General features: G+C 37.2%; 1 protein-coding gene and 1 pseudogene across 1 annotated transcript; both read left to right on the top strand.

Moving 5' to 3' along the window:
• Positions 1-22,684: 22,684 nt before the first annotated feature.
• LOC140227870 (uncharacterized) lies at positions 22,685-47,531 on the top strand. The gene is made up of 5 exons (XM_072308257.1): positions 22,685-22,895; positions 25,716-25,846; positions 28,454-28,606; positions 43,852-44,077; positions 47,026-47,531. The coding sequence occupies exons 1-5, from the start codon at positions 22,685-22,687 to the stop codon at positions 47,529-47,531; spliced, it is 1,227 nt and encodes a 408-aa protein (XP_072164358.1).
• A 13,055-nt stretch (positions 47,532-60,586) lies between these two features.
• LOC140227244 (uncharacterized) lies at positions 60,587-65,465 on the top strand (annotated as a pseudogene).
• Positions 65,466-72,089: the final 6,624 nt, after the last annotated feature.

Genomic DNA, 72,089 nt, shown 5'->3' with positions numbered 1-72,089 from the left:
AAACTCAAATTCAAACTCAAACTAACTTGAAAAAGTGAGATATACCCTTTCATTCATTAAATTTCTGGGGAGGGGGGGGGGGGGGGGGGGAGATCAGGTCAAACTCTACCCAAGGGTTCGCAAAGCCAGACTCTGCGAGTTCTTTTTACTGAAAAAAAAAAAATCACCTATTTTCTGTACACACTTCGATTTTTTTTTAGTCCCTTTACTCCCTTCTATTCCCTTCAAATTCCCTTCAAATTCCATTAAAAAAGCTTTCATCTTACAACTAGAATGCAGTTTGTAGAGAAATCCGTACTCAATATCTGCAGCTGACAGTTATTTTGCCACTTTGCAGTTCTGACTTTTTTTCTCAATTTCTTTCTTCATTTATTTGGTTCCTTTGATACGATTTTGTGATGGGTCACGGATATTCCATTACACACGTATTTACAGGTGTGAGCCCTATAGCTTTTTGAGTTCGTAAACCGTAGAGGGCGACAAATTAACGCAGGATCGATAGTCGAGGACCACTCTCCATTCATTTTTCTTTTGCACAAGATTTCAATATTTCAAGTTTTCCCCTTGATTCACGTATATAAACTCGGTTTAACTTCAAAATATGCCCTTGCAAAATATATTCTTTCGTGCCTTATTTCGATTTCGGAGGAGTTTCGCTCATTGTCGAGAAAAGTAGAAAAATATGACATTTTTTGGAGGGAGTCTAAACAAATCAAGGAGCTCATCATCATCAATGGAATCAAATTCTAGGTTGGGTCTATAAGCCATGATGAAAAGCAGAAACTGTGTGACGGCATATCAACTGGTGAGGTTGCAAAAGAAAGACACATTTTGGCATAAGTGAAGCACAAACAATTCCGAATTCGTAGGGAGTACAGCGAGTATGCAAACACAAATAAACAAAGAATTCTGACCACATAAACAAAGAAATTAGAAAACATAAACAAACTTGAGTAAGTGTAAGAAAAAAAACACATTAGTTTGCAGCACAAAGCATATAATATGTTCTTGTTGTTTTTCTACATGGCATATTGGTTATTCTCTTCACAAAATATTGATGTAATCAAAGTGTCGATGGCAATTGTTAAAGGCAAACAGATATTGCAGAATTTTTATTTTTTTTTTTAATCAAAAGTCAAGATACAACGTATACTTGAAAACGAGCTAAAGCTTATCATGCCAAGTGGATGAGTGATAAACAAGTCAAAGCTTTCACGCAATAAATCCTTTTTTTAAAGAAAAAATATGCAAAGAAAATGTATATTACTAGTGTTGAACAAAAAAAAAAAAGAAATCGCACATTTTTCAACTCATTATCAGAGTATAACAATTTACACATACCACACAGCACTGCCATTTCCAATAATAATTCAACGGTTAATCTATTACGATAATTTAAAAAAAAAAACCTTGAATTGCATATGAATGATAATCAATATATGATATATGTATATAATATGTACATATATATGTATACATATGTATATATATATATATATATATATGGTTATATATATAAATATATAAATATATATATATATATATATATATATATATATATATATAACATGCAATACCCTTAGAGTACATCGTTAACCGACGATATCTTACACCTGTTGTGGAGTCAATCACCTCACAAATGATTGTGCTTAATACGGCCACCGCGCACAGAGTACAGTCTGAAAAGGTAAGTGTGCCAGCACGGACGGACAGCAGCACAGGTAAGTAGTGAGGAAATTAAAGGTTTCTTTCATAATCCGTAAATACCTTTCATATGTGTTACTTTTATAATAACTGTTATCCTACGCATCACCTTATCATAACCCATCAATTATAACGAAAAATGATTTGCACTCTATATATAGATTTATTAATACTCAAACCTATCATATCAGGTGGATGACATCAAAGGCACGGTGACATCAAAGGCAAACCGACGAAATGTATTTACAAGCAGCAAATATAATCAATTATACAAACGAAAATTTCTCAGGTGCAAATAAAAACCAAGCCGGTGGATCTATAGCATCATGGATCCTACTTGGGACTGCATGTTCCAAATAGATGGGAGCCCAGATTCTTGGAAGGCAGTAGGTGTTCTTGAAGTAACTGTAGAGTATGGTAGGCTGTTCCACAGTTGTGCTGTTCTTGAGAAAAAAATAGTATTTGTGACCCGCTACAACAAATAGGTCCTAAAGTCGCGCACGGTCGAAGCCGTGAAAATCGAGTTTGAAGTCAGAGCATTAAAATTGGTCAAAACTTACGATTTTCTGATTTTGATATAATATTGGAGTCTAACATGCCTTCTATAATCTGTCGAAATTTCGAAGCAAAATGATCAAAGGAAAGACCAAAAAATAACGTTTTTCTGAGCCATGTTTTTTGGCGTTTCAACGAAGCAGAAACTGGTTCGAAAATTTGGATTTAGCGCCACAGATAGGTTCCGCCCCTAACAACGACCAGAGTGATCTCATTGGTCAGTTTGCTGCTTGCTGCTAACCGAAGCGTGAAGCTCGCACACTGCCTAGTTGACTGGTGTGTGCGGGCGGGCTGCGCTATGCTCAGTCGCTTTTCACATACTGGTCACTGATTGGTTGGTGAGGAGACCGCCGACCGCTGATGTGCTTGAATGAACTCTTCGGGGGTTGCTAGGTCTTACCTTCCATTGTCCAGAGGTGAAAACTGACTTGCGTGTCCCTTGATCGCGATTGCGTCGAAAGGAAGACTTTTAGGGCGCTTTTCTAGAAACAGTGATTTTTCAGACGTCTCGACATGCTCTCTTTTAAAAATCGATATCTCCGCAGCCCATTATTTTTTTATAAAATGTGTTATATATCAATTTAAAGCAGAAAGATTAGGGGATTATATCATGCAATTTTCAAATAATCGACCTCCCCCGACTTTAGGATCATTTGTGACCCGCTACAACAAAATGATCCTAAAGTCGGGCGGAGTTGATTATTTGAAAATTGCATGACAAAATTCCTTAATCTTTCTGCTTTATATTGATATATAACACATCTTATAAAAATAATCGGCTGCGGAGATATCGATGTTTCAAAGACAGCATGTCGAGACGTCTTGGAAATCACTGTTTCGAGAAAAGCCCCCTAAAAGTTTTCCTTGCGACGCAATCGCGATCAAGGGACACGCAAGTCAGTTTTCACCTACGGACAATAGAAGGTAAGCCCTAGCAACCCTCGAAATGCTCATTCAAGCACAGCGTCGGCGGTCTCCTCACTAACCAATAAGTGACCAGGATGCCAGGAGAAGCGGCTGGGCATAGCGCACCCCGCCCGCATGCACCAGTCGACTGGGCAGACTCTTCACGCTTCGGTTAGCGGCAAGCAGCAAACTGACCAATGAGATCACTCTGGTCGTTGTTAGGGGCGGAGCCTATCTGTGGCGCTCAATCCAAATTTTCGAACCAGTTTCTGCTTCGTTGAAACGCAAAAAAACATGGCCCAGAAAAACGCTATTTTATGGTCTTTCCTTTCATCATTTTGCTTCAAAATTTTGACAGATGATAGAAGACATGTCAGACTCCAATAATATGTCAAAATCAGAAAATCGTAAGTTTTGACCAATTATGATGCTCTGACTTCAAACTCGATTTTCACGGCTTCGACCGTGCGCGACTTTAGGACTCTTTTGTTGCATCGGGTCATATTTTGTTGTAGCGGGTCACATTTGTATGGAACAATTGTGGCTTCCGGACTGTGTATTTTAGGATATGGTCATTTCTGTCAATGTAGGTTGCTAAGGCTATGATGGCTGGGAAGGAGATGTTCACCAGGTTGTGTTGTATTTTATAAAATATTGTTGCTTGTGTATCAAGAAGACGGCGGGTGTGTATTAAACAGGTCCCTTCCCAGTCCAACCTTGATAGTAGTGGTGTGACAGGAGATCAGCATCTTTAGTTTTGGTAAACAAAGTTGGCAGCAGTTCGTTGTACCTTTTCCAATCGATTGATAGAAATAACTTCATAAGGATTCCAGGCCTCTACTCTATACTCAAGTTGTGGGCGGACAAGTGAATTGTAGGCTTGGGCTTTCACTTCTTTGCAACATGGAGACAGAGTCCTCCGCAACAAATCTAGTGTTTGGTTGGCTTTAACAAGCACAGACTGGCAGTGGGCATTCCAACGGATGTCTTGTGTAACTGTGACTCAAAGGTTGTTTTTTTTTTGTTTTGTTTTTTTTTTACTGATCTACTCGTGGGATGTTTGTGTCCAGTAGAGGGTTCCTTAGCATGCTGGGCTTGTGCTTTCCTGTAATAGTCATAACTGTGCATCTTTGGATTTTGAAATCCATCAGCCATTTCTTCGACCAATCTGACAGCTTGTGCAGGTCTTGTTGGATGATGTTGCTCACGTCACTTTTAATAGGACCAGATTTGTGTATTGGAGTCACCAGCGCTTGCTTCTGTATACTGTTTCGGGAATACTCCCTCGTTGTAACTCTGTATTTTTAGACGTCAGGGTGGACAGTGAGAGCAGCAGCTCATCGAGATGAAATTTCCTGTTATCAGACAACTTGCAATTCAGGCAAACTTGCAGCAATCAGGAATGACTTCGCATTCAAAAACTGGAGGTCACACCACAGAAGCTCACAGTTTGAATGGAACTCTGTTCAGTGGGTCAAAATTAGGAGAGTCTTTCACTGCAAAAAATACACCCCATCATTCTGGTGTCTATCAGTTCTGAAGACAGAGTAGTTGCTTGGAAATACACCGTACGTGGGAATACTACCATCAACTTTGGATTCGCAGCCAATTATGACATCTGATTTGTGGTACTAAACAGAAGCATGAAAGGCAGATTGTTTGGCAATGTTATTCAAACCATTGCAGTTTATGACTATCAGTTTGAGATTTTTACTACGGTTTCTTACAAGCTTACCCAAAACGTGGACCTGGATCATGTGGTGTTGTAGAAGTAGATGTGCGAGGAACAACTGGGATGTCGACACTGTACTGTTGTTATAACTCAGCTCTAGATCCAGATCCAGCGATGAGAATCTATTCTGTTGTTAGAAGCTTATATTGCCGAGTAGGCTGCTAGGGGAGATGTTTAACTAACCACATTTACAGCATACTCATGGAAAAATCTTGCATCTATTAGCTAGGGTCTCATAGGATCGTTGACTAATGCCGGTACATTTTATATGACACCAGGTGCCCGTTACATACAAGTTACTAATATGGTAACTTTGCCATCCTATTGGTAACTTCCATGGAATTCTTGATTTTGATTGGCTGTTGAGTATTGCTGCCATGGTAGTTACCATTGGATGGCAATGTTACCACAAAAGTTACTTTTATGCCACAATCCCCAGAAGTCACATGCATCACACAGCATGGCAGGATCAGATTAGTGTACTTCCACTCCACATATACCACAGGGATACTCAGCTGAGGCAAAACCTGGCCTAGGATTCGATTCAACTTGACCACTAAGGAGAATGAGTATAAAGGCCAAGTGACTGGGTGTGCTTGACTGGAAACTGATTACCGATGATGCGCGTTTTTCATTCTGGCTGGACAGGAAGAACGTCATGCTGCAGCTTCTCATGTTTGCATCTTTAGTATGTTCAAATGACTGGATACCTTAGTGGCTTTCTGTTGGTGTAGATCTACTACCGTTTCGGCTTACATTAGGACTATGACCGAAAGAATAGCCAGGAACATTGATCGCCAGCGGATGGGACTTGGCATTTAGCCGTGACATGGCTGTCATTTTCTATGTGGCACGGAGAAAAGAAATGGAATCCAAAAACGAACTCGAGCAAGAACTTTCAGTTGCTACTATTATTATATATCCATGAATCACTGGAGACAAAAACAGGGCCTACTCACTACGTTTTCACGAGGCATAGAGATGATGAAGGATGTTCCAGGTTGATTACCGCATCGCAGGCAGGCTCTCTTGCCACGAGGTACAGGAATACTAGTTTGGCGACGGAAGAAGGGTGAATTGAGCCAAACCTGTAGTCCCGCCTGGTGCCTGCTGCTTAATATGTTGGGTATGAAGGATGGTGTAATTTTGAGACGGAAATCGGCATGATGAAATACTCAAAAAAAAAATATTACAGTGATGGTGAGCAAAAAAAAAAAAAAAAAAAAGACTGATTCTAAATCGACAAAAAGAGAGCTAAAAAGAACACGTCCGTCGGTCAACCATGGCGTCATCTCTCCCTGACGTCACCCCTCTACCAACTGACTGTTGAACTTTGCAAAGCCGGGATTTCCTTATTCTTTGCCCGATTTGGCCCAAACTGGCAGTGATTAATTCGAACATAAGCATATGAATAAGAATGACTTCGTATGAAGGTATTGGTTCCTTTAAAAGAACAGGCATCCAGTCCTGTGAATCCTGTAGTCTTGTGTATGTTACGTCATAGCACCAGGGGCATGGGTTTCCTGCCCACCTATATTGTTTTGTTCCACCTAAACAGTTATCGATGATGATTGTACGTAGTTTAATATAATTGTGCAACATCAATGTCAAATTGAAACATTCGTGTCACACATTTGCAGAAGAGAGCTTTTCTATCACTGTCTATAGACACTAACAGAAGACATTTGCAGGGGATGTAGGATATCATGTTTAGTCAAATCAGTACAACGGGAGGGTACAGAGAGAGACATAGAGAGAGAGGGAGAGAGACAGAGAGGAGCATTTATTATGATACCATTAACAAGTCGAAGATTGCATTCTTGTCCATGGTAGTTCAAAGCAAACACGATTCGTTTTCTTTTTGTGCGTGCGTGTGTGTGTGTTTGTGTGCGTGTGTGTGTGTGATATGAATGATTGTCTTATGGGGCAACGAAGCCTTAGTTTGTGACATTGGCAAAACTTCTACAAAAATGATTTCGAAATGTAGGCAAGGTATCATTGCATTGCTGCTCGTTGCTCACTGAGTGTGAAGTGTAGGCATATTAATGTTTGTACTTTTGTGTGCGTGTGTTTGTGTGTGTTTGTTTGTCTGTGCTGGTAAAAATCAAATGATGGAATACAATTATACTGATGATTAAATATATTTTATACTTAGCGAGATCAGAGGGGGAGGAACAAAAAGTTTAATGGTGTTATGAAGTATTTGAGGATGTGTAAAAAAAGAGAAATAAGCGATTAAGAGGAACAGTTGAACTGCATTTGTAAAAGTGGGAATATATGATGCATGCCGAGGATGAGATGTGATTTTCTTTTTCTGTCTTGATTTTAATCTGCGAGTTATTGTCACATCGTTGTCGTTTTTTCTTCTTTATTGCTTCTACCACTTCCACATCACTTCCACATTATGATTAGAATGTATTTTGTTGTATGAGAAAAAATGGCAATATTCACGTCAGCAAAAGAGTGTGAACAAAACCTGAAACCTGAGGGCTGAAGGCATAGGGGAGGGTGGGGGGGGGGTGCATATTGGCGTGTGTGTGTGTGTGGTGTGTGCGTGTACATGTACGTGTGTGTTCTCTCAAATGGCCTCGATTTCTTTTTTCTTTTGAGAAACTATGGAAAATGCCCAATTGTTTTGAGCAAACTATCATGTCCCCGTTTTGGGGGCATTTCGCGAGAATGTATGTGTGTGAAAACAAACCCAGATTTTGTTGTTTTTATCATAAAAAAAAAGAATCACAATGTAAGTTTGACATTATTTTGCACGATGTTTGTGTATACTGCATTTGTCTTTGTACGGTGTAAGATTGATAATATTTTGTGTATTTTGTGTAAAATGCGGTTTGCCATTGTATAATGTTTTGTTTCTGTTTCTGTAAACATGGATTTTGTGATATGAAATTGAACGAAATTCGAATAAAGAATTAAAAAAATTGATAACGTATGTATTTTAGGGAGTGTAAAGAAGAAGAAAATAAAATAGCGGTTGAAAGAGGAACATTTGGAATGTATAGTTTCAAAACAGGTACATGGATGTGATACCAGTCGATTATGGAATTTTAAGATGAAGAAGTTTAGATGTATACATTTGAGAGTTAATTATTTCTTTTTTCCCCATCACTTCCATATCACTGCCAAAAATATTGTATAAGAACAGAAAAATTGCAAATAAACGTAGGTCAGTTTGTTCAAATGTGAAAAGAAACCGAAACATGAGAGCTTAAAGCGGGCAGGGTTGGGTGTATGTGTGTATGTGTGTGTGTGTGTGTGTGTGTGTGTGTGTGTGTATGTGTAGGTGTGTGTGCGTTCGTGCGTCCATGTGTGAGTGTTAAAATCGGATTTAATTTTGAATGAATGAAACATGCATTAATAATAATAATACATACAATTTCTATAGCGCCGTTCTCCACTTTGATTAAATGCTCAAGGCGCTTTACAATAGGTACATCAAAGCAAACAGATTGAAAATACAAGTACATCACAGTAATAGAAGAAGATGAAGAAGCAGAAAAAAAAAAAGACATGAAAGTCTGTCTTCAAAAGACACTGGTCTTCAAAATGCACTGCTAAACAGATAGGATTTTAAATTACTCCTGAAAGATGTTATAGAGCTTGAGTCTTTCAGCTCACGAGGAAGTGAATTCCACAGTGTTGGTCCAGCGTGAGCGAAAGCACGTTCCCCCAAGATTTCCTAGAAAACGGAATATGTAAGAGACCTGAAGTTGAGGATCGAAGAGTTCGTGAAGGTTGGTATTGACGAAACAAACAAACATTGTAATCAGGAGCTGTTCCCTCAATAACATGATAAACCAAAAGGAGTATCTTAAACCGAATACGCTCCTGTACAGGCAACCAATGAAGACTCTTCAGGATAGGTGTGATATGACTGCGTTTACTTGACAAAGAAACAATACGTGCAGCGGCATTTTGTAGCTTTTGTAATTGGGCAATTTGCGAGTTTGGTAGATTGAAAAACAAACCAATACCAAAATCAAGGCGTGAAGAAATAAGTGCATGAACAAGTTTTTCCGTGGCAGAGCGAGTCAAATACTTGCGAATAAAACCAATATTGCGCAATTGATAACGGACTGATTTAGAAATGTTGGTGATTTGATCGGACATAGCCATGTGAGAGTCAAACATAACACCCAGATTGCGACATGACTTTGACAGAGGAATATCATTACCTACAATCGAAATACAATTAATATCCAACTTATTCAAGTGAGATTAAAGGGCTTTTTACACTTGTGTTTCTTAACCCCGGACTTTCTCTGACCCAGGACTATCGTTAGTCCCGTACCAATTTTTTCAGCTTTTTACACTCGCCAATTAGTCCCGTACTATCTCTTGTCCGGGGCTAAGGAGAAAACTGACCTTTTTACACTCGTCTTTCTTAGCCCCGGACTTTCCAAACCACATGAATATTCATAATTACGCTGTGTACTGTACACGTACACGCACGCACCGGCAGCACTTGATTACCTCGTTTCTGATTGGTCAGTGAGGGTCGCACTTCGTCTCCGTCGCTTAGCCCAGGATTATTTTTTCGTTCTGTTTACACTCACTTGCTTGGCACCGCAATTGCGGTGCTAGCACCGCAATTGCGGTGCTAACCCCTGCTATTTTGCAGGGCCAGATAGTACCGTACTATCGGTGGGGCTAGCCCACTTTGGCAAAAACGAGTGTAAACAGAAAGTGGGCTAAGGATAGTCCCGTACTATCGGTGGGGCTAAGGCCCCCCCTTAGCCCCACCGATAGTCCGGGGCTAAGCAAAAATTTACAAGTGTAAAAAGCCCTTTAGAACCAAAAAGGATAAATTCACACTTGCTGTGGTTTAGAAACAATGAGTTAGACCTCATCCAAGCATCAATATCAATGATGCAATTTTCTAGACAGCGCAGTGCATGAGATGCTTGGATTTGATGTGGTGGAAAAGATACAAAAACTTGTATGTCGTCTGCATATAGATGTTACCGAACAGAATGCCTTTGAAATATTTTCCGCAGACCGATCAAATAGATAGAAAAAAGGGTGGGCCCGCCAACAGAGCCTTGAGGTACACCACAGCCTAATGGCTTTGAAGACGATGTGACACCATTCAAAAGAACAGACTGTGAATGGTGTGATAGGTATGATTTAAACCATTCGAGAGCTTGTCCCTGGATACCCAAACTTCTAGGTGTATTGACAAGAATTCTGTGATCTACAGTGTCGAAGGCCGAAGACAGATCCAACAAAACCATTGCTGTGACGGATCCGGAATCCATTTCCCTTAAAATATAACTAGAAACATTTATCAAAAGGGTCTCCACACTATGGTGAGGGCGATAAGCCGACTGTAAAGGATCGAATAGACCATGTTCCAGCATATAGTCTGAGAGTCTAGAAAACACAACTCTCTCTAAAATCTTGAACAAAAATGAAAGATTGCATACAGGACGATAACTTGTCAATGATTCCTTATCCAATGAAGGTTTTTTTCAGCAAAGGACGGATCAAACCTTTCTTTAAAGATAAGGGTACGGTAGCTTGCTCGATACTGAGGTTAACAATTTGAGAAATAATCGGGGCAAACGTGGGTGCGCAGTCCTTTAAGAGAATGGTTGGAACCGGATCCAATGGACAGGATTTAGGAGGCAATTTACGAAGAAGGAGAAGTATTTCATCAGTAGTTGTATATTGGAAGGTTTCCAGTGTGGAAGAGGTAACAGGTTCAGATTCAGATAATTCAACATTACAATTAAAATTATCTCGGATTTTTTCAACTTTCGAATGAAAAAACTGACTAAAAGTTTCAACCATGGCACAGCCATCGACATGTTTAGGCAATGGAGATGACTGTTTGCGGTTCAAAAGTCGATTGGCGACGTTGAAAAGCTTCTTATGATCATCTCCGCAGTTTTCGATGAGTTTGGTGTGATAGATGCGTTTGGCTCTGGACACAAGGTAGTTTACTCGGTCTCTCTGATCACAGAACAACTTTCTGTCTGTCTGCAGCTTTCCATTGATGCGCCATCTCCTCTCATGAGGTAAGATTTAACATACCTTAGTATAATGTTTTTCGTCTGTCTATAAAGTTTTGTCTTTGTCAACGTACTTTCTGTGGCACTGGAAAAATTCGAATGAAGAGTCATTAAAAAAATGTTTGGTATATCATACGGTACACCTATTTACCATAATGTGCTGAAATATACCATAAAGATTAAAACTGGAGAAGCAAAAAATGGCCAAGAAAGATGGCAGCTGCTTGTATGTTTCTCTGTTGGGAGGGTGTTTTCGGAGTACCCATATATATATAAGATATGAATTATTAATAATAATTATAATGATGATAATAATAATAATGATAATAATAATAATAATAATAATGATAATAATAATAATAACAATAATAGTTATATAGGCCTACAGTATTATCTGCATTCTCTGTTATCCGGATGTCGAGTGGATGACACTCTTTTGTTGTTTTCATGTAGGCACCTATTTTTTAGTGCCAAATCTCACTCGAAACAAATAAAAATTCACCCATTATCGTGCGAAAACATGACGGGACATATTCGCAATCATCACAGCGGAATGTAGACAATATCAATGACTGGTGCCGTGTTTGTCACTGGCACTGGGTGCACATACCCGGCAGTGGTTACAGCACATCGCAGCAGCAGTATTCGACGAGTGGCAAGATCGATCTGATTGTTTGTCAATATTCATCAAACCAACAATACATGAAGGAATATTTCACTTATATTTCACTTATATTTTGATTTATTTCTGTTTCAATTTGTGAAGTTAACATGAGAATGCCATACAGATAATCATGATAGTAAATTGGTAATGACATGTGTATACCCCCCAGCATGATACACTAGAAAGTGCTGCATTTGAGTATATCGCTCTTTAATCGAGCCAAATCGATTATCCGGAGGCGTGAGTCTCGAAGTGGCCAGATAATCTAGGCCGTACTGTATAACGCATTTATATGCAACGCAACTGCAGTGACGTCATAAATCGTGTTTGAGATTAAAGTTGGATTTGTTATAAGACTGTCAAAACCTTATACTGTACCTAGAAAAGTGCAGTTTTGAATCGCATCTTGACATACTACAGTGCGTTTCAAAACCATGTTTTTATGCAGAAAATTTTGCTTTCAAAGCATACCTAGACTTGCAGGTTTGATGACCTATACAGTGCCAGTCAACGTCATCATTACAATCCGTTAAACGCACCCAAACCGCATAGGGTCTTCTGAAAGAAGTGCATTTCAGTTTGGACTTTGGCCGCTGAAGAAAGTAGCAGCCTTTTCTGAAACGCAAAAATTGTAATGTCGTGCCGTGTGCTTCACCCTAAATCATTACTATGTGTTGTCGAACATGCGCATACGAACAGACGCCACATTATATATGCTTCAGTGAACTTGAATAATATTCGCTTTTGAACAGGGTATGATTTTTATGCTTCACATTCTGCGACATAGGGTATATAAGCGAACAGCTTAACGTCGCGGATAAGAGCGTCACAGTTTCCTCACACTTGCTATTTTCAGGAAGGAATTGCGCTTGTCTCGAAGGGTCCATTGCATGGAAAGTGCTCTAAAATTGCTACCTTTTTGAGGAATGTGATTACTGTATTCCTATCACAAGTTTGTCGGACATTTCTGGTAAAACATTTCTGCACTTTTAAATAATTTGTCTCCGTCTTATGATGGATAACATGTCCGTCCTCGGTCTCTTGATAACATTTATTGCTTCCGTGTTCTGTGATCCCACTGCAGAAGGTAAGTGTAACTATTTTCAATAGCATGATTTTATATAAGTTAGCACTATCAGGTCTCAACCGAGTGATATCACTGAAATTTGTTAATAAATACGCAGTGCTGCATAGAAATGATGTGTATCATAATTCAATCATCATCTTTTTGCTTTATCCAGTGCCGGTTAGCTCATTCCGGTTACAGTGTCATATTTTCGCTCAGTTTGTTTCAGATGCATTTACCTTGTATCTATAAAACAACTGACCCTTTCCCCATTGATTCGATGTAATATCGTCGACTTCTTATTCCAAGTTAGATTTGGGTGTTTTTGTAATTGGTGTTATTTGAATATCACTGAATCAGAAGAGCATTCAACGGTAAACTAAAAAAGATACTTTTTCAAATGATTCATCGACTTGATGGTTTTTATGAACGTCAGACCAGTCAATGAAAATTAGTTCCCTTGGAAAATCATTTTCCAAGGGAATAAAAATATCCGCAATCAGATTTTAGATTTTCGAGTGGAGTAAGATTTCGTTAACTTTTTGGAACAGCATGGAGAGATAAGAAAAAGAAAAAAACAACAAACAAAATTACCCTTCAGATCAGACGCAGCTGTGTAATATGCGATTGCTGCACGTGCTACGGAAGAATATATCCATGGTCTACTTGTGCAGCGAATCCAAAGTCTTATTAAACATCTAAGTGAATCATAAAAATGAAGAGTTTGTTCGCAAAAACCGCTAAGTCCATATTTGCCAAAATGAAATGGAGATATTTGCGATCAAATAAACTTCAAAAATGTACCTTTATATGTAGCGACCAATATATCATTTAAAAGGTATTATTTTGTACTTTATGACAGAGACCATACTTCAAAATCTTCAAAAATGGACTTATCGGTTTTTGCAAACAAACTCTTAAAATGTTTTTATTACGAGGTACGGGTATTCAACTTCTTTAAAGAGATGTAGACTCGCTTTAATATCAAGAAATGTACTCAAAACCTACTTAACAGAGTATACATGTACCATAGTTTTGCTTATTCTGTTCACTTATTCAGAGAAAGCGTTAAAGATGTGAAGCTATATTGCATATAAATCGTATTGAATATAAATTCTAGTCATAGAATTAACTGATCCAAATCTAAGGTACTGAAGCTATAAAAATTGTAGAACATCCCGATGAGGTGCCTTGCTGCCCATGTTTGCATGGAGAAAACGATCATGACTTGAGCTTTTTCAAATTCCGAATCATTATGACCTTAGGAGGCTGGATGCATGCATTAGGGGAGGGGTTGCTTTGTATAGTCACTATGAAGTGAAACATAAACGCTAATCTTAACAATGTTGTTTGTAGAAATTGAAAACGGAAATAGGAATAATACAAACTTTGTTTTTTTATTATTTTGGTTGTAGAATTACAAAACAAAAAATGCACACACACAAAAAAGAACCCGTCTATTTGATGGCAGATATATTATGGATTTGATGCACTCTTTATACCCAAAATGATTATCATAGCAGTAATCATAAAGATGAAAATAGTCGCAAGAATTCATTCAATATAATAGTTTTCATACGATTTTCGCCCTCGTATGGGCAAACCTGCACTGGAAAAAAAAAACAACAACAACTCACATACACACACACACACACAAAATCAACCCCCCCCCCCCAAAAAAAAAAAAAACACGGACAGACAATTCTTTGTCTTTGTTATTGATTTGTTTGTTGTACCGAATATTTTCTTGTGATATAAAAGGTCACTTAGCAAGTATTTGTCGTTTCTTCCCAATCTAAGATCAGTTGAAAAAAAAAAAACTATTAAGTTAGGAAGTTCATTTTGGTAAAGAAGAATATATGGAAAGTACAATGGTATAAGATGCACATTATAGGAAATGAAACGGTACATCAACAAGTTAAATGTCATTTTTGCAACCTTTTTGATTGCGTTTTATGTATGATTATGAAAGAATAAAAAAAGAAATCACCTAGCATTCTGAACGCAAGGAATGCTCGGAATAGGCCTTAAGAGTATATAATACGCCAATCAAGTAATGATAAAGATAATAATGTGACAAATTTTAAACATAATCAGCCCAACAAAGTATTGTAATGCTGAAAAATTAAAATGGCAAAAGATACTTACCTGAAATTTATCCGGAAATTAATCATAAATGTTAATTGCAATGGTCATTCCAAAAGGTGCTAAATCCACTTTTGATGACAAGGTGAAAACTTGATTTCTTATATCACGTGTTTCTAAAGTGTTTCCTTGCTATGATTTTATGTCTCATATTAAAACGCTATTAGAGATAAGGAAAATGTGCTCAGGAAAAACCTCCGTTTCTTTTACACTGATTGTAGGAGCATTCATACTCTCTATCATTTTTTTTTATTTAGTACCTTTTGGAACAAACGTGTTAGCACAATCATGACTGCGCAAGACGTGAATGTTGTCTTAGTGACTATAATTATGTTGTACCGGGTGTTACAAAAAATCCCACTTTTGATCTTTGATATTTTCAAAACTACATATCAGATAACACTGGCATTGATATGAGCAATAGCTTAATAGTGTACAATTTGGTTCATATTCATGAAAATAATTCAAAATTATTTTTTTAGGTTAGGTTTCAGATTTAGCTCTTTTTTCAACCCTCTGTACAAAACTTTATCTTTGCACAGGGGTGAATTGGTACGGATGTGTGTTGCTAACGCCCAGACAATGGTCCTTGGTGGTGGCCAGTGTTTGAATGCTTTATCATTCATGAGGAATTCCACTATCACAGCAGGTAGTCTTTAATCATCCTGAAATGCAGTGTATCGAAGTCCATTTTAAAAAATGTGCATGCATTTCACCCTTTACCATGAATTTAGACTAGCAGTGCTCAGGACAATCCATCATAAATTGTAAAGCATCCATGTGTCTTGGAGCAAGAGACCAGGGCCCTGTTTCATGAAGAATTACAATTGATTTTAAAGTTGGTATGATGAAGTCGATGGCAGCCTGTGTGGTAAGAAAATTTAAAATCGATATAATTATTCTTATAAAACCAGGCCCGGAAGCCTAGTCAACAGAGCAACAATGTCTATTGCTCGGGATCATTGTAAGCACACACTCAAATATACATTATTGTTGGTTCCTATGTAAAGTCCAAATTCTGTCATGTCTGTACAGAGGGTTTAAATTTGACCGAAAATGTGGAACCTAACTGCCGACGTAAAGCTGGTTCCAAAGCACCATGACTGTCCATTGATATCAATGCACAGTCATATTTCAATATATGTGTGGATGTTTTTGCAAGCATACATTATCATGATTGCATTCACTGCAACGACGATCCTGCAATGGGAGTAGGACCTATTTGACTTGGTACGAATAAATTGTACTCGTATATACTATAATCATGAAAATTGCTGCCCTGCAGCATTCGTGCGACGTGATGGGGACGGGACGCATAGCTGCCAACTGCTGCTGCTACCATGTGCTAGCTTTTTTTTCTTCTCTCCCTCCCCCGAAAGTGTATTTGGCTATTTCTATTTCATTTATAATTTACTTAATCATTTCGTTGAGTGACAGCTCTGCTATTGATTTGTACTTGACGTACATTTATACAAGATTATTATCTCCTGTAAATTATGTAAAAATTACACCCCTCCTTAAATTCATTACTGCAAAAATCATCTAACCAACATGCCGATGTAGAAACATCATTTTTAAGAATGTATTGTATTTCATTTCAAGTTTGGTTTTATGATATTTTCATAACTGGAATTTGAGTGAGGCCTTGTAGGTATAGGTACATGGGAAATATTTTAGCAATGGCAGTATCACCTTTTCTTACTTGCACATGTATAGCCGCGTTTTGTTTCATGATGCTTAAAACTCCATTTTAATGAAATTTCATAGGTTTTGTTTCATTAATCTACCCAAGGTGCCAATGTGGACGTGAGCATCAAAGTTTTTTTCTGTATTACTTTTTCAGGAGTCACCACAGGGGTTGGGCAAGAAAGTTATTCGCAACTTATGTCTACATTTCAATGAAGCAAACGAACAAGGCTCACTACAAATTCACAAAAGGCCAAGACTATAGTGATTTATGATTCAGCGTCACCTACTAGGTGGTATTGGTCACTTCAAAACAAGTGATCTCTTTTAAACATACATATATGTCTTGTTTTAAACAGTTCTTAATGTGATTCATTACCAGTTATGTTGCTTTAGCTGTATCATCTTTGTAATATGTGCATTTTGTGTCATGATTTAAGTGGAAGTGGAAATATATGTCATTTTAATTGATTCAGACTTTATAAGTTAAGACACAGTTTCTAATTTATTTCACATTTCTTTCCACTTTTCACCTGTAACATCACACAAGCTGAACACTTGCAAAGTTTGAACAATTATGGTAACGGAAAACGCATAACAATTTCTAGAGATGCAAAAATGTAGTGACAATTATTTACAAGAACGAGTGAAGAAAGCGCACTGGTCTGAGAGAAAGCAAGTAAAAAACGTGATTTTGAACATGTCGGAAATCTCCAGTGTTTCACTGCAAATCCTTGCGAAAAGCTAATGAAAACAAATAACGTCAAACACGTTACCAACTTTTCTAGTATTACAGCAAGGGATGCAGAAATTAAGATTTACAAATTCGTTGGGAAGTCATTGGGCATTCGTTCTAGCGTGACGGGGCCTCAAGGAACGGGTCAAATCAATGTGGACCCTGACCAGGGCAGTGATAATCTGAAAACCCTCAAGGATGCAAGAGTTGCATCAACCAGATTCCGATTCAGCACCCTCGAAATAGAATGAAACCATCAATTTCGTTTCAATCTATTAACCTTTAATAAGGAAATACTTATATTGGAATGTCAGTTCTGTGTCCGCCATCTTGGATACTTCAAAACTCTAATGATGTCAGATTTGCTTTAACCAGGTTCGGAGTCGGTATCCCGAAAAGAGAGTTAAACCATCCGTTCATTTTCTATTTTTCATCATCTATTAGGAGATGCTCATATATTTACTTGAAAAAAAAAAAAAAATTTCCCTTCCATGCTGAATATCTCAAAACTCTCGGAGGCGCAAGAGTTACATCATCCAGATTCGGATTCAGTTCGCATGATTAGGGTGAAACTATCAGGTCTTTCTATAATAATTATTTTATCATAGAGAAGGCAGTTTTTGGTGGCCAACTTGAATGTCTTAACGTCCTCAAGTTTGCACATGTTTCATCATCCAGAGGAGAATTCAGAACCCAAGAAAAAGGTCAAAATAAATGATATTTTTTGTTTTCAATTTTTTTGACAATTTGTGAGAAGATAGTACTATCAGATTTTGGCGGCCATATTTAAACCAAACTTGAATGTATCAAAACCCTTAAGAATGTGTAAGAGATGCACCACCCAGATTTAGATTCGGCACTTTAGAAATAGGGGAAGGCAAACAATCATTGGGTGGACGATAAAACAAGGTTAGGCCCAAAGTCTGGTTTTGGCACCCAGACTACCGCTAAACGGATTACTGACCACTTCACTGGATTATGGGAAAAGTTTTATGGCAGACTCAATGCAACATCATTTCAGATTTTTCATTTTGTAACTTATCTTTTTCAGGAAACAATCGAAGTTTCGTGAGGAGATCAAAACATTTGCTGATATTGAAATCTCTGTCGTTTCATTCTCAGTGGTCAACACTGTCTCCACCATTCGGGGATGGAAAGGGGAAGATATCCGACTGCCATGTCACTTTCAAGGGGAGCCTGCAGCTGTGGCCTGGGTCAAGGAGAGCGCCTTATATCAGCCGGTTCCCAAGGCTAAATTTAGCGATGGGAATTTTGAGAGCTTGGAGGAGGGATTCGAATTTGACAAGAACTTCAGCCTTGCCATCACCGACTTGAAGTTGGCAGATGAAGGCCTTTACGTTTGTCACGTGCTTCTGAAGAATTTCGAGAATTTCGAAAATTCTGTACATTTGACAGTTATCTGTAAGTGACATTTCATATATCGTGATAAGGAGGTTGGGGTGGTTGTTGTGTTTTCATCGGTTTGCATTACCTTGTAAAATAATTTGATGAAATCAAACCAACAGTCGGTTGAAGAGACAACTAAATGTATTGATAGCCATAATGGCATGGTGACTAAAGTCTAAATCATTGAACACAATTTGTCAGCCACTTCAGTACGAAAAAGGATTTTTGTTGCGGCACAGATTGTCGCCCTTGCACAAATTGTCACCTGGACACGAATTTGCTGCTCGTGCGATCCCAATTTTTGATGTCAGTGGCGACACTCTGTGCAGGTAAAATGAAGCGTAACTGCACAAAATGTCGTTGGCGGTTATCTTAAAGCTGCAGAAAATAATGTAAAGATGCATTACGAATTGTGTGGTTGGGGTGGAAGCACTTGAACAAACAAACACACAAATCCTCATAATGGTTATACCACCTCCAACATAATTTTTATATCCTTACAAAATCATACAATAACACACACGCACATACGCACACATACACACGCTCCATTCCATTAAACCACCCCTCACATCATCCACTGCTCCATACACACACACACACAGACTCACACGCACGCACACACACACACACACACCCACACACACAAACGGACACTCAAGTATCATGTGCGCGCGCACATACACACTTCCTCTACACCTTAAGGTGACTTTTTACGTGGCTTGTTTGCATGGATGTAGTCAAGTCAGTTATGTGTTGGTATATTCCAATGCCAATATCAAGAATGATATTACCCCCCCCCCTCCCCAATTATGTACTTCGAGGGCGGGCAACAATTGTGCCATCAGCTCCCTGCACCATTTGTCTCTCGTTTCAGGGAGCGACAATTTGTGTCGCAACAATTTGCTTTCCTGTCTTATGAAATCATCTATTTGTCTTTAATTTTTTTTTTCATTTTATTTCACCTCCTCATTTATCTAGATTATTTTCTTTAACAAATGGAACAGCGGTTAATACCCTTTCTCTAGTTTTCCGTAATTGCGATAGTGTCGGTGAAGCTGTATTACTTTTATAATAAACCAAGATGAAATGAATCTATACCGTATGCCAGAAATTATACTGCTCCCTGGTAAAGTGATAAGCTAGTTCGGTGTTCATGGCAGATGATGAACTTCAACAAATACTCGTGGTTGACATCCTTCTCATTCTCCCCATTCTGAACCACAACTTCTAAATTTTCAGTACAACATCAAAATATATGACAAATTATCATTAATCCATCCGCTTCTTCCGTCTTCTTTCTTTTTCTTTTTGCAGATTAAGAAGCAATGTATTCACACCAGTGTCCTTGTACTAGTTTGAATAATATCATCTACTGGAAGCTAGTGCGCATCAGCGTGTAATTATTTGTCACTTTGGCGCTGATTTGGCAGAAGTCTTTATGATTTGTAGGGTCCAATACGATACCACAAAGAGAAGGGCTGGCAGAACGCATTTGCTTTTTTTGTGGGAGTGGGATTAAGGAGCGGTAGGCTGTATGTAATACCATGGTATGGCGGGTTGCTGCGATATCTATAGTATTCATATATGTTTCGTAATTACCTTATTCCCACCTCTAGTTCACTTCACTATAATGCTTTACTCCAGTGTTCTTGTAGTGGCATGGTTCGGTCATTTCCCCAAATTGCTGCTTTTGATTGGAACTTCATTTTTTTTTTTACTTAGTAGACCTATACTAAGTATAAAGCCTTCGAAATAAGTAGCGAAAGGAAAAAAAAATATGACTGGCATTCCCATACCCACTGTAACATGGAATGATATCTTATCAGATTGACATTATAAAACATGATTTGCTCTCAAGGAGTATTAATTTTACTATAAATATACAAAACAAAACGGTAATGTTCGTTGTTCCGAAGGTTGGTGTTATTATTCCGGAATACCGTATACCTATAGACATGATAGATGTTGGAATTGAATAAGGTTCGTTAACATTGGTTGGTCCGAAAATGAAAACACACACACACACACACATACACGCGCGCAAACACACACACAAGAAGAAGAAAAGTGTGACTGACGTACCTCCGAAATAAAGAATCTTATTATTGTCTTCGAATTAACTAACGATTTTCGGAATTACACACCTTTGGAATAACGAACCTTCAGAAATCGGAATAAATTGTAACCATAGGAAACAATGTCAAACAAACGATACGAGGCTGGATGTATTTCCAGCCCTATGGGCAAATGTAAATATACAGTAAAATAATGAAAGTACATGCGGATTATTTGATCGAGGCTGTTAGAAATAAGATTGTGCCCTAACATTGTCTAATACACAGATTAAGGATAGGAGGTAAGATTTTGGGTTTTTTGTACATAAGTCGTGATTTCTCGGTGTATATATCACGGACTATCATACTCCTTATGAAACTGTCTCAATGGAATCACAACTTCGGGGCTTCTGTTTCGGAGCATGTTTCGTGACATGCCCAGCTAACATTAATATTTACAAGGAACGAACTTTTCACAATTTTCTTTAATGAGTACACGGAATATAACATCGTGACAAGGAAGAGAATTTGATATGTGCGGATCGTAATGTCTAATTAAATTCCATATCAGGGCTTGCAGTTGTGGTTACGATGTCATGTGTGTAAGTGATAATTAGATTTCCGTCTACTAATGAACAGAAGAACGTCTTAATTAAGCTAAAACAATGTCATGAAATGAAGAGCTTGTTCGCAAAAACCGATAAGTCCATATTTGCCAAATGGAGATATTTGCGATTAAAGCTCAAGAAAAATAAAAAGAATAGTAAGAGAATTTTTGCTTCTTTTGACCATAACTTCAAAAATGTCCCTTTATATGTAGTGACCAATATCATTTAAAAGGTATTATTTTGTACTTTATGACAGAGACCGTACTTTAAAATCTTCAAAAATGGAGTTATCGGTTTTTGCGAACAAACTCTTCAAATATAACAATTCATTGTTCACTGTGTAAAGGAGACAAAATTATATCAACAAGAATAATGATAATATCAGTGGTTATAAGTTGCATTTGATATCTTCAGTTCTGCGAAGGAGGAATGTCTTTGCTCGCAAAAGCCATCATTGCCAGTAACTATGCAATAGCTTTCCTTTGCAAGAGTAATGTGTTATAATAATTGTTTGAGATGCAGTACGCGTGTATATACACGAGGGTGTTAGGGCCTATACCATAAAATACAATATCACCGCATTTGAAGCATGCATAGAACAATTATTGACCAACATCATGATAAATTAAGCCAATATAAGACGGAAATCTCATAATCATATTTATGTTACGAAGACGGCAAAAACAGAAATGGAATTTTGCAATTATAAAAACTAGATAGCTAGGAAGGTCATGACATGAGATATGGGATACTGCATAGACGTCATAATATGGTTCTTTGACATTCAAGCCGTATTTGTAAAACCATACGGCAGTTATGTAACTGTCTTTCCACGAAAGAGATTAAGAAACTGCATCAAAATAATTTGCTATGTAGAAATATGTAACATAATATAATATGAATATTATATATATGAAGGGTTTGTTTGCAAAAACCGATAAGTCCATTTTTGAAGATTTTGAAGTACGATCTCTGTCATAAAGTACAAAATAATACCTTTTAAATGATATATTGGTCACTCCATAAAAAGGTATATTTTTAAAGTTATGGTCAAAAGAAGCAAATTTTTCCTTATTATTCTTTTTATTTTTCTTGACCTTTAATCGCAAATATCTCTATTTGGCAAATATGGACTTATCGGTTTTTGCAAACAAACTCTTCATATATATATATATATATATATATATATATATATATCTCGATATCTTTATATTAAACTGTGTGCCGTCTTATGAACGTCTTGTTTCCCTAGCGATGGCATCAAGCCATATAATCGAGGAAAGCGTCAATAGGAGTCAGTCCAGTCGAAACCGATGTACGTACCAAAATCCCTCCAGCGTTACTTCCGCTATACTTACGTGTGTCGTGAGTGGATTCAAGCCTGACATTTCTATGATGTGGACCGATGAGTCTGGAGAGAGACTACAATCCATGGCTTCGCGACAGACAACACTATCTGACGACACATACGAGAGATTCGAGAAAATCAATGTTTCAGCCAATCACGGGAAAGAGCAAACCTTCGTGTGCATAGCTACCGGTGACTCGGTGAATGGAACGTCGACGACAGAAATCACTATTCTGCCTAAAGGTATAATATCAGGTTTGTGAAAAGCTATCATTTTTGTGGTTCTGAATAAGAACGATTCATAGCATAGCTTCTGGCGTCACTACCAGAAAGTATGTACAACGAAAAATTAACAATATTTTCAACAGATGATTTTGAATCTGATTTGTCACGGGGAAGTCTAATCTAAGTGTGCAGTTTTTAGTAATGTAATTGCTTGACCACACAGTCATATAAAAGTCTGTTTTATTATTAAAAACACATGTTTAAAAACGCGTTGGTTAATTTCGCTGAGTAAAGACAAGAGCCAGTAAACAAGGTACACTTTTGTGTAGAACGGTTTTACCAGTGTTGTCAACTACGTTTTGGGCTCTCGCAAAATGTGTTGATGCTGCAGAATTATCGAAATACTGCTTAACTAGAGATTGTAATTTGTCATCACTGACAAATTAAGGTGATCCGATTTTTTTTTTTTTTTTAATCAATGATTCAAGTCCTGATCGCAATAGGCATGGCCATGCAGGTTTCATCTGTGTTCGAGACATTGGCCGTGTGATGTTTGGATTCTCATTTAGAAAAGGGAGTCATATCTGCCATCTTTGGTACCAAATCTGTATACACTATAACGAAGATACAGCAACAAGTACATATGACCTTTGACCCCACTTTGCACAACCTAGATGGCATCTGAGCAAAAAGTGGTTATTTTGTGAAATGATTCTTGTAACATGATCTTTGCGTGTGCAAAATATGGGAAAGATAAGACATGTATTCACCAAGATACAGGATGAAACATTTGTGACCTTTGGCCCTAATTTACATACCCAAGATGTTGTCCGATCAAGTATTTGTTATTTTATGAAATAATGTGCGTGACATGAACTAAACATGTGCAAAATATGGGGGTGATAGGGGCTGTTTTTCTTGAGTTATTGCAAAGAAAGTTGCAGAAACATAGAAATAGCTCAATACATCGAAGATAAGCTTTAATTTCAACCAAGTATTGTAACATGATCCCGACATCATATGAAAAAAAAAAGGGCACGGAACGATAGCGCAAAATCTCAGTTACAACATATTAAAATCTGAGAAAAATTCACCGAAGGGTAAGTGAGCTCAGTAGTGCTCGATAAAGACAATCATGTCAATTTTCACATCTAGAAAAATTCCCTCCCATAGAGATAACACGTCATAACGAAGAAACAAAAAGAAGTACATATGACCTTTTGACACCACTTTGCACAGACAAGATGGCATCTGAGCAAAGAGTGGTTTTTTTTTTTTGTGAAATGATTCTTGTAACATGATCTTTGCGTGTGCAAAATATGGGAAAGACAGGACATGTATTCACCAATATACAGGATAAAACATTTATGACCTTTGACCCTAATTTACATACCCAAGATGGCGTCTGATCAAGTAGTTGTTATTTTATGAAATAATGTTCGTGACATGAACTAAACATGTGCAAAATATGGTGGTGATAGGGTATGTTTTTCTTGAGTTATTGCACATAAAGTTGTAAAAAGAAAGAAATATTACAATACATCGAAGATAAGCTTTAATTTCAACCAAGTTTTTTTACGTGATCCCGACAACGTATGAAAAAACAAATGGCACACCTACGATAGCCCTACGTCTCAGCTACAACATATTAAAATCTGGGAGAAATTCACCGAAGCATAAGTGAGCTAGTGCTCGATAAAGATAGTCATGTCAATTTTCATTTCCATAAAAATTGCACTCCCATAGAGATTACACGTAAACTGGTCAAATTTGACAAGGTTACCTTCAATCCATTTTTTCGAGGTGATGTCGTCATCTAATCAAATTTGTGTAATTACATTTATGAAAGAGCATTTCATAAGCTACAACATATTGAAATTTAGGTGAAAATTGGCAAAGGATAAGTGAGATACGCTCGAGCAAACTTGAAATTTGATGACGTCATTTTGAAAATTTACTTTTTTTACTTTATTCAGAAATTTGATATCTTTCAATCATTTTTTCAGCATAGCCAGCCCATGAAATGACATGTACAACTCATCAGCTTTCAGAATATGTCAAGAAAATGGGGGGTCACCGTCCATCCTGACGAGTAAAATCCGATTTAAAATTGGCGGTTTTTGGCATAGTTGCACTGTGTATCCCCATTGACGCACGCGCGGAATTTTGAATTTGACGGGTCTGTATGACGTCATATTGAATCGGATCGACTTGAAACTTGGCATAAATATTCCTTGACATTTCGGACATCCGATCCGTGTGAAAAAATTATACATTTCTATTTCATATGAGCTGTGCGTGCTTATATGTGCGCGCGCGTACGCGTCCGTCCAATTTTTTCAATTTTTCAAAAAATGCTCCAAATGGTCTGAAACGTGTGCAAAAAAGTTTTGAGCTCGATTTGAGCATACAAATATTTCAACGCGCGCGTACGCGCGCGTTTTGAGATTAAAATGAATTTTGAGAATATGAGTAGAATTCGCATGACTTGAAATATATGTGACGTAAATTTCACTGAAATATTCTATTCCATTAATGAGATATGCCTGAAAATGTGTTTTCATATAATGACGTCATAGTGACGTCACGGTCGACTGATCACTATGATTTTACTTGCGCTGTCGTCTTTGCGACATGATACATATATGGTATAAGTTTGACATTGAGAGGCAATGCACTTTCTGAGCTAACCTCTGCACAACTTTTGAGGAGAAATAAAGAAAGAAACAAAGAAAGAAGAAAGATTCAGTACAGATACAGAAGGTGATCCGAGAGGATACTCGGATCACCTAATTCCTTTTTTCTCATGAGTGAATAACGTGATTTTACTGTGTCTTTATCAAATTTCAGGAAAACGTGCTAATGTCTGTCTCATCGTTGGACTACGTATTGGTATACTAGCTGCCGCCGTTTTCATCCTATCATTCCTTGTTGGAAAGTTTCGGCAAAAATGCGGCCAGGACTACGTGCCACAAGGAGGTGTCGTTTCATCTTTCTATGTTTATTAGGTGATCCGAGTATCCTCTCGGATCACCTTCTGTATCTGTACGGATTCTTTCTTCTTCTTTATTTCTTTATTTCTCCCCAAAAGTTGTGCAGAGGTTAGCTCAGAAAGTCCGCTGCCTATCAATTTCAAAATTATACCATGTATGCATCATGTCCCAAAGACGACAAATCTAATGTATCATTGTGACCAATCGACCGTGACGTCACTATGACGTCATTATATGAAAACACATTCTCAATCATATCTCATTAATGGAATAGAATTTTTCAATGAAATTTACGTCACATATATTTCAAGTTATGCGCATTTTACTCATGTTCTCAAAATTCATATATTCTCTTAAAACGTGCGCGTACGCGCGCGTTGAAATATTTGTATGCTCCAATCGAGCTCAAAATTTTTTTGCACACGTTTCAGTTCATTTGGAGCATTTTTTGAAAAAATTGAAAAAATCGGACGGACGCGTACGCGCGCGCGCATATACGCACGCACAGCTCATTTGCAATTGAAATTTCAAGTTTTTTCACTTTGATCGGATGTCTGAAATGTCAAGAAATATTTATACCAAGTTTCAAGTCAATCCGACTCAATATGACGTCATACGGGCCCGTCAAAGTTGAAATTCCGCGCGCGCGTCAATGGCGATATACAGTGCAACTATGCCAAAAAACCGCCAATTTTAAATCCGATTTTACTCGTCAGGATGGACGGTGACCCCCCATTTTCTTTACATATTTTGAAAGCTGATGAGTTGTACATGTCATTTCATGGGGTGGCAATGCTGGCAAAATGATTAAAAGATATGAAATTTCTTAATAAAGTAAAAAAAGTAAATTTTCAAATTGACGTCATCAAATTTCAAGTTTATTCGGGCATATCTCACTAATCCTTTGTCAATTTCCATCCAGATATCAGTATGCTGTAGCTTATTAAATGCTCTTTCATTAATGTAATAACAATATTTTGATTAGATGACGGCATCACCTCGTAAAAATGGATTGAAAGTAATCTTGTCAAATTTGACCAGTTTCCGTGTTATCTCTATGGGAGTGCAATTTTTCTGGAAATGAAAATTGACATGACTACCTTTATCGAGCACTAGCTCACATATGCTTTGGTGAATTTCTCTAAGATTTTAATATGTTGTAGCTGAGACTTTGTGCTATCGGAAGTGTGCCCTTTGCTTTTTCATACGATGTCTGCATCACGTAAAAAAACTTGGTTGAAATTAAAGCTTATTTTCGATGTATTGAAATATTTCTTTCTTTCTGCAACTTTCCGTGCAATAACTCAAGAAAAACATATCCTATCACCCCCGTATTTTGCCCATGTTTAGTTCATGTCACGTACATTATTTGATAAAATAACAACTACTTGATCAGACGCCATCTTGGGTATGTAAATTAGGGTCAAAGGTCATAAATGTTTTATCCTGTATCTTGGTGAATGCATGTCCTATCTTTCCCATATTTTGCACACGGAAAGATCATGTTACAAGAATCATTTCACAAAATAACCACTCTTTGCTCAGATGCCATCTTGTCTGTGCAAAGTGGGGTCAAAAGGTCATATGTACTTCTTTCTGTTTCTTCGTTATGACGTGTTATCTCTATGGGAGGGAATTTTTCTAGATGTGAAAATTGACATGATTGTCTTTGTCGAGCACTAGCTCACTTACCCTTCGGTGAATTTTTCTAAGATCTTAACATGTTGTAACTGAGACTTTGCGCTATCGTTACGTGCTCTTTTTTTTTTTTCATATGATGTCGGGATCATGTTATAATACTTGGTTGAAATTAAAGCTTATCTTCGATGTATTGAGATATTTCTATGTTTCTGCAACTTTCTTTGCAATAACTCAAGAAAAACAGCCCCTATCACCCCATATTTTACACATGTTTAGTTCATGTCACGTACATTATTTCATAAAATAACAACTACTTGATCAGACTCCATCTTGGGTATGTAAATTAGGGTCAAAGGTCACAAATGTTTCATCCTGTCTCTTGGTGAATACATGTCTTATCTTTTCCATATTTTGTACACGGAAAGATCATGTTACAAGAATCATTTCACAAAATAACCACTTTTTGCTCAGATGCCATCTAGGTTGTGCAAAGTGGGGTCAAAGGTCATATGTACTTGTTGCTGTATCTTCGTTATAGTGTATACAGATTTGGTACCAAAGATGGTAGATATGACTCCCTTTTCTAAATGAGAATCCAAACATCACACGGCCAATGTCTCTGAACACAAATGAAACCTGCATGGTCATGCCTATTGCGATCAGGATTTGAATCATTGATTAAAAAAAAAAATCGGATCACCTTAATTTGTCAGTGATGACAAATTACAATCTCTAGTTCATTTGTTTGTTTGTTTGTTTTTCTAAATAAAACCAGTGGATTCGAATGAAATGAAATCTGTCTAACGCTATCGGTCCCTCGAATAGTCGCATTTGTACGATGGACATCCATCACTTCTGCTACTTCTGCATTTTTTTGTGACACATAGACTCGACCTGCGATAGATTAAAACAAAATGCAAGCATCACGCGCTTTACAGTAACGTGTTTTGCTAGAATCGCTATTCCTTTTGTCCAATTTCAGAAGAATCACCACCGATCGTGCAGAGAACAATTGGCAGTGAAGATGAGAGCAGAAAGTGGTACTCCGTGCAATGGGCGGACTTGAAACTTTGTTGCAGACAACTCAAGGACGTGTCCTCAAAGCACGTGAGTGTAACATGTAAATGGGTGTTCTACCCGACATCACTCTTCATGCAGACAAGAAGATTTCTTTTCTTTTCGTTTTTTTTATAACCATGAGTATCTCATGAGTGTAGTGTACCTTTGATGACACTGAAATCAAAATCGTGTGTACAATAGCCAAGTGGACACAATGGTTGCTTTTGTTTTTATTTATTTTATTTATTTATTCAAGATTTCATGCGTGTTCACAAAATAAGAATGCATACAAATGTATGCAAGTACATGTCATATAGCCAAGACAGAATATATACAATAAGTATACATTGATAAGAAGTAGTTGCAGGATAGTATACAACTCCACCAAGAGAGCTACATTATTCAAGGTAACGAACACGCAAAGGAATTGCAACATAAGCTTAAAGCTTGAAAATCGTTGCAACCCCCGTGAACACAATCTATATACTTGCAAATAGTTTAAATGATACTTGATAGGAGTGGGGGGGGGGTATTTACAAAGAGAGCATGGGAACATGAGGGGGAAAGAAGAAATGTATGTGTGGTGCCTATTTGTCCTGTCGGACATTGACAAGAGAGAGCAAGAAAAAGTTTAAAGTGTCAAGTCATTATAAGCAAATTATACTGATTGAATTGATTAAATTTCTCATAAATCCCATTCAAATGTCGATTTCAGGGGAAATATATGATCACAGCAAGTTTAATAGTAAATAGTATCCATCAGTTCAGCGTGAAGCTGATAATAAAATATGTTTGATCGATCTTTTGAAAGTAACTATTTTTTTGTAAATTGCGAACATGCTGAGGTAGCGCATTCCAGACATCAGGACCGCTATGTCTGACTGATTTATAGGCTAGTGCAGTACCAGGGTTCACTAAATGTATATCTGATGCTTGTCTCGTGGGATACGAGTGAACTGCACTGTTAATTTGAAACATTGTCGAAAAAGAGACAGGTAATAGGTCTTGCTTAGAACGAAACATGAAGAGGGCAGTCTGTAGGAAATGTATATCATCTACTTTTAAACATTTTAATCTTAAGAACAATGGGTCTGCATGTTCTAGGAAACCAGACCCTGTACATATGCGAACAGCTTTCTTTTGCAACGAAAGGATATTATCTGTCAAACTCTTTGACGTTGCCCACAGAATATTACAATACGAAATATAAGGTAAGATAAGAGTGTTATATAACATCAAAAGCACTTTGTCAGAAACAAAACTTTTTACTTTATATAATATATCAATATTGCGGGATATCGGTGTAGCGATATGATTCACATGGTCACTCCAATTAAGTTTATCATTAATATATGTGACCGTGCACCTCAAAACGAACATAAAGTCGCACACACTGATTTTGCGTGAGGACTGAAAATAAGTGAAATGGGTCAACCTAGCCGAACTTGACTTTTTCATATTTTCTGAAAGAGCGGGTCTTCTTTTACATTATGCTAAAATTTGGTATCATAAAACGGGCAGGAAAGTGTGTTTTTTAGCAGTTTATCTCAAACATTTTTGGTAGAATAGTGTGATCAGGTGTGTCTTTAGAATCCCTTTTTCATTTCTGAAAAACCTTGTCCTCACTCTTCGCTTTCAACTCTAATAAATTTTGAAAGGATAGCGCTACTGATTTGAAAGTTGGCATTGATTATGGACAGAATGTGTTAATGAGGCATGCCTAATTTCAGTTTAATCTGATAATCCCTTCATTGTTGTTACTCTGGTGGTTTACTTCCTGTTTTTTGTCCCATTCATCGCGCAGCCAGTACGGTTTGGTAACGATTAAGCGCTTGAATAGACACTGTACTTCAGAGCCTCTTTTCTCAGTTCACACTTTTCCTGAGTTTGTGTTTTCTTTTCAATATTTGGATAGGTTAAGAGAGTCCATTTGATATGATTTATACATCATTTACAAGCTTAAAGTCTGCTCTTTCAGAATATGGTCTTAACTAGAAATTAATTTCTGGCGACTTTTTGTTTGTTTTGAGGTGCAAGGTCACATATACGCCAAGGAACTTTGTACATGTTTTCCTTTCAATGCGGGTACCATCTAGATTGACATTAATTTGTTGAGCACCTGAGCATTTCCTCCCTTTAAAGTGAATGAAATTAGTCTTCTGCACATTCAGAGATAGTATGTTACTTCTGAACCATGATGTTAGCTTTGGTAATTCTGAGTTAATAGTGAGTTCAAGGATTCGAACATCACGATGAGATAAGAAAACACTGGTATCATCAGCAAATAAGGTGTAGGTCAAGATTGTTGAAACATCACAAATGTCATTTATATAGATGAGAAATAAAAGTGGGCCTAGAATGGATCCCTGTGGAACACCACATTTTAGATACAGAATGTCAGAATTAACAGAGTTGCAGTGGGTAAACTGTCTTCTCATTGACAAGTAGCTAGAAAACCACTGATAAGCCACACCCCTTACACCATAGTGACAGAGCTTAGACAGGAGGATCGAATGGTCAAGTGTGTCAAATGCCTTACTAAGATCCATAAACACACCAATAACATGCTCACTTGCAGCTAGAGCACTAGAGACACAATCATAAAATTTCAAAAGGGCATGGTCAGTTGAATGAGACCTCCGAAATCCATACTGTTCAGGATTTAGAGAGTTATGTTTCTCCAAGAAATCATAGAGCCTGTTATATACAATTCTCTCTAAGATTTAAGAAAAGGCAGGTAAAATTGAAATTGGTCTGTAATTCGAGATTAACATTCTGTCATCTTTGTTGTGGATAGGGATTACTTTGGCTGTTGAAGGAAACTTAAATGAGGAAGGAAATACTCCAGTCACCAGAGAGAGATTACAAATATGAACAAGTGGGGGTGATGATTGAGCCAATGATTTGTTTCAATAAATATGTACTTATTTCATCATGTCCACAAGAGTGACTAGATTTGAATGCAGTAACTATTTCAAGAATTTCAATGCAGTCAGTAGGCTGCAAGAAGACTGAAAATTCTGAAGGGCCTTTCAGATATTCCCTAAAATTCAAGCAATTCCTATCTATCTTTTTAGCCTGGTTAGGTCCAACATTTGCAAAATAGGTATTGAAAGAGTTTGCGATGTCATCAGGAGAAGTAATTTCTTGTCCATTTTCTAAGATTTTCTCTGGGGCAGAAGTATTGCCTTGATTGTCTAAAACGCCCTTTATGACCCTCCAAGTGGAGGCAATGTTGCCTGTAGTTTTTTCAAATTGTGTAGAGTAAAACAGTTTACGAGAGGATCGAATAATTGATGTTAAACTATTCCGATATTTTTTGTATTTTTCAATGTTTTCCAGAGATGGTTTCTTTATACTTCTTTTATAGAGAGCATTTCTTCTTTTTATTGATCGGAGTATACCACTAGTAATCCAAGGATGCAATCCCTGTTCCTTAGGTTTTGGCTTTTCATACGGAATGTGCTTATCAAAATGCCAGTAGAATATTCTCCCAAAAAATATCAAAAGCCGTCTCAGTATTTTCACAAGCAAGAACATCATCCCAATCTTCAGAAAGCAAGCTGGCTTTCAGACCAGACACCTTTTCGTCAGTAATCTTTCTCTTCTTATCGTTTCTCACTGGCCCATTCGCATGAGACTGGTTACCATAATATAGTATGCAAAACACAGGTAAATGATCAGAAATTTCAGAGTAAAATAAACCGGACTGTGAAAAGGTTCTTGGAGCTTTTACAAAGATATTGTCTAATAATGATGATGAGAGACCATTGATTCTGGTTGGTTTATCTATCATTACAGAAAGCGCATTGGAATCAAGAATACTCCGAAAGCGGATCGAGTAAGGGCTGTTTGAAAGCAGATCAATATTGAAATCGCCTATTAAACAAACAGACTTATCACTTGAATTAAGAGTTGACATGAATGACTCTAAATCATTGAGAAAGTTGACCGCATCAGTGCTAGGTGGTCTATACATGATACATATAATGAGATTCTTTCCCTTATGGAGAACAACCTCAATACATAAACATTCAGCAGTTGCACTTTGAAAAGAGAGATCATTTCTAGGCTTAAACGATAAATTTTCTGATACGTATATTAAAACTCCTCCTCCCCTACCATTCAACCTGTCATTTGTGAAATGTTGCAATGTTCAAAAAGATTTTAATACAGTCCAGCCTGTCTATACTAGCGGCCACCCAAGGGAAACAACAAAAGTGGCCACTATAGACTCGTCGGTTTCTATTTTGAATTTCTGCTCTTGCATTGTATAATGCACAAAATACCGCATGTTATTCTAAAAAAAAAAATACAGCAAATAAGTTTGCATGAGCAGCTACAATATTCGGATTTGTTTGTTCATTTTACAGTATGTATCATAATAAGGTTTCGCTTTTAACTTTACCTAACAAATACTATCGTTAGCTAATGTTAGCTAGGGGAATAGCCGGGAGGTTAGCTAACGTTACCTATCAACAGCAGCTAGTGTTAGCTCTTAGGAGTTGATGTGGGTTAGTACTGGTACCGTTAGACAGAGAAATAGTATTCGTCTGTCTGGAGGAGTTTCATTTTACTTTTACGGTCCTCCTCCGGAGACCCAGGGAAGGCTGACAAAATTTTCAACGCTGTGTAAGGGGATGCTTAACCACTGTCGCTACGTCTATCACGGGCAAAGATTGTCAGCGTGGTACGAAAAGACAGCCCCATCCATATCTCATAAATTCATGCCTGATTAACCCTTTAGCAACTTGAGATTACGTACTTAATTGCATATTGTTCTCTAGAAGGTACAGCAATGTTACTCTCAATTTGAGAATTTTCTAAATTATGCAAAATATATCACAAGCTGTTTATTTTTGTCTAAGATATCCTAAGTATATTTGAAAGCCTATTAAGACTTTACCAAGAGACTTGTGTGTCACCGAAATAACACTGACACACTCAAAACACTGACATGCTTTGGTTGACTTTTGACCTCTTTCATATTACACAACTATGTTCTGTATAAACTCAATAAAAGTAGTAGAGCATAAAACTAAAAAAAAAAAAAAGGAAAAAAAAAGCGGACGGGCGGTTTCGGGCAGTTCTTTGACTGATGGGTTAAGCATTGCATGTCCCAGTTAGTCTTGACCATTAGCTGAAGCATGCGTATTTCAGATGTTGTTGATATTGTGGCCTTAGCCGTGAATGGAATGTTTCAAACACTTTCGCTACTTGGTGTTACTATTTCAATAGAACAAGAACAAAAACGCATCCCATGTATTAGACCATTGCCCTAATACATGTAAATACCTTGTTTATTGTTACAATTTAAGAAATTATTACTTATCATCCCCATACAGAGTGACAACAAATTAAATCTTGGGAAAAACAAAATTGGCAAATATGGTAAGGAAAATTAATGTAATTCGGCAGCCACTTTTAAGTTACATGTTTGTGTGTACAGTATGTCCCAAAAAATTACAATTGGATTTCCGCATTGATAACTGCCAATATCATTGAACTTCATGAATGTCTATTTCAGGGTCGAAAGCATAACGCCTTACCTATATTTTTGAAGAAAAAAATCATTCAATTTGGTCGCGTGGTCACAGAAATGTGATTCATTGTAAAGCATGTCATAGATCCGTCTTTTCCAAGTTTAGCAGTTGGAGGCTATGGGAACTGCATATTAAAGGACAAGTTCACCTTCATTAACATAAGGATTAAGAAAATATGCAGCAATATTAGTAGAACACATCAGTGAAAGTTTGAGGAAAATTGGACAATCGATGCAAAAGTTATGAATTTTTAAAACTTTTGTGTTGGAACCGCTGGATGAGGAGACTACTAAGGCTCGTGATGTCATATGAGTACAACAGTATAAAGAACATGTAAAGAAAATTCAGCATATTTTCATTTTTTCGCATAATAAAAGAGCACTTGACTTGCCTCTTTCTAAAGGCAATGGGAATGATATTACCCATAACATATGTCAGTAACGAGTCAAGGAAATGTGTACTTTTTTCAAAAGATGACATTTTGTGAAATTCTCATTATATTTTCCTTATATTGTTGTACGCATGTGACATCATACACTGCAGTAGTCTTCTCATCCAGCGGTGACTGCACAAAAACTTCAAAACTTCATAACTTTTGAACGGATTGTCCGATTTTCCTCAAACTTTCAATGATGTGTTCTTCTAATATTGCTACATTCTCTCAATCCTTATGTTAATAGAGGTGAACTTGTCCTTTAAGGTGTGAGCACAATGGACAGAACTTGGAAGGAAGGGATTTCTGAAATGCTCTACAAAGGTCCACATTTCTCTTTGACCACTGAACCAAATCGGATGGGATTTTCTGTGGGTAATTAGTTTCATACCCTTACATTTTATTTGTATTGATTCACTGTAAAAGTTATCATTGCGGAAAGTATTATATATACTTGGGGGGGGGGGCATACAGTATAGTTTGACTATGGAATCTCGTTATGATTAGGGTTATGACAAACTCTTCAGACCCGGTACGCATACTTTTCCATATATGGAGATTGAAAAGACAGTGAAATAAGGGGAAAATCTAAATGTTGGGTCGAACAAATTATGCCAAGGTTTTGTTAATCAACATTATGTATAACAACTGAAACAAGAGTCCACTTAAGTAATCAGTTTCAATAAAAAAATAAAGATATCATCAAAACTAAACTTTTTTCTTATTTCTCCTGTGCTTTCGAAAGAGAGAAAGAAATTATATCAAGTGAAAATACACGACTCTGATATTCTATCTCAGAAAATTGTATCTCAGAAAATTGTAATATGACATTCAATACATTCAATAGTGCCTTGGCCCAAGTAAAACATAAATGTTTCTCAAGATCAGAATGATAACGTAAGCAAAGTCCATGATATTTTACATTTACTATTAACTTCCAGCCATTTGTATATACCCATGATACAGGATTAAGTTAAAGAGAACAATAAAGTGTCTTTAACTACACAGACTCAAAAATTCTCATGAAGAAAAATCAATATTTTCTAATCTTCTATTCCTACCTTCGAACATATCTTGATTTTTTCTTTGTTAGTTTAATATCTAGAAACCGTGATACTATGTGAATTGGTTGATTACATATTTGGCAAGATGGGCTAGACCTTGTGATGCAAGGTGAGCCAAGGCTCAACTTGCACCATGGGGCCTTACTCAACTTATCCCAGTCCTAACATCATAAGAGGTTTACAGAAATACACAAATTCTGTGTATCGATTATTCAGAAAGCTGTGATAAAATAAAGACCCATACCTGGACTTCAAAATCATCATCTTACATCCATGTTGTAGTTTGATGCATATAAAAAAAATGCACTTGTAACGCGTTTCACACGTTTTCACTTTTATGGTCAAAATTGCATTTTTCATTCTGCAACAAAAGCTTTTGTTTCAATCTATAAAATGATATGGTGGGGTCAGGAGTTGGGTTACCGTTCGTTATTCCAAAGGTTCGTTATTCCGAAGGTTCATTAATTCAATAATGGAATACGGTTCGTTATTCCGAAGGTTCGTTAATCCGAAAATGAAACAAAGCTCGTTATTCCGGAGGTTCGTTACGGACCCTATTTCATTTTCGGATCAACGAACCTTCGGAATGACGAACCCTTTTTCATTTTCGGATAAACGAACCTTCGGAATAACGCCACAAATGTTCGGATTTACGAACCCCTGTTCATTTTCGAATTAACGAACCTCTAGGTATTGGGACTTTGTGTGTTTCGGATTAACAGACCTTCGGAATAACGAACCTTCGGAATAACGAACAGCACCCAGGGGTTGAGTCATCAATAAATGGCACCACTGGAGTACGTGTCTAACTCCTTTATATTTGCGATGGGGGTGGTGGCTCAACTTACCCCTATGCTCAACTTACCCTGCCTTTCCCTACGCTAATTCACAGACTTAGATCGGCAGATTTAAACTTATCAACATCTCATAAACCCGGAAGGCGCTCACCAGCTGCTTGAAAAAAAAAATTGAGTGCAATTTTCATGGAAAAGACATAGCTACCAGCTCGTTGACACTCTGTTCGTTGTATAAACGCGTAGTCGTAGTGGTAGCTTAGCTTTTCTACTCTTTGGTGATAACTTATCACGAGCGAATCGGTTTCCGTGCTATATGTCCCACCTACTATATACTGTACTTATACTGTCTTATATTTATTTGTATTAATATTGTAATTTGGAGGGGATTCCGTGAAGAAAGACGTACTAGTGATATCCATGGAAATTACCCCGACGGTAATACATATTGATCTTTCGGTAGCGTTCGATGTACAAGTAACCTTATCAAAAAGTAAGGACTAATGTTAGACGTAACGATAGGTCTACGTTTGGGCGAAAAGCGGCGGTTCGGCACACCGCTCGAGTGATATCGCCAATTTTATTTTAACATTTCTTCCTGTCAACTCTGTTTTTTTTTTCAGTGTCGTTTTCGACCTTCAATCTGAGATCGGCAAGAATTGGTGTTTTTGCTTCGGCATGTCTCTCTCTCTCTCTCTCTCTCTCTCTCTCACTCTCTTTGAGAAGGTACCGAAGCGTGTCTGTGCGTCTTTGCTCAATGGTCCTGTAATTTTGAAATCAGTCTTTCCTCTCATTATGCTCCAACTTTTTTTTTTTCTATTTACGATCGCCCAGCTTTTAAAAGTGTTATACAACTGTATTTACAAGACATTATTTGCAGGATTTCCGAAGAAATACGTATACATTTGACATTTTTGCGCGCGGGTGTAACTTTACTCTAGACTTAACCTTTTGCAAAGGCAGCTTGTAAAGGACTTGCACACAGCGAGCAGTGGACTCGCACTAAAACATCGATCGGTACACTAGTATGGGGCGCCAAGTTCCGCATGGCCTATTTCGTTACGAAACTAGACATTTCGTAATTCACAACGAAATGTTGTCATTTCATTGTGAGTGATCATTTCGCACACAACATTTCGTTATGAAATGACAGCATTTCGTTATGAATGATCATTTCGTAGCAAAATGACAATACTTCGTTACGAAATTATCATTTCGTCGACGAAATGAACATTTCATCGACGAATGATTATTTCGTAACGAAATGATCATTACGTCGACGAAATTGGTATTTCGTAACGAAATGATATGATCGTTGTTGTATCGCGATGGGTATCCATTCAGACACAACGGGGATATAAGTCCAGAGCGCCTTGGGTAAAGGCTAGAGAAGGTAGTGACTGCGTGGGAACATCATTGTGACCAAGAAAAAAGAAAATCCACCGATGTTACCAGGCTATTCATACGCTGTTTATCACCAGCATTCTTTCGTCTGGCACCTGGGGTCTGGCAACTGGTTTTGTAGAATTCTTCAACACTGTACAAGGGCAGAGGGGTGGGGGTGTCAAGTTTCTTCGATCCGAAGACACCTCGTACAATCTCTTTGCCTCTGTTTACTGTCGTGTTTTTTTTTCCTCCCTATCCTTTGCTGGTAATGAACATTTAAGAAGGTTGCTAGCACGTGGCACTTTTTGTTGTGAGTTTTTTTTGTTTTTTGTTTTTGTTTTTTTTAATCATTCATGGTAGGGGAAAGAAGAGTAAAAGAGGGTGAAATGAAATAAGACGAAGGACATGTATGCTAACCAAGCTGTTGTTTACAGCAGCATCAATAATTATTATCACCATCATGCAGATCATTTTGCCCTTTTCCTGTTAACATTCAAAAACACGACCACCATCATTCGAGATTAACACCTGGGCAAACAAAAGAGCAGACGACAATAAAACACTACAAAAGATCACATGGCACACCGAAGTGGCTGGGATCAAACTTCCTTCGAAATACTGCACCAAAGTGGAGAAATCGCCTTTACGAAAATGCATGTTCAGTGCGAGACACTTGAAAGAACTTTCAAATACTTCGAAATATTAACGGAATCAATGAAGTGACATTAAACGAAAGAAATTGTACCAAACGAGGTATGAGAAACAGCGGAAATAACGCAATAAGTAGGCCCTATCTGAAGTTTGCAGCACCGAACGCCACGCATAAATAAATACAGTGGAAACTCGGTATGACGAGATCCTTGGGACCAAGACAATTTGTTCTTTGTAGTCTTTATATCAGTAGTCAATAAACAATGTAATACGAAGAAAATTTATTCATTGGGAGTGCAGAAATTAGTTTGTTATAACCTTTGTCACTACAGAAACGTTAGTTTGGAAATGAAAAAAAAAGAAGAATGTTTGGCGTAAGGTTTACATGACATTGTTTTCAAGTTTTCCGAAGATATATATTAGTTTGACATCCATTTATGCGCGCGGCTGTAACTGTAAGCTAAACGTGGGTAACTTTGCTTTTGCTCTATACAACTCCTTAGTTATAAGAAATAGTTGTTTCCAATTCCAACTACTTGCTATATCTGTTAACCTTGTAATGATAGTAGAATAGTTGGATATTAAGGCTCACTTTTAATCCCAAATACTACAATGAGACCTACAATGAGAAAGAGAAAATCTTTTATTTTGTCTCTTCTATTAAATATAATTAATTACATTTATTAGATTAAAGAAACATTAATTAATGTAAGCTAACGTTAGATTAGAGAGACAGAACTGCATGTCTGTACTGTCATGGTACCCACCGAGTTTTCCCTGTGTAATACAATGTACAGCTTTTGTACTGAATTCAGGGAAGATATGGCCTTTAGATAGGGAGTACCTATTACACATAATATATGTCTCTCTCTCTCTTTCTCTCTCTTTATATATATATGTAACGACAACAAATGGAGCCGGGACTAGCAATGTTGGTTACTGGTGTTCGTTTTTAATTCGCAGGTTCTGATCGTCAAACTGAACCCAAACCCTGAAAGATGTAAACATTATATACAAGGGATAATGCGTACATTGTATTGTCAATGAATACGTGAATGAATATTTGACATTAATATAGCATACACAGTCTTATAGCTCAGTTGTTTTCACTCTTATTCGTGATGCTTTATTGCATCATTGCATCGTTATACACTCTGTATCGACATTAATTCTAAGTGTAACTTGTAATTGGCACATAGTCATTGATTATTGACATTTCACAGTGAATGGTTAATTCTGATAGTTCATGCTATGCTCATTGAGTAATCGTTTCAACTGCGTGATTATAGCTATTCCACTATAAGTACATATTGTAGCAAATATCTAATTCGCATTAGGTTTCTCTATACAGTCCAAAGAGTTAACTTTATGTCAGAAGTTCTGATACAAACTCCGATGTGAAAGCGTTTATATTGGCTTAACTGTAGCTCTACTGTTCTCTAACAGGTATTCCATGTGAAAGCTCCTAGGTCGTAAATGTGTCAAGAATGCTCTCTCACTGACCAGAGAGGATTGAATGACCTTAGGTCCAAAGTCCGTTCACTAGGTTAAAGTGAATTTGCTCTGTTTTCTAGAATCTTGACGTCACAGTGTTTCTTGCTCATATGAATTGCTCTCTGCTCTCGAATTCATAGATGCCTCACTAACTGAGCAAGTAGTCACATATATCAGAATAATGCATCTAAAGCAGAATGATTAGCAAATGTAATTAACAGACATCAAAGAATCAACATGAATCAAACTTCAAAGTATAGATATTGATATCTCAATATTCTCTTATACAACTCAACATAATAAAGCAAGATTCAATTCGCTTAAAGAACCAACAGTATACATTCAATACCGGGCCTTATACCGTTAAACACTCCTATCATCTTCAATAGGCAAGATATGGAAATAGGGAAAGGAATTAGAGGAAGAATAAAGAAGAAGGAGAAGAAGGAGAGAAAGAGAGAGAGAGGGGGGGGGGGGTTCCTAGCTAGTGCATACTCCAATATGACTAGAACATTACATTCACGAGTGTTTATTCCACAATGTCGTCACACACACAATGTCACCAATCAAGATGTTGTGAAAGCAGCAATGAACATACATCTTCAAATTGTCAAGTCTATCTTTTAACCAGCTTTTCCAACAAGTTCTTCCTATTTGTCAACTCAACTTAACTCAACGTCCACTCACATAATGTAGGAGCTTGATAACCGATAAACAATGTCATATCAACCAATCTGAGTCTGAGGCAGGTTTGAGCCATACATTTTAGAAGTCAGATATATATGAACGACAATGAAATCTCATGATGTGCCCATGCACATTCGCATCACTCTGTTCAACATAACAGAGGATCCCTATTTCAACTCAATTTGAAATAGCAACAATGTTATCACTGATCTATAGCGCAAGTAGCAGCTCATAGATAATCCTAACACTATCTAGACAACATACTAGACTCGAACTAGACTTCACAGTTTAAGCTTGACAAACAATATAACTTACCCCTGCCGGAGACAAAGATAGCTGACTCCCGGATAACTCTCTCTGCTTCACAATATCTTGCTGCTTCTTCGTTGTCAAAGATTCCAATATGAAGTGAGGAGAGGAAAACTTCGCTATTTATTGGGTTTAGGACCCTTCCCAAAGATATATTTTAACTATAAATTCCAATCTACCGACGCACAGTTCTACGTCACTTTTACTGCCACTTTGTTTGGGTGGAGGGCTATGTCTGGCTATGAGGTCATAGCTTGACCCAAGGAGGGCAGAGAGTGGACATTATGCCCAAATTTGGCAAGTAAAAGTGGAGAATGTGACCGGAAGGATTGGACTTCCTGAATGATGCAGGGTGACTCATTTTCCAGATAATGTATTTTTATGTTACTTTTTGTTTTAATTTTTCATTCTTAGAAATCTTTCTTTCCTTTTGTTTTAGCAAAAACCACAATGTTACATGGATATATATATATATATATATATATATATATATATATATATATGTATATACATATATATATATATATATATATGACCGTTCACCACAAAACGAATAAAAAGTCGCACCCCTTGATTTTACGTGACGACTCAAAAAAGGTGAAATGAGTCAACCAAGTCAATATTGAGTTTTTCATATTTTCTGAAAAAAACTATCCTTCTTCTACATTATTCTTAAGTTTGGGATCATAACATGAATGGGAAAGTGTGTTTTGAGCAGTTTTTCTACAACCCTTTTTAGGGGAGAGTAGAATGATCAGGTATGTCATAGAGGTCCCTTTTCCTTTCTTGAAATCCTTTCCATACTCTTCACTTTCATGTCTAATAACTTTTGAAAGGATAAAGCTACTGCTTTGAAAGTTGGTATTAATCATGGATCGAATGTGTTAAAAGATCATGCTCAATTTCAGCTTAATCCAATAATTCCTTCATTGTTATTGCTCTGGGTGTTTACATCCTGTGTATTGTCCCTTTCATCACAGCTAGCACGGCTTGGTAAAGATTAAACGCTTGAATAGACCCTGTACTTCAGAGCCTCTTTTCTCAATTCACACGTTTCCAGAGTGTGTGCTTTCTTTCCAGTATTTAGATAGGTTAGGGGAGTCCATTTGAGTTGAGTTATACATCATTTTAAAGCCTAGAGGCTGCTCTTTAAGAATCTACCCTTAACTCAAAATTCAGATCTGGCGACTTTTTGTTGGTTTTGTGGGGCAGGGTCACAATTATATACTTTTTTTTTGGCATCTAAAGACGAAAGAAGTGGCCTCATAGCCTCTTTTCCAACCTCAGATACGAGGCCTTGTCAGAAGGCTCCAGACCATATTCAATATTTGATAGCGAGGTAATGAAGACTACCGATTCAATATTATTTTGATAGCGAGATATGTGTTGAAGGGTACCGAGTCATAAGAAAAGACAGAAACAGATATGGAGGAGGTGTAGTATATGGAAATGAACTTGAATTGTTCAATTTTACAACAAGATTCCTTGAGACATTATAGAGGCTATACCCATTATAGTTAGAGAACGATGTCCGAAATGTTTCATCTTTGTATTATGGTACAGACCCCCAAATACTTCAGTTCGTATTTTTTATTATTATTAGCAATTAGTGTCTTTTTAAGACAGCTTTAGCAAAAAATATTTGCATTATGGGTGATCTGAATTGTGATATTTTGAAAAAAAGATTTTAACTAATGAGACCAAACATCTAAACGACATAAAATCCTTATATTAATTACAAGAAATAAATGGTAACATATGTACTAGAATGACAAATGATTCATCTACCCTTATTGATCGCATGTTATCAAATGCTCCAAATAGGTCCCTATTGTATATGTGTATGGAGTAAAACATACTGGCATAAGTTATCACTTATTGTGTTTATGGTTCTGAAATGTCACGTCAAAGAATGCGCCCCGTACTGTACATTACAGAAGTATGAAATATTTTGACAATTCATTCATTCGTAGCCTACAGTCCAAACGAAGGTTCGAAATGTGTGATATAGAAGATGTCAATGAAGCTGCTCTTTATTTTGAAAAAAAAAAATATGTGATTGATAAATATATGCCTATTCGTGAAAAAAAAAAACGAGTTAAAAACTTCATCCCCTTGGATTTGAAGTGAAATTATCAATGTTATTTACAAAAGAAATAAACTCAAGGATAAAGTGAATAAGCTAAAAAGGCTGATATTGATTGAATCTGATGGAAATAAAGCAATATCACTGGAAAACAGATTGAATCATTTGTGGAATGAATATAAGAAACTCCATAATGTTGTTACTTTGAAAACAAGAAAGCGAAAGAGATTGTTTTTCGCTGAAAAATTTTCATCAGCTAACGCATCTGGTGAGATGTGGAATATCATCAAAACAGTGTTGCCGAAAGATGTTTCGGACATGTGTGAATCAGTTACAGGTAGTAAATATCAAGATAAATCTGATGAATTTTATGCATTTTTTTTTTTTTTTTGTTGCCAATGTTGGTGGAGATTTTGCTGCAAATATTCCGAATGCCCGTGACACTCTACAAAATTCGGACGACAATGTGTATGGACCGGTTGATCTGTTCTCATTGCAACTTGTCACTTATGAAGAGATGTTTAGAGTAATGGCATGAAAAATAAGAAATCATCAGGACTTAATGGTATTTCTATGTATGTTTAAAAATAGCTGCTCATGTTATAGCGTAATCCCTTAGTCATCTGATAAATAGGTCATTGACCGAACGCATTATTCCGTTACGATGGAAACAGGCAAAGACTATACCACTATTCAAATCTGGTGACAAGCGTCTCCCTGAAAACTACCGTGCCATCTCTAGTTTGTGTTGTGTTTCTATAATCGTTGAAAAAAATCATTCATTTGAACAGTTCTTTGAAAACGCAGTTCAATCATCAAAATCGAACTTATTTTTTTGTCTTTCAGCCTTTATATCCTTTCTACTTGTACGCGTTCTACCGGTTCGGACTGGCTGCCTATTTCTCCGCGTTCTTCATAATCAGTGTCATATTCAAAGAGGAGGAACAGGGCCCAAAGTTCGTCATTTACCTCCCTTTTTGGACATATACTTCCACAGCATGCTATGTTTACCTTGCCTGTTTTAATGTTGTGATGGACCGCAAGAAGAGCAGGACGAATGCAGCATTTGAAGGTAGAGTTAAGCATGGATGGAGCGGAAATGGGAAGAGTAGGAACAAGCTGACACGAAAACAAACGACATGACCGGAAAAGCCCATAATCTGATCTATTCCGCTGTTCACAGTTGGTTTCTTTCTCGAATGTTGCCCATAGCAGATTAGAGACTTTACTGTTTTAGCTCAACTAATATGTGATAAACATTTTTTTGATATTGCGGTGACTTGGTTGAACGAATTTTAAAACTTTTCAGTTCTTTTTTCTCCTTTTTTTCAATTATTTCTTTCAAATAATATTAATTTACTTCCAATTGATAAAAAAAACAAATACGTCAATTTTCTTTGGTATTACTGTAAAAACATAAGGCAATAATTCTTTTAAAGATAAGTGAAATAAGTATACATTTTCATGTTTCATGACAAAAATTAAAATGGCAATGGTACAGCAATGACCGAGGAAAAAAAAATGGAAGTATATTATATTTAGATAAAACCTTTCCCCCAAGTACCTTCACCACACTTTGCTACTAATTTCTATAACAATATGAATTTTCTGAACCAGACACAAAACGTGCAAAAATCTTCCTTCATTGCACATCTCTTAGAGTAATAATTTGCCCACACATCTTTAGACTTACCACACGTATCTACATCATTATGCAAAATATCACCATGTTTTCCGATTTTTTGAATAGACTCACAAAAACTCCTTTATCACTTGTTAAATCCAAACTCTGAAAATGAACAATCGGTCTTACACGATTTTAATCGAATAAAATGTTCCCAGATGATAGATCTTACGCCTGTATAAGTCTGCATCAAATGTCATTTTCCCGTAAAAAAAAAAAAGAAGACTGTATTACAAATATAATTGGGTTAATTTTTCCCTTTTCAAAATATTGGAAATTGTACAGATCTTGCCAAGCTTGTAACATTTCTAAATGAAGCAAAGATGTATTAATTGATATTTTGTTGTCTTATAATTACGAAGAAAAATACTTCTACCCCTACTGACCTAGAACTATAATCAAAATATACTTTCCAAGTCACATTTAGTAATCCATACAGGAGTATTTTCACCCTCATACTCGCTGAGTTCTTATAAACAATTCAAAATTCACTATCCTCAAACCACCATCTCTATAATCTTTTGATCCAATCCGTTCCTTTCCAACCAAAATCAAAACAAATCGTTTGAATTTAAGCAAAGAGCCAGTTCGGAACTTCAGATGCCGAAACTATACATACATGTAATCTAATTTAGATAATTTAGAAGTATGTTTTAAGTTTATGATTTTTCTTCATAATACTTAGATCTGTTTGCTTCCACCATCCCCTAATCCTTTGATCGTACTCAATATTTCCTTAAAATTAAATTCATCACTTTTTTTAGTGTCTAATGAGAAAAAATCCCTAAAATCCTCATTTCTTTAACTACACTTTTTACCTATCAACAAAATCTTTGTTTTATCTATATTAACCTTTAACCCATCTCCTTCAAAAAAACTTTGAAATATAAATTTCAACATCCTTATTGAGATTTTATCTCTCAAGAAATTATTGTATAAGCATATGATATCTGCCTCACCTCAAAACCATCAAAAATTAATTCCTTTTACAATTTTCTCTTCTCAAAGCATGTGCTAATATTTTAGTAACAAGTTAAAACAAGCATGCAGGGTGAAAGTAGGTCACCTTGACGAATGCACGCCTTATTCTAAAATACCCCATTGGGACCCCCCCTCCATTTATTACACAACTACTTATACTCTATACATAACCTTGATGGTTTAGGATAAGCACTGACACACACACACCCACACACACACACACACAAGCAAACATACACCCGCACATACACACACAAACACACAGACACACAAATACATGAAATTTTGATTTCAAAAAACAATCATTATGCTAATCCGTTTCTGTGAATGGTCTATTACAACACTACTGGTCTACGAAATAACTGAAATGAAACACCAACAGATTTTCACCTCTTGAAACCATGCTTATGAAGTGTTTCTGTAATGGTCTATTACATAACTACCGTCAGTAGAAAGAACTGAAATCAGTCACTAACAGATTTTCACCTTTTTTCAGCATTTAAAAATTATATGAACTGATTTTTTTTTTTCTTGCAAAACTTCATTTCACACTCTATACAGCTCATCGTCCTCCGAACATTGTTGAACATTGCCTTTAAACCTCCAATACTTTTAGCATTTACCCTTTTTCATTGTCAAACTCCTGAGTTACTCTCCCCTTTCCAAATCTGTTCTACCTTCATTGTACATCCGCAGTTAAGTTTATTATCTTATTTATACCATAGTTTGCAAACTGAATGTGCCTACTGTAAAGGGGATGGCTAGTAACTGATCATTGGGAATCAGTGGGAATGCTGGGGGATTATTGTTCCAATTCTTGTGGGATTCATTTAGAGTACATTATGTATCTATTGTTGTATGAAAACTATTTGCTTCAGAACGGTCTTATATTCAAGTAATGTGCAGTTAAAAGGAATTGTACAGTACTGGTTGAGGTGGGAATTGATGTTTTGAACATTCCTAGGTGAGATAATGAGAAACCTCTTATGAAATATGATTCCCGCAGATCAGTTACTAGCCATCCCCTTTGAAAAACAACAGCAAAAAACATGAATCAATAATGAAAATTAATAAACCTCATTTCGATGCTTGAGTAATCTACCAGCACTGCCACTTAAGATTATATAAGCATTATAGTAACAAGTAATAACAATTGGGGTAAGCGGAATTGAGATGAAAGTATAGGTGTTAAACGTATTTTGAAAGAAAGCAACTATACCCAACTATCTTATACCGTGCTTATCGAAATAGTAAGCCCATGACATTAGGTCATTAATCATGTTTGTTTTCATGTGTGTTGATTAGGCCTACTGTTATCTCTCTCTCCCTCTCTGTCTATGTCGTTGTACTTTCAGACAAATGCCGCTACCAGATTCAGTGGCTTCTCTATAACTGCATCGCCACTCCTTCCATCATTGTAACTCTTTTCTACCTGGACTCCCTGGACAATATTACCATCTTTATCCTTCCCTCCGTAATCTGCCTCCTCGAAATCTTCTACACCCGGATCATCGTCCGCTTCGTTCACGTTGTCTACCCGTTCTTGTACCTAACTATCTACCTGCTCTTCGTTGACACATATTTTGCTGCTGGAGGAACGGACCCGTGTGGAAACCGATCCGTTTCTCCCCTTCTCGACTTCGAACACGCCCCCGGCATTGCTACCGCAACAGTTGTCGGCGTTAGCTTGGCAACGCTACTTATTCAAGCCATGTTGAAGGGATTGTACGTTATCCGCGTCCGATATATGGATACGAGAAAAACAGAAGCCGTTCCTCCAACAGAAGCCGTATATCCAACAGAAACCGTTTCTCCTACACAAGAGCCGGTAGCCGTCGAACTGGAAGCACTGGCCGCGTAGTTTTTATATAATTTCTTAGCAAACAAACAAAGTATTAAAACCGAACCTGCAAAGTACAACTGCAATATGTATATTGTAGTCATATCGCTTGATGTTTGCCACATAATTTTTGACGCGTACCTACAGAAATCGTGCTTGATGCCTACTTTGAGGCTTGTACATTTTATGCTGGGTATAGTGTGTAGAATAATTGTCGTTTATGTATATAATTTCGGAAACCGTGTAACACGTTTATTATAAATGTCGGGTGTTTTTTTTTCCCCAAAAGATTCAGAAAATATGTATACACAATTGTTGTGCCACTATAAATACATTTGCATTCAAACGTATCATACTGCGAATTTTGTGTATAGAATCTATATAGGGCAAAACTAATTCTGCCAAGAAATTTATACAAAACATATTACATCATATCTGCCCGCTAGATAATACGTGTTGTGCCAAAGATAAGGGGGATGTCGATTTCGGGTTATGGTTCTTTTTTTTTATCCTGATATTAGCCAGAAAATTTTAAAAGTTAAGGCTGTGAAGAAGTTCATTACAGTAAAAGTGCACTATAGATTTATATAATATCATATTTCTTAACGAACAAAATTTATAGACCGAACCTGCAAAGTACAGCTTTTGATATATGTATTCGCTAAAAACGTTTTGGGAAGTAATCTGGTTATGGATGCCATTTTTTTTTTTAAATATTCAGGAATATATATATATATCAATATATATCAATATATATATATATATCAATATATATATATATATATATATATATATATATATATGTATATATATATATATATATATATATGTATATAATATATATATATATATATATATATATATATATATATATAATTATGAAGAGTGTGTTTGCAAAAACCGATAAGTCCATTTTTGAAGATTTTGAAGTACGGTCCCTGTCATAAAGTACAAAATAATACCTTTTAAATGATATATTGGTCACTACATATAAAGGTATATTTTTGAAGTTATGGTCAAAAGGAGCACAAATTTTCTTTTTATTCTCTTTATTTTTCTTGACCTTTAATCGCAAATATCTCCATTTGACAAATATGGACTTATCGGTTTTTGCAACAAACTCTTCATTATACAATATATATATAATGTGTATGAAATATGACTTGTGCCTATATAAATGTTCAGACGTATCATACTGCAAATTCTGTGTTTAAAGACTAGGGCAAAATTAATGCTGGCAAGAAATTTATACAAAATATATTACAGCATATCTGCCAGTCAAATAATACGTGCTCTATCGAAGAAAAAGCCGATGTCAATTTGGAGTTATGGTTCTCTTTATTCTGATATTAGGAAGGAAATTTTGAGCGTTAAGGCTGTGAAGAAGTTTGTTACAGCAGAAATACACATAATTCACAAATGCATTACGTGAAAAAGAATATTTCTATAGATTTCTATATTTACATATTTCTTAACAAGTAAAGTTCATAAACTGAACGTGCAAAGGACAAGTTTTGATAAAAGCATTCGCATGCAAACTCCTTGGAAAGTAACCTGTCTGTAGCACACATTTACTTGCATATTTACGTACAACCTTGCCGAAAGTCTTTTTTAATTTGTACATATGATGCTTTCTTTCTCTTCTCTGAAATACTGTAGAAAACCATCGAAAACAGTATATATTTTGCGGTGATATCGCTTTAAATTTACCACGTATCTTTCATGCATAAGTAGAGAAATAGCGTTTGATGGCTACTTTGAGGCTGAAGTGCAGCTGGGTATAGTGTTCAAAATAATTGTCATTTCAAAAATGTACATCCATTTTGGAAAAGTGTGATACGTATATTGTGGATGTTATTTTTCAATTTCAAATATTCAGAAAACATGTGACCGTGCATCATAAAAACAACAAAAATTCGCACCCCCTGATTTTACAGGAGGAATCATAAAGTTTTGTAAAACGTGTCAACCAATCTTTATCAAGTTTTCCACATTTTCTGAAACAGCTATTCATGTTCTACATTATTAGAGAGTTTGAGATCATAAAATGAACGGGAATGTGGGTTATTAGCAGTTTTTCTACAATTCCCCTTTTTTATTTGGTAGAGTAGTGTGATCAGGTATATCATAGAGGCCCGTTTTCATGTCTTATGTCTTGAAAGTCCTTTTCACCCTCTTCGCTTTCAACACTACAGTGGACTCCCCTTATATCGAAGTCCTCGGGACCGGCAGTTTTCTTTTGTTACATCGAAATTTCGTTATAAAAGAACAAATAAACAATACAAATCATAGAGCCGATAATTTTGCGACTTGGATTTTTAATATCGTTGTAACCGGGATTTCATTATAACCTTGTTCGTTCTAACGGGAGTGCACTGTAAAAACGTTTGAAAGGATAATGCTCCTGCTTTGAAAATTGGCATTTATGATGCCAGAATAATTATGTTTATAAAGCATGCTTAATTTTCAGCTTAATCTGATAATCAATCCATTGTTGTTGCTTCGTTGGTTTACATCCTGTTTTTGTCCCTGTTTATATCCTGTTACAGTCCCACGGTCGGACCGTGTGTCGCCATGGTAACAATATGTTTTAGATGAATCTCATAAAATGTTCTGGATTAAGCGTGTGACCGCTGTAATTCGTAGACCTGCGGGAATTGTTTTTCCGTGTAGAACAGTCCAGTGCCATAGCGACGAGGATTATTTGCCAATGAAAAGTATGAAAAAAATATATTCATTGAGTTCACTCCCTCAGGTATTCAATATTTGCCTTGATATCTGGTAGGTGTGGCTGCTCTATGTGCGGACTTCATTTTCTTTTAGGTCGAACATTTTTCATGATTATCAAGATTATAGTGACAGTTTCCTTTTGAATGGAAATTATGCATATAAACTGGCTCACATATTAAGTCTTTGAGGACAGACATTTGGAATATAGGAAGCTCTCAATCCCCTTTTACTGTTTTGAGGGAAACCAAGCGGGCAAGGCACCGGCGTAGGATTTCATCTTTTTTTTTTTTTTTTTTTTTGGGGGGGGGGTTATACATTATATCTGGTCAATGATGAGCGGCTCGTTGCCACAGAGGCGGCATTTTTTCGAAAGGAAACTTGCATTTATGAGTTTCGGGTGAGGTACTTGTTACATTCAGTGACATTATTATTTCAAAGTCATGGAATTCTTCCGTTCTTCTGTTTTACGTTGATGTATATAAGACATTATTTTTTGTTTGAGAGTTTTCTTTTTTTTTTTAGTTTTTTTTTTTTTTTTTGGTTATGATAGTTACGTAAGCCTACCATGGTATTATCGTTTATTTGATTAATATGTTCAAGGAGGTTGAAGAGATGGAGTAACAGCGTTATTCCCTTTGATCTATGTTGGAAGCCGCCGCTCAAAAATATTTGAAGCATGTGCCAAACAGGATCTGCCGCGCCGATACAAAGACAATTGACTCGTGTCTCATTGCATAATCACCAGCCACTTTCAAAGGAAGATATGTCTTTGTGATGGTAATTACTTTTCGCTATCCCTTCTTATAAAAGGTAGGTGGTACAGACACGAGGATGCGCGAACAGAAATTGAGGAAAAAATGCTGAAATGAAGATGAAAATTACTCGACTGGGCATACGGGGCACTAGTCTGATATATCTATCAATAAAGAATTATACTTGAAGATTATTACATATTAGTTTCATTTGGGGAAATTAAGTGGAAAAGTGATAAAACCAGCTTTCCAGGATGGTACAGTTTTAAACATTTTCACATAATACAGCTCTGATTTACACTTTTGCGCAAATTTCTGAACGGAATTGACTTTTGTTTTACACGCTTCATTATTAAGTTAAATTTCATTTCATTCAATAGATAAGCAAAATATGGCCAACATTATGATAACGTTCAAAATAATCTTCAGATTGCTCAGCAAGACGGCGGCTTGGAAGATCGATCATCAAAGGCACAAGTGCACCTGTGGAATTCTTTTGTACATCAATAGAAATCTGAAAACTGTTTGAATAATTACAGCCAGTAGGAACTCCATGTATAAAACCTCCTTGATATGTTTATAAATGTCAGTGTATAGTTACACACCGTAACTGTGTGATTGCATGTATGGGATCAGTAGAAGAACTGTACCTGTCCATGTACAGTATGTTGTACTTAGTGCAAATATCACTGTTTTATCATTTGTTATGATTGTATGTGCAGGGCCCCCCAGGAAGAACAGTACCTGCCTACTGATGGGGCTTCCCTGTTGACATAATACTAAATAAATAAATAAATACATAAATAAATACAATAATTGTGTAAGCTCAACAAAATGAAATCTGTTTTCAGAAATGTCTGTTGTTGTCCAGTTACCACTGCGGAAACCCCAGAAGCTAAGTACAGTCCTAAGAGAATTAAATCATGAAGGTGTTGATGATGATGCCACATGTCTGAAATTCTTTCCCCTTAAGCATGTTAACTCTCAAACGGTGTATACCGTTAAGTATGTAAAAATTATGATTAAAAACAGCCTCATACATCAAGATCAAGATCTCTCCGACATAGAACGACAAACATACCACTGGTTAGCACTTTATTCAAAACAATGACTTTATGGCCATTACCATATATCACGTCTGCAGGCCTATATAGTACGTACGTCTACACATCAACATCATCACAGCACAATAGTCATGGAACACCTCACCTCGCCACACGCCCTCTGCGCTGCTGTTCACTCTGTTAATGGTCAGATTACTCATGTAAGTTATGATAGTTTATTCTATGTTTTAACAGTACCTCGGACCATCTTCCTAGTCAAGCTCCCATGGAATAGTCCCCTACATATATATCTCCTAAATTCTATTCGAATTGTTTGCGCAGCTGCCGTCCCTTTGATATTACGATGACATTGCTTAACATCTTCATTATTATATTATAAATCATAATTCATATAATTATACACTTTATACGATTTTGTTGTTTCATATTGAAAATGAAATAAAACTGAACCGAAGGGAAAATGATTTTTCTCGTGCTTCTACGATATAAAGTCTTTTGTTTATTGAGTACGAAAACTACAGATTTTTTTTTTTTCCAAAGAGTCTACGAGGAAAGTTCACCTGACGTCGTGTTTGAAGATCACGGGACATATCTCAACATTCATGAAATGTATACATAAATATATTGTGCCGAATCAGAAATCAACCTTTGCAATCATAGAGTTCTCTTTATAGTACCTCCTTTCAAACAACACGGAGTCATGTTCAAACAATATGAATATTCCGACGTATCATGCTGTGAGTTTTGTGTGTAATGCCTTTTGCAAAATTGATTCAGGCAAGAAATTAATACAAATGAAGAGCTTGCTTCCAAAAGGCGCTGAATCCATCATTTTTCAACGGATTTAAAGGGATCGTACAGTTTCGGTTGAGGCCTAATTTTAGCTTTCAAAAATTTTTTGTTTTGGTGAGATAATGAGAAACGTCTTATGAAATATGAAAGAGCCTATAATTCTATGAGGAATTCATAATTTATTTGACGAAAATTGGTTTTGAAATAGCTGAGATAGCCAAAAAGAGCGAATCTAACGAAGTGTGGGACCCACACTTTATTACGATCGCTTTGTTTTACTTTGTTTTTTGGATGTTTCAGTCATTCCAATCCCTATTTTCATCAAATAAATTTTGAATTCCTCTTGAAATGGTATGCTATGTAATATATCATAAGTGTTTTCGTGGTATCTCGCAAAAAGTTAAAAGCCCAATTCTCATCTCCACCAATACTGTACTATCCCTTTAACGCCTTTTGGATGTAAGCTCTTCAAATACATTATGTTTCTGCTCGGCTGATTATAGGCCTACATGCTGAACGAGAGAGAGAGAGAGACAGGGAGGGAGAGAGAGAGGGGGACAGAGAAAACAGGCCGATGTTGATTTGGGGCTATGATTATATTCAAGATAATTCAAGATAATTTAGAGCGTAAAGGTTGTGGATGAAATATGTGTGGCGCTCCGACAAAATGAGTCATAAGTCGCACGGGGACTTTTCCCGTAATGAGCCGAAAATGAAGGGGAAGCACTACTCGGGTCGAAAATTTTTTATGACGGATTTTGATTCCTTGACGTTTTATCTATTTGTACAGAAAATTTCAGCGTGTAAAAATGAGGACAAGTGTCCCAAATCACAGTTTTTCTGAAACAATTTTTTTCGGTTACATTTTTTTCGAACGCTCGCCTTTGCGCTGCGTTTCGCACCTATTGTTCTTGCCCGATTGAGACTCCGCCTCCGTTGCTAGGGCGTATGCTAATGAAGCATTGCTCTTGACCCCATTGAAGACAAAGCAAAGCATGGTGCGCGCGGCGGCGTCGGCGGCGGCGAGGGCTTAATTACGCAATAACAGTGAGCTGACCAAGGCTATCGATTGCATGACCAGCGAGTTGCGTTTGATACATGCACCACATTTCATGAAGTGGTGATTGATGTGACGCACAAATGGCGCTGAAAAAAAATTCCAACGAATGATCACGCAAAATTTATGATACTTTATCAATGAGCTAATACATGATCACATATCGAACTTGAAACCTCTCTCTATGTGTGTGTGTACTTTTACAACTTTTATTGGCCTCATTAATGAATTCATTCAAATAATTATGTATAACTGTCGTTCCCTGGTATGTGACTTGCTGTTTAAAGTTCATCTTTGGAGATATAGCATGGCATAAGTTGTCAATTATTCTCGTCTTTATAAAGTCGACAATTCGCATGATAATTTAAGCCAAATGTGTGTAATGCGTAATTTTATTTCCCCGGTTAATAAAACTTATTGCCCTATTTTCTTATGATGGTTTGAGCCGCAACGGCATGAAGAGAAATCGGACGACAAACATTATCAATGCCCAAATAGCTCGTGTTCCCTTTGGAGGATATTCTGACTCTTGTCATTTGTGTATTAGAAGTAGGACCTGATATGAGAAAGTGGCAGAAAGCTATGTCGCTACTCAAAAGTGTTTTTCTTCATCTTTTTTAAAATCAGAATGTGTGTAATGATAGTTGTTTGTCGTGTCTTACGTGTAGCTGACATGTGAGAGGTCAAGTCTGCAAAGAATTTGGCTAACAGCTTTGCGAAGTAGCAGCGCTAATTGCCTATTGAATTGTGTATTCTGAGGAATTCCGAATGAAAGAACTCGGACGACACTGTTCACGCCTTGTATCCGAGTAAACCCGGCATCAACGAAGCCTTGAACAATGAAAGGTAACTTCCTGCTATCACGGGGTGGATAATCACGCAACCAGTACAATTCTTTTTTTCGCTATTGATAGCAGAATTAGTGACGTAACGGAGCGACAGTGTTGGAGGATCGGCATTATGTCTGCTAATTTGTAAAAGATTTTTTTCAGTCCCCTTTTGTGTTCAGAACCACAGCCAGGGACGCCAACTTACTTTATCTCATACAAGCTATCGTTACTATCTTAAAACGTGAATTTTATGAAAGGTTGAAAGTGATCGCGGAATCAGTTCTTCTGCGTGACACAAGGCTTTTATAATAGCATACCAAGCTTAAATCGTTTACCTGTATAGAAAGGGCGGGAATACACACTTATCGCAATCATCCGGATTTGAGAGTGATACACTCTACTATTTTTCTTCATCTTTCCCCCGACAAAGACCATGGTAATTCAAAACAAACAAGCAAACAAACAAACAAACAGACAAACAAGCAGTTGCATTATATCAGAACGTACAGAATTATTGTGGTTCATGCATAGGTCATCTTTTGATGTATAGTAGTCATTTGTTGTCGTTTTTATAGCGTGTCCTAATAAATGCCTTTAGCGAAAACCCAACATAACTTTTATCAAGGAGGGAAGGGAACTTGAATTTAAATATAACATAGTTTATAGAAATCAGACATGTAAATAAGGCAGTCATATACATCCGCATGGCCGATTGTAATCTCTTACTTTGACTATTAAACATGATCGCCTGCATTTACGTGCTTTTTCTAATTTCTTGAACTTTGCCTCATTTTCTCTTTTTTCTTTAAAGAATTGCTCGCAACGTTTAAAAATCGTAACGCAGTCCGCTTTCCCACAATTAAATGTTCCATTTGATTCGTCACTTATTGTTGGTCGGGTGACGACAAATGTTGGAAACTCGAGCGATGGTACATGGCATTTTGTTTTGTTGGTTTTCGTCTCATTGCTCAAACGAATTTTGACTACGATTACAGAGGTATCATCTACGAAACTTATCTGATGGTTTTTAATACAGAAATGATCATCAATCAGCAAGGATTAATCAACAAGTCATGAATTCACTTTACCCATCATGTCTAATCGAACTACGACATTGTTGAGGTAACCGCGCCTTTTTATTTTCATAGTTCAAACTCATTCTTGGCATAATCCAAACAAATAATTCTTTATATAATTTCTCAAAATGCTCAAAAGATGGCCATAGTCAAAACTTTCTACAAGGATTGCACACGGCAATCTTTACTGGCCTAAACAAGTTTTCTAGAGCTATCAGTTCCCCCTATGACGATGATTTCGTTTGCGTTTCGAACTTGTACCGAACTACTTTCAAAACAGTTATTTCCTTTATGGGTCGATTAATGAACCAGTCTTTTGAATTCATAACCAACATTCGTAATCGTAACCATACAGTACCATAATACTGTCAATAACAGTTGGAAAATGTAAATGCTATCATAGCATGAAATAAATGAGTAACGATTATCTTCATACATTCTAATTCCTAAGTGATGCCGCTGCGATAATGACACATGGTTTGACTACTGCTTCAAGCAAATAAAAGGAAAAAGGAATGGGATATACTTCTAATGATGATACCACCCCGTACAATGCATTCCACTGTATTTGGTAACATTTGGTTACGTTTCTGTGCGCTTTACGTACGGAAAATAAAAGGCAGATTGATTCCATTAACATGCTAACACACAACGCATTCAAAATGTTTTTTGAAATACACCGTGTACAATGTAATGTTTTAGTATACGTTTTGAAACTTTGAATTTGCGAGTCCTTTGTAAAGTTATAAGGGTTGTTACATTATCAAGCAAAAATTAAAGTATATAAGGATTCGGATTTGCTCAGAAGACTAAAAATGCTTTATATGGCGATCGCTCGCAACAGAGACAATCCGTTTCAGTAGATATACAATGTAATTCTGTTTTCATAAAATGAAAGAGAAACGTAAAGAAGTCAACTTTTTAACTTCATTTAGCTTTCTCACCAATTGAACTTGATTTGATCTGCCACGCATGATATCGCTGTATGTTCTATTAATTCTATCAAATTATTTGATTGGCGTGCTTGTTTTTTATGCGGACTATTACAGGTAAGTATAGTCACTAATTCATTGAAGTTCATAATATTTGTATGATTATGGCGTGTTAGTTGTTTTGTATTTTCATTTTTATGATAATATCACGTGTGTATCTGATTCTGACCACGAAAATATGGCGACTATCTAAATGCGGAGTATGTACTGTAAAACTAATGTCTCCTGCCAGTATAGACAAACTAATTTCTAGTCTATCCCCGCTTGAAATGGAATTTAAAAAAAAAACAAAAACAAAAAACGAAGTTCGACTTTCAGCAGATTTCAACCGTTTTGTATAGTGCCTGATACAATAATGATTGTATCTCATGGAAGAAAACTAGTCTCCTTGCCTGAATTTTAGCTGCTTCCTTTTCAAGCTTGCGGGAAAGAAATAGCTGAACATCAATCGCAATCATAAGGAGAGGCACATCCTTAAAAATAAACACAGGAGTAGTGAGACATACTACTAAATAAAAACGGGCCTTTTATCACTATTGACAACACATGACATTGAAATGTTTGTTTGTTTGTTTGTTTGTTTGTTTTTTGGGGGGGGGGGTAATACAATTGATTATTCTGAAGGTTCGTTAATCATACAATGAAATATGGTTCGCTATTAGCTTAGATTCGTTAAAAAACAACAACGAACAACACACACACATTAAATGCGGTTCCTTTTCCGGTGTTTCCTTTACCCGAAAGTAATCAAGCAATCATTTATTTTAGTAAGGTTTGTGAATACAAAACGAAATGAGGAAGGCCTAACTATCAATTTAGAATGTATGTCATTATAATTATCTATACTCAACTTCACAAATGCAGAAAGATTGTAACTGTAAATGTGATGTTTAAAAAAAAAGATAAGCTTAAGCTACAAGTTAACGAGTCTTTATATGCTATGGTATTACAAAAGTGACCGAGAATAAGAAGTATATTCATGATACAGTCATAATTATAAACCCAACGTGAAGCTGTCAGGCCTACATCAACCTTTGCTTCTGATGCGTATAGTACGTGCAACATTGGCAAGCTTGATAAGCGATAATTCTGTGGACGCAACGCCGATGTGCCTAATATGGCGGGAATTCAGAATGTTACGGCTGTATGAGCTGCAGCAGAACAGACGCGAAAGCAGTCTTTGATGTTCTGCAACATTACGACCATGTGCGTAATTTAAGGGTTTTTAGTACACGCAAAGAATACGATCTCAAAAGACGACTATCGTTAATTAACTTCATTTTGAACCCCGCCTACAATGGGTTCTCAGGTTCTATCTAGGTATTGGTACTTGCTAAACGCATCCTCTTTAGTTTCCATTGACAACAACTACATGGGAGGAGAATGGAAGCAATCAACGCCCTCGCTAAAAGACGCTTCTCGTAAGACACATTGCGTGCCCGCCTATGCTACAATAGGTACTCAGGTTCGATTTAGGTATTGGTACTTGCTAAACGCATCCTCTATAGTTTCCATTGACAACAACATGGGAGGAGAATGGAAGCGATCAACGCTCTCGCTATAGACGCTTTTCGTAATACGCATTGCGTGCCTTTTTTCTTTCTACTGTTTCCTATTGTTTGTGAGTTAAAAACTTGCGGCAAACTACACCGCAGCCGACACACAACGCGTACCGACTCATTCATGCGGCGGCAGCGGCACGGACACAAACGCACCGAAGTTTACATCGGACGACCGTATTGGTCAGAATCGTTAATGATAGACCTGTCCTGCGATTGGTTAATTATCTTACACACCCAAGCTATCGCCTTATACGGTAGTGCGTGCGATGGAGCGTAAACGCCGTCGTTAAGCAGGACTGTTGTATTGTTTCGTCCCGCGAAAGAAACAGGTTGTGAGCTTGAACCTACCCTGAACTTTGAGAGCGATTTTCTCCGTTATTTAGAAAAAGGACTGACATCGTAAGCGTAGTTAATATTCGTTTTTATGATCTACAGGGATGTCGAAATGAGTTGTATTACATATCGTCGACGACCATCCGAACCGTCGTATATGTCAAAATTCGGTAAATTTTTCGAATTTCAGATTTTGCCGTTTTAAGAAAGCCCAGCACACACTCTTTCTACTCACAAAATTTTGGAACCAGATTTTGTGTTTTAAACAGAGAAATTTGATATACGTCATTTTGCCTGAACGCGAATTGGCTGAAGGCGTTCATCCGAACCGACGTATCGCTATCAAGAGTTCTGTGATCGCTATACGTCGGTTCGGGTGGACGCGAAACTTCGAGTCGCGTTCAGAGAAGGTGTCGTATCGCCCCGGATCAGCCAGAACTGGCAGAAGCAGACGATGGAGCGTCAACTGGACCCTCCCCAGGACCGGTGAGTTTTATTATGAGTAGCTATGAAATCATGCGATTTCAATTAAAATGAACAGACCCAAGCAAGTTCTATCCATAAGATTGTCACTTGTCAAGATAAATACGCAGATTGTCGTGGGTTTCCCCAAATATTTCGTCGTGTTGTTAGGTGTAGTCCTGTGTATAGATAAATATGTGGGTACAAAGGGATACTCTAGTAGGGTTTAAAATCATTAGATCTAGACCCTTAGGCCTACTAATCTAGAAGAAAACAACGTTCACAATGATCTCATTGAGTTGGCTTTATGTGCTTATGGTCCATATATGGACCTCATACGTAGTGGGTGTGGGCAATGCCAAACTGTGAACACTTCAGGGTGAGTTGTTTGGGAATTACCACAAAAAGTACGAGATTACTAGACGAGTCTATAACAATTAAGTTACGTAGTCACAGCCAACAATTTAGAGCCGCTAATCGCTGGTTCATCACTGAGTGTAGGACCCTAGAGTTCTGATGATAGGTTCTACTTACTTATATTTTTATGGCCGATTGAGCCCCAAGCTTGCAAGCACACACAAAGAAAAACACCCAAATCTGAGTGTCATGTATCTCATGTGAATTTGCCAATGTAAGCCAAGGATCTAGTAGTAGAAGGGCCTAGTATAGGCTATACTGGCTATAGTAAAATGAACGATTATAAATTACCAACGTCTGTAAATTCATCTGATACTAGGATTCCTAGGACTCTAGGAGTAGGATTAAATTATGCTGGCCCATAAATACATGTGTGTTGTTCAGAGATCTAGCCAACTGCAAATGCTTTGTACGGTACCGGTACTGAGTATGAATTTTTATCGCATGCATTTTTATGTCGCTGTGAGTGCCAAGTCTCCATAATATTGAAATCACTGCAATGAAGCCTTTAGTGTGTTAACAGGCCAGAGGGCAGTACTTGAGTAAGCCCCTCCTGTGATATCTAATAGTAATACGTTGATGTTCTACAATTAAAATATATAAATTGAGGTCTTAATGCAATGTTCCAATTGTCAGATCTAGCCTAGCTAGGCTATAGGTGCCCACACATTCTAGAGAATAGTTTTGCAGTACCATAAGCACAGGGGATCTTCGCCCATTATCCGTTTATAATATGAGTTGAATTGTGCTCTTGCATTTTTATGATCAATGTACAAATGGACCACTAGATAGGCTTGAGGTAAAACATTTCTGCTAAAATTTAAAAATATATTTTTAATACACTTGTAGTGAATGTTTTTGTTTTTGTTTGTTACAGCTCTTTGTCCTCAGGGAAACCAACAGATGTTGAAGTCCTTTGGGACAAAGATGGTACAAGGAATACCGTAGCTGTTGATCAGTTGAAATTCAGGAAGGGCATGCTTCCCACGACTTGGAGTTCGTGTGTCAAATGCGATGGCACAGGAAACTGGAAAGGCAGAGTTACTGCTGTGTATGGGGGAAAGAATTCTGAAAGCAGTAGCGATGATGCAATCACAAGCACCGCAGACAGCAGTGACGAAGATGATACTTCTGATTATGACGATGATGACAGCATTTACCTGGCGAAATTAGGTAAGATTGTGCGCACACAAACGAATACATACTTGTAGTAAAAAGTATGGACAGTATATAGTGTGTGTGTGTTTATTCAATGCCTCTAATAACTTCATGACTGTGCTGAAATGTTAGAAGTAGCTTACTCCATACTGTATGAATGCAATGAAGTAGTGCCTGGTATATAAGGTTTTCATGGTGTCAACTCATAGACAGCACAACCTGGTATACCAAGTTTTCACAATAAAGACATGAGCGTGTACTTGTGTAGCCTTAATTCATGTTTATTTGTGTTATGCCTACAAAAAACAAAAAAAAAAAAACTTGAATGAACAGATTAGACCTTCTATCAGTTTCTTTTCTTTTTCTGTGTCACATCTGCTTGTATTTTGTGTTAGTTACTTTTTCCAATTTCATAATGCCTTGTTTTGCTGCAAAACTTAAAATCTATGTGTGTAGCCAGCAAGGCTGAGTTTAAAGAATTTTGGCTTACTGACCCCATTCGGGTGCCCTATACGTAACAGAAGAGTTTGTAAGCCTATCAGCAAATGCTATTTTTGTGCCTCACTTCCAATGTTTTTGTATTCTTCATAAGCACATGCAATTGACTGTGGAAAGAGGATGCATGTACCACTTGACTGCTTTTGCATTTAATGCAGATCACCACAGTCTGTCAGATCTCTGCTTATGGGCAAAATTAAAACTCTTGTTTGTGGACATTTACATAGGGCTATCTGAAAATGTGGTATTAAAAGGTTAATCTTAATTTAAAAAAAAATCATCTTTAAAAAAAAAATAGGATAGTAACAGTGTAAAATGTATGCACTATGTATATTTTGTTTTCCTCATTTACAGTTGGCATCAAAAAGGACATCAGCTGCATTCTAGAGATACCAATGCTAGTATTGAACAGTGAAGGAGAACCGTTAGATCCATCCCAGCAGAATGTCAGCTCTGACCAACTTCTTAATGGTGAGTGTTTGTAAAGCCTTAATCTTGTTCAGAAACCCAAGCAGATATGGTTGAATCAATCTTGTTGGAATATCAATTAGTAATCCGGATTAAATTATGCTATTGCTGTCATATAATAGCAAATAAAAAGAATGAAATCAACTATACACAAGCAAAGACTGTAGCATCCTGGCTACCATGTACCAGTATTTTTTGCAGTTGTCAGGGGTGGGTCAAGGAATTCTGTAAATTGGTGGGGGGGGGGGGGGGACACATGCACATCCTCCAGTTTTTCTCTGTTTATTTTTTGTTTAAAAAAAGGGCATCTTAAACCCCATGTGTCCCTGCGCGGATCCACCATGGGTTGTAATCTGGATGACAAAGAAATGATAAAGCCAATCTTTCAATAAATATGATTTTTAAAAAATGCAATATTTATGCACCATGTGTATTTTCTTTTTCTTTTTGTTTTCTTCATTTTCAGTTGGCATCACCAAGGACATGGACTGCATTCACGAGATACCAATACCAGAATTGAACAACGAAGCACCAGGAGATCCATCCCAGCAAAATGTCAGCTCTGACCAACTTCTCACTGGTGAGTGTTTGTAAAGCCTTAATCTTGTTGGGAAACCCAACCAGATATTGCTGCATTAATCTTGTTGGGAAACTCAACCAGATATTGCTGCATTAATCTTGTTGGGAAACTCAACCAGATATTGCTGCATTAATCTTGTTGGAATATCCATAATAGTGATTAAGATTAAATGATGCTATTGCTGTCTTATACACTTTAACAGCAATTAAAAAGGATGACATAAACTACACACAAGAAAAGAATGTAGTATCCTGGCTACGATGTGCCAGTGTTTTTTGCAGTTGTCAGGGGTGGGTCCAGGAATTCTGTGAAGTTGGGGGGGGGGGACCACACGCATGTCCTCCAGTTTTTCTGTTCATTTCTTTTGTTTAAAACAAAGACAAAAATAAAGGGTATCTTACACCTGATGTCCCCCACATGAATCAACCACTGGTTGCAATCTGGATGACATGTTATCCTTCTTGTCATATTGTAGCAAATGGCTAACACACAACTGGAGAATGTAGCTTGTCTGCAAATTGTACCTGGACCTTCCAAGCAGAGTGATAATTAATCTATGAGCAATTCTCAAATGAGGATGCATGTACCGTTTGACTACTTTTGCATTAATGCAGATCACCAGTCTGTCCGATCTCTGCTGATGGGCAAAAAAACCCCTCTTGTTTGTGGACATTTAAATAGGGCTTTCTGAAAATTGTGGTATTAAAAGGTTAATCTTAATATAAAAAAGATGAATTCAATCTTTAAAAAAAACCCTGATAGAAACAAAAAAATAAACATAGGCTATGTATACTTTGTTTTCCTCATTTACAGTTGGCATAAAAAAGACATCAGCTGCCTTCCTGAGATACCAATGCTAGTATTGAACAATGAAGGAGCACCGTCAGATTCATCCCAGCAGAATGTCAGCTCCGACCAACTTCTCACTGGTGAGTGTTAGTACAGCCTTAACCTTGTTGGGAAACCCAACCAGATATTGCTGAATCAATCCTGTTGGAATATCCCTTAGTAATCCGGATTAAATGACGCTATTGTTGCCATATAATAGCAAATAAAAAGAATGACATCAACTATACACAAGCATAGAATGTAGCATCCTGGCTCCCATGTACCAGTATTTTTTGCAGTTTTCAGGGGTGGGTCGAGGAATTCTGCAAATTGGGGGGGGGGGGGGGGACCACACGCATGTCCTCCAGTTTTTCTCTGTTAATTTTTTTGTTAAAAAAGGGGGGGGGGGGCATCTTAAACCCTATGTGTCCCCGCATGGATCCACCATGGGTTGTAATCTGGATGACATTTTGTCCTTTGAAAGAAATGATAAAGTCAATCTTTCAATAGATATGATTTTCAAAAAAAATGTAATAGTTATGCACCATGTGTATTTTCTTTTTCTTTTTGTTTTCTCCATTTCCAGTTGGCATCACCAAGGACATGGACTGCATTCACGAGATACCAATAACAGAATTGAACAACGAAGCAATGTCAGCTCTGACCAACTTCTCACTGGTGAGTATTTGTAAAGCCTTAATCTTGTTGGGAAACCCAACCAGATATTGCTGCATTAATCTTGTTGGAATATCCATCAGTAATTAAGATTAAATGATGCTATTGCTGTCTTATACACTTTAATAGCAATTAAAAAGGATGACATAAACTACACGCAAGCAAAGAATGTAGCATCCTGGCTACCATGTACCAGTGTTTGTGTTGTCAGGGGTGGGTCCAGGAATTCTGTGAAAGTTGGGGGGGGGGGGGACCACACGCACGTCCTCCAGTTTTTCTGTTTATTTCTTTTGTTAAAACAAAGACAAAAATAAAGGGCATCTTACACCTGATGTGCCCCACATTAATTAACCACTGGTTGCAATCTGGATGACATGTTATCCTTCTTGTCATATTGTAGCAAATGGCTAACACACAACTGGAGAATGTACATGTAGCTTGTCTGCCATTTGTACCTGGACCTTCCAAGCTGAGTGATAATCTATGAGCAATTTTCAAATGAGGATGCATGTACCGTTTGACTGCTTTTGCATTGATGCAGATCACCAATCTGTCCGATCTCTGCTGGGCAAAAAAAAAAAAAAAATTCTTGTTTGTGGACATTTACAAAGGGCTACCTGAAAATTGTGCTATTAAAAGGTTTATCTTAGTAAAAGAAATTATAAAGTCAATCTTTCAATAAATATGATGGAAACAAATAAAATGTTTGTGCACCATATGCATTTGTTTTTCTTTTTGTTTCTTCATTTCCCGTTGGCATCACCAAGGACATGGACTGCATTCAAGAGATACCAATGCTAGTATTGAACAATGAAGCACCGTCAGATCCATCCCGCAGAATGTCATCTCTGACCTGCAACTTCTCATTGGTGAGTGTTTGTAAAGCACTTAATCTAATCGGGAAACCCAACCAGATATTGCTGACTCAATCTTGTTGGAATAACCATTAGTCAATCTTGTTGGAATAACCATTAGTAATCCGGAATAAATGATGCTATTGCTGTCATATAATAACAAATAAAAAGAATGACATCAACTATACACAAGCATAGAATGTAGCATCCTGGCAAATATGTACCATAATTTTTTTTTTTTGCAGTTGTCAGTGGTGGGTCCAGGAATTCTGTAAAGTGTGTGTCTTGGGGGGGGGGGGGGGACCACACGCACGTCCTCCAGTTTTCTCTGTTGATATTTTGTTCCAAAAAAAAAAACAATAAGGGCATCTTACACCCCATATGTCCTCGCATGGATCCACCATGAGTTGTAAGCTGGTCCTTTCAAAGAAATTATAAATTCAGTCTTTTGATAAATATGATAAAACAAATGTAATATTTATGCACCGTATGTATCTTTTTTTCCTTTTTGTTTTCTTCATTTCCAGTTGGCATCACCAAGGACATGGACTGCATTCAAGAGATACCAATACACACTTTGTACCAGAATTGAACAATGAAGCACCATCAGATCCATCCCAGCAAAATGTCAGCTCTGACCAACTTCTCACTAATTATTGCTTGCCTATGGTGCCTACAGTTGTTTGTGCATGCAAAAGCAATTTAGTCTATGTATTCAAATTTTTGATAATTTATCACTCCGCACTATCTCCCCACCACAATTCGCCATGTTATGATTTGTCTATTCTATAGCTATTAAGTATTCTATGATATCATAATAAGCTTTGATATTTCTTTAACAATAATTGTCATATTTTTCGTGTGAAAGATGTACATGTAACAGCTTTATTCCTCCTTCCAAATGTGATTTGATTTCTGTAGGACCGTTGCGTAGATATTAGGCACCACAGAAAAACCTGATAGAGAGATATCTTCGTCGCGACGATGTCGCATTGTGCATGTTTGATGATTTGCATATGAACAGGCGTCACGTGCATATGAATAAGCAACCGTGCATATGAATACACGTACTTTCTATTCATACCTTTGTTTATTCGTCCCGACGATAAGCGACGATAGAGAAAGGATTCCCTTTCACTAATCGTCGCTCTTCGTCCCGACTTACTAGCTATTTTCAAAGTTCGGCTTCTATTGTGCCTTGCGTTTCTTTTGTTAAAAACGTCGCATATCGTTCCCGACGAATCATTGTTCAACCGTCGGGAGACGTTCTGACTATATGGCTTCGTTTCAATGCCGTTCGTGTTTAAGTTTATGTTTTGTTCAGCTTTACTTGTCACAGCATAAAGCCTGTTATCCGTGTGATCTAAAACGTCGCATATCGTCCCGACGAATTACCATTACTGTACCACCTAAATTCCGTCTCTGTTCCATCGTCGAGCAACGTCCAAAACGCGTGGCTACAGCTAATCCGCTGGGTGATATGATTCGCAATGCCGAGTACGATAATGAATGGGAAGTTTTGTGTTTTCACGAGAAAAAAAAAAAGTATTCTCGCTGCTATAGATAATTGTGAATAACAGGCTGACTTTCCGTCTTTTGTGCAAATGGTAGTTACGGCGATGTGAAAGGAGACTTGACCGCAGTCGATAGACATTGAATTTGTATTATCTTGTCTTTACGCGTAGGAAACACGGCGGAGAGATTTTGTCCGGTTTACAAACGAAAACTTGACCATCGTTGCAAAACTTATTTGATGGTCGCCGTTCGTTGTCAAACTCCGACAACTTCTGTCATATTTTTTTGCTGTAGAATACATTGATTTTTTTTTTTGTTATTTGACACAACATTGAATCAATTATTTGTACTTTAACAACGTGTTTACCTATTTATTCTGTTGCGGCATTTGCTTCAACTGGTCGTCGGCCTTCGCGTGGTTGTAATTATTGTTAACATTTATGTCGTCTTGTAAAATTTTAGAGCGGGCGGAGAGATTCTGTCCAGCGTTCAAACGGGAATTCGACTGCAGAACTTGTTTCAGCTGTCAATCCCTGCTGACTGTTCTCATTGTTTGTTATGCTAAAAAAGGGATATTGATTTCATGTTGTCAACATACCAAAAATGTCAGCTGCATTCGCCTTTTAACCTTACTGTAAAGGCGGATTTTTTTCACCCACTTTGCGCAACCAGAAACTAGCGCAAAAAGAAAATTATGCGAATGTTTTCACTTGCCATTATGTTTCAGGAGATGATGTCTTGGTTTCGGTAAAATACGAAACTCTCTTTCACGGCCAAGTGCGAACAATTGGTCACTAAGATGGTTGATGGTAGCTACGACGACTTGTAAGGAAACTTGACTGTTATCGAATTAATTGCTAAGCTTCAGGTGGAGAGATTTTGTGCGACTTCCAAACGGGAACTAGACTAACATTCTTAAACTTATTTCAGCTTGTTGTCTTTCTTTGTTAAATTCCGTTGACTTCTGTCATTTTTGTAGCTGCATAGAATACATTGATTTCCGTGTTCTTTGACACATCATTGAATGAAATCTGTGTATTTTAATACCAGGTTTACCTTTTTACTTTGTTGCGGCATTTACTTCAACTGGTCGTCGGCCTTCGTCATGGTTGCAATATAATTGTTAAAATTTATGTCGTCCTGTAAAATTTTAGAGCGGGAGGAGAGATTCCGTCCAGTTTTCGAACGGGAATTCGACTGAAGAACTTGTTTCAGCTGTCCATCCCGCTTTTGCCGATCCCTGTTAACTGTTCTTATTGTTTGTTATTCTTAGAAAAAGAAACAAAACAAAGAAAAATTTGATTTCATGTTGTCAACTACCATAGAATGTCATCTGCGTTCGCCTTTTAACTTTACTGTAAAGGCGGATTTTTTTTTTCGCCCACTTTCCGCAACCAGAAACTATATAGCACCAAAGGAAAATTATGCAAATGTTTTCACTTGCCATTATGTTTCGGGAGATGATGTCTTCGGGAACACACACACACACATACAAAATAAACCACACACACACACACACACGCACACACACACACACACACACACACACGCACACACACAGGGAACTCTTTTTTTCACGGCCGAGTGCGAAGAATTGGTCGCTATAAGCCCCTTTTACACTTTCACGGATTGCATCACTGATAACCACGGATCGTCAGTCCGGGATCATCCGTACTATTTCCGGCATGACCGTGTTGACTTCGTGAAGTCATCCGACATTATCCTTGATCATCCGGCATGTCCGCCGAAAAAAAAAAAAAAAATGAGCTTGCTTAATTTTTCATCCCGGACATCACGGATGGAAATCAATACAAACTCTTCCTTGTCGGCACCGTCTACTCCGTGTTGCATCCGTATTCCTTCCTTGTAGGCACCGGCTACTCCGTGTTGCCTCCGTGAAGACATCGGAACGTCCGTATTAGCATCGGCTCCATCCGGGATGAGAAATTCGTGTATATTTTGCCAATACAAGCTCAGAAAGTCAATGAAATTTGCTCACATCTTCACCCATCAGTACAGCCAATCGACTCCTCTAGTACGTTTATATCGCATGAGAATCTTCAAGTGACCCACACACATCTTCTTGCTGTTGTTGATTTGTATTAGATTGTTTTGCTTTGTTTATGTTGTTATGTTCCCGCAAAATGAGATTTTGCAACAAAGAGATATGCCTTTATGATGTCGACAAGCAGATGCGTATGTAATCTGCTGTAGATTTTCTGGTGTGCTTGTTACATATTACTTAGCTCTGGAAGCATGTCGCCCAAGAATGATAAAGTATCAAAAGAAAAAGCAAATGTAATGTGTCAACTTTTTGGGGATATCCGCGTAAACACCGCGAAGGGACCCAGTTGCATCCGTGCTCTTCCTTGATATCCGTGTTAGCTCCGTATCGTTTCCGATGTGGTCCGCGTTCATTCCTTGTCTGTCCGTGTAGGCACCGTACTTGTCCTTGTAGCTTCCGTACTTGTCCGTGTAGACAACCAGTTGGGACTGTATTCACACCGGCATTGAAAGGAAAATCGATATTTTGCATGCCGGAACACCACGGATGACGATCCGTGGTCATCCGTGAAGCAATCCGTGAAAGTGTAAAAAGGGGCTTGTGATGATATTAAAAGATGGTAGCTACGAGTTGTAAGGAAACTTGACTGTTAGTGATATAATATTGTTTGGCATCAGGTGGTGAGATTTTGTCCGACTTCCAAACGGGAACTAGACTAACATTCTAATACTTATTTCAGCTGGTCGTCGTTCTTTGTCAAACTCCGTTAACTTCTGTCATTTTTTGTTGCTGTAGAATACATTGATAGTTGTGTTCTTTGACACACCATTGAATCAAATCTTTGTATTTTTTAACACCGGGTTTGCCTTTTTATTCTGTTGCGGTATTTACTTCAACTGGAATGGCCTTCGTGATGGTTGTAATATAATTGCTAAAATCTATGTCGTCCTGTAATACTTAAGAGCTGGAGGAGAGATTCTGTCCAGCTTTCAAACGGGAATTCGACTGCAGAACTTGTTTCAGCTGTCCTTTTCCGGCTGAGTGCGAAGAAATGGTCGCCAAGAAGGTTGATGGTAGCTACGACGAGTTGTAAAGAAACTTGACTGTTGTTGATATAACAATATATTGTTAAGCTTCAGGTGGAGAGATTACTCCGATTTCCAATGGTTTGTTTCATTTAACATATTAAAGATATTTTCTTTCAGTTACATGCATTCTTTCAAACGCTGGGGTAAATTTACAATTATGAATGAGTATCTTATGCTTTGAATTGCACCATGTGCCCATTTCTATGCAAGAGCCAAATTTTCCTTTTCTTGAACTTGTTGGACACCTCATTGTCTATATAGAATAGTTGTTTCAGGCTAGAGAGGCGCATCAATTTTGAACTTTGTGTTTGAAAGGCTATTGTCATCTTAAAGACGACTTATAGTGTCGCTCAAATCGACTGAATGGAGCAAGCCCTCTTACGATGCATGCTCGGATCTACAAAGACTTTATGGTCTAGTGCTCCGACATACCCAACAAAGAGACGGGACGAAAAGCATCGGTGTCTGTTTTCTCTGTTCTGTCCTCACCCTTTCCTCTATTCTTCTTTCATCCCTCCTCTTCCATGATATCCCCGCCTATCATATAGGCTAACACTAGAGGCGCCTGCCCCCGGGAAAGGCCGAGACTTCACCGGCGTCGGCGGGCGGGTCCTCTACCTGCTTGCCGACGGGAACGGCGTAACCCTGCATGTCGGTGCAGGAGTATAGGCAGGCGATGGGTCCCCTTTCTTTCTCTGTAAATATCTCGTTTGTAAATATTGATATATATATATATATATATATATATATATATATATATATATATATATTGTTATTGTTATTATCATTATTGTTATTATTATTATTATTATTATTATTATTATTATTATTATTATTATTATTATAGGTTTTCCCGGCCAATTTCGCACTTTTTTCATTCCAATTCCTAATTGCTGCATTCAATTTAGCACAATTTAGACTAGACGGCATGTTCGGTATTTCAATTTTATAATCTTTTCATTCAAATTCATTTTGGAGCATTCAAATTACCTTTTACATCATTCGAATCAGCACTTTTTCAGTTCAAATTCGTAAGACAAGCACCATTTCGCAAATCGTTCATTCAATTTAGCACGATATAGTCACGTGATCACGTAAGCGCTGCGCTCGTTCATTCGAATTCATTCTTGGGCATCCAATTTCGCATTTGCTGCAGTCAATTTAGCAGACACGTTTATGCTTTTATTCTGATATCACCTTTGCAACAGTACTTTCAAAATAAGTGTACGTGTTTATAATGTTCGATAGCATTATTTCATTCAGAGATACATTGATCTTAAGTTTGTTTTGTCAATAATTGGGAGAAGGAGGTTTCAATTTACATGATTATTTCTTTCATCTGCATGTTTCATTATTTTCATTTGGTGGGTGCTAGATTGCGTTAATTATCATTAGGAATAAATACAAGTTCTTGGATCAGCTCTAGCCATCAATTTGTCAAGGTTATTACCCTCAAATGCTTCTATGATTCTTTCCCTGTTTTCTTGAGAGATACGCCTGTATCTAACTCGTGCTGCCATGACTGGACATAAGAAAGTGAAGTGAATCTGGTACTGGTGCAAGCATGGCATGTACAGTTCTGATAACATGTATGGAAGAAGAGGGGCGTTACAGAACAACAAACTTGAGTTATTTAAGGTCAAAGATACCTTTACTATATACTTAACAGTGTGGATGAAACAAAAATTCACATTTAAATACGTATAAATCACGGTTCTCACCTTTTCAAAATAGAAATAACATTACGCCAATTTGAATGAACATGTTCCCCATACGCGAAATTGAATGCCTGAAATACCATTTTCCGCCAGTGCTGGCGAATTTGAATGACTGAAGAGCACGTGCCAATTTGAATGCCCGTTTTACGAATTCGAAAGGCACATGTGCGAATTTCATTGACCGAAATGCTAAATTGAACGAACAAGTTGCAATTTTGAATGACAGAATGTGCAGTGACGAGGATTTTCGCTAAACTGAATGAACGTTTTATCAAACGGACTGAAAAATGTGCGAAATTGGCCGGGAAAACCTATATTATTATTAGATTTTGTAAATAATTAGAAGTATAGTGTAGGTTTTTATAATTGAATTTAAGTGTATATTTAAATTGAATATATTTTTTGGAGTAAATTGCCCACCCGGCGCACCCGGCACACCCGGCACACCCGGCAGAGAGCTCCACAAATCTAAAAGAACAACATCAGCATCGGTGGTACACAGGATGTGGTTGCTTAGGCGACGCTTTCTATTGTCGGGATGGGGATAATGATGTAGGCGACGCTTTCTATTGTCCGGATGGGGATGAAGAAGGTTCTTTTATAACGTGAAACGTTCAGCGTAGCAAACTTAATCTCCTGAAAGTAGATAGCGGGAGTCCATGCAAAAAGAAACTGCCGCGTACTGTTGACGTGCTTGTACATTATACGAAAAAGCTATTCTTGCTTGTTGTGATGACTACACGCTGGCACAGCGGTATTCACACTGTTGCTGATCACTTGATGATCTGACAATTAACCTACATGTTGCATAATATTTTAAATGGGCCATTGGAAGTTTGACGGAAATTTGTATACATTGCTAACCATTCTCCTTTCGTCCGTGTATATGAATTCGTCAACATAGAATGAAATTTGAAGATTTGGCGCCTAATACATTTGAACCGAATTTTGGAATATGCTTCAGGTTCTCTTCCTGCAGATGTTAATCCCACAATGTCGATCAAATTATAAGACAGTTAATCTTTCTGAAGCGGTGGACACATAAAATTGTCATGTCAGTGATCATCCTAAGAATGATGTGTAAAGAAGACGAAGTTTAACCTTGCCTTTGGTTTTGTATTGTTT

Source organism: Diadema setosum, chromosome 4 (assembly GCF_964275005.1).
Source record: "Diadema setosum chromosome 4, eeDiaSeto1, whole genome shotgun sequence".
Taxonomy (NCBI): domain Eukaryota; kingdom Metazoa; phylum Echinodermata; class Echinoidea; order Diadematoida; family Diadematidae; genus Diadema; species Diadema setosum.
Note: the sequence above shows the minus strand (reverse complement) of the source record. Positions and strands in the feature narration are given on the sequence as shown.

Excerpts from the sequence above, each read along its gene's own strand:
- LOC140227870 (XM_072308257.1), top strand. The coding sequence starts at position 22,685 with ATGATGTGGACCGATGAGTCTGGAGAGAGACTACAATCCATGGCTTCG. Across the intron at positions 25,847-28,453 it reads ACTACGTGCCACAAGGAGGT|AATCGCTATTCCTTTTGTCC; the intron begins GTCGTTTCATCT and ends GTGTTTTGCTAG. Across the intron at positions 28,607-43,851 it reads AGGACGTGTCCTCAAAGCAC|CCTTTATATCCTTTCTACTT; the intron begins GTGAGTGTAACA and ends TTTGTCTTTCAG.